The 72,089-nt window shown below is 37.0% G+C and overlaps 3 protein-coding genes and 1 pseudogene across 3 annotated transcripts; all 4 read left to right on the forward strand.

Annotated features, from left to right (window-relative positions):
• Nucleotides 1–13,180: 13,180 nt before the first annotated feature.
• On the forward strand, nt 13,181–18,504 carry LOC103454742 (probable copper-transporting ATPase HMA5). The gene is made up of 6 exons (XM_008394339.4): nt 13,181–13,573; nt 15,057–16,454; nt 16,561–16,815; nt 17,122–17,244; nt 17,343–17,822; nt 17,923–18,504. Exons 1-6 carry the CDS (start codon nt 13,283–13,285, stop codon nt 18,337–18,339), a joined length of 2,964 nt encoding a protein of 987 aa, XP_008392561.1. The 5' UTR covers nt 13,181–13,282; the 3' UTR covers nt 18,340–18,504.
• Nucleotides 18,505–22,276: 3,772 nt separating this feature from the next.
• On the forward strand, nt 22,277–41,819 carry LOC114819218 (multiple C2 domain and transmembrane region protein 7-like; annotated as a pseudogene).
• A 2,031-nt stretch (nt 41,820–43,850) lies between these two features.
• LOC103454743 (xyloglucan-specific galacturonosyltransferase 1) lies at nt 43,851–45,647 on the forward strand. Its single transcript, XM_008394341.4, has one exon. It carries the CDS (start codon nt 43,866–43,868, stop codon nt 45,603–45,605), a length of 1,740 nt encoding a protein of 579 aa, XP_008392563.4. The 5' UTR covers nt 43,851–43,865; the 3' UTR covers nt 45,606–45,647.
• A 7,720-nt stretch (nt 45,648–53,367) lies between these two features.
• Nucleotides 53,368–55,575, forward strand: LOC103454744 (probable phospholipid hydroperoxide glutathione peroxidase). The gene is made up of 6 exons (XM_008394342.4): nt 53,368–53,638; nt 54,419–54,495; nt 54,678–54,739; nt 54,870–54,988; nt 55,101–55,268; nt 55,363–55,575. Exons 1-6 carry the CDS (start codon nt 53,390–53,392, stop codon nt 55,393–55,395), a joined length of 708 nt encoding a protein of 235 aa, XP_008392564.3. The 5' UTR covers nt 53,368–53,389; the 3' UTR covers nt 55,396–55,575.
• The last annotated feature ends 16,514 nt before the right edge of the window (nt 55,576–72,089 follow it).

Below are 72,089 nucleotides of genomic sequence, written 5' to 3' on the forward strand. Positions count from 1 at the left end.
TGATGCACTTTTTTTGTTGGCGAGCAGATTCCGGCCTAGGGCAAGGAGCTGAAGGCCTATGTCAGGCACATGAGAGACCTTGTACGAACCAAACAGATGTTCGGCCTCCAAATCTCGCTACGAGTACTTGATCTTGCTACACCTTCGACCTTCGAGCCACTTCACCTAGAAGACTACTTGTAGTTTTTTATTTTTTGTTCGGACATCTTGTAGTTCCTCTTTACTTGTAGTTTTTTATATTTTGTTCGGACATCTTGTAGTTCCTCTTTACTTGTAGTTTTTTATTTTTTTGTTCGGACATCTTGTATGTATGTACATTTTCATATATTTTATAATTAAATACCTTTGTTTGGTTAATTAATTATTGTTTAGAATTTAATTACAATATTATTAAAAATTAAAAAAAAAATTGATCAAAGCCAAAAGGCGATCCAATCCATTTTGCCGTACTCTCCTTCATGCCACCAACCAGGTGATCAAAAGTACACCCAGTACTCCAAATTATACATGAGCATTACTCATGTCATTCATACATAAACATTCATGAGCATCACTCATGACAATCATACATAAACATTCATGACCATCATTCATGTCAACATTCATGAGCATCACTCATGTTAACATTCATGAGCATCACTCATGTTAACATTCATGAGCATCACTCATGTTAACATTCATGAGTATCACTCATGACAACATCCATGAGCATCACTCATGTCAATTAGCTTCAAAAGCTTCATTTACAAAAGCTCTAGCTTCCAAAAACTTCATTTACAAAAGCTCTAGCTTCAAAAGCTTCATTTACAGAGCTCCAGCTTCAAAAGCTTCATTTACAAAAGCTCTAGCTTCAAAAGCTTCATTTACAGAGGTCCAACTTCAAAGCTTCACTTGCAAAGCTTCACCCACAAAGCTTCAGTGCATGGTCTACAAAGACCGCCTCGGAACAACCGCCACTTCGGCCCATACATGGATTCAATTTGAAGTCTTCAGCCAACAGACTCTATTGACCGACGACTTAGGGGACTACATTATGTACCATATATTGGGCCTCAACTGGGCCTCATGAAAAATACTTGGGGGACTTAGCCCATTATTTATGTACTGAGGAGCGAGCCTTTATTCTATAAAAGGGACTCCCTCACCATCATTAGAAAGCATCAACTCTAGCCCATTATTCATGTAGTGAGGAACAAGCCCTTATTCTATAAAAGAGACTCCCTCACCATCATTAGAGAGCATCGCCGTCAATTGAGCAACCGCCTCGCCGCGAGCATCAACTCTTAGCCCATCACTTATGTATTGAGGAGCGAGCCCTTATTCTATAAAAGGGACTCCCTCTCCATCAACGCCATAAGCCGAGCCAACCAAGGCAACATAAGCCACTAGCCTCGCAGCCTCGCAGCATATGCTACTTCTAGTTGAGCATCATTTCAGATTGAGCACCGTCTCATATCGAGCATCAGTTCAAGACAACATCTAGTTACTTCGGCCAACACATGGACTGAATTTCAAGTCTCCAGCCAAAAGACTCTCTTGACTGAAGACTTGGGGGACTACTGTTTATACCATATTTAGGGTTTCCGTATTTAGATCTTGTACAAATACTCAGGGGACTTAAATGTAATTATATAATAAAGGAATGGGCAAATATGTAATAAGTGAATAGCCCTTATTCTATAAAAGAACTCCTCACCCTCACAATTGGGAGAGGCAAATTCTTAGGCCTTAAGCCCCTCCTATCTAGAGCAAAGCTCTCAAGCTCTCTCTCCCTCACAATCCTCTCAGAAATACAATATCAGTGTGGACTTAGCCCAAACCTTGGGGTGAATCACGATACATCTTGTGTTATTTACATTTCTTGCAAATTCACGGTCGGATTTACGTTGTTCCAAGACCTCCGGTTTTGTGCATCAATAGTGTTCTTCACTGGTCCCTCAGAGGAAACATATATATCAACAATATGAGGGACTATAAAATGCCTCTGTTTCAAAAAAAAAAAAAAAAAAAAGACTTTTTAGGCTTGATGGCAATATTGTAAATAATATAAAGTTGTGTTAACAGATTTTGGTTAATTTATGTTAGGGGCAAAGTTGGAAGAAGGATTTATGTTGCATGTTGGGCTTTGCTTTAGCCCGTGGGAATTTTTTTTTTTTGTTGGCCTTTTGAATGTTCCTTTTGTCCTTTTTATTAAATCTCAAACCCTTTTTATTAAATAAAAGTTGTGCATGGTTTTTGGTTAAGAAAAAGTTGGGCCAATCCCTTTTCATTAAAGCTCCTTATAAAATTTTATCTTTTTTGTCTAAGTTGTATTCTGAAGATTTAAAAGTCTATTAATTAGTATATGAATATTCACTGCAGCTTTTGCATCTGTCACTCCTTTTTGGAGTACGTTGGGCAGTTCTATATATAAATATATTGAGGAATAGAGAATACTTGATTGCTTTGTACACAATAGTTGAACATCACATTACATGACGAACAAACTGAATATAAAACTATAAAAAATACTAATTGAAACGAAAGAAAGTAGTATAAGTTTGTTGGGACGACTACATAATTCATAAGATTACATTGTGACTAACTTGTTTTTTCAAACTAAATTCCAAGCTTATAGCAACATAATTCTAAGAAACCCTATACATAATCAAATCAAATTTATATTAATTTTCTTAATAAACTAATAAATTCTGACAACAATTGCAAGCAGAGGTATGCTTATATGACCATGGGTTGTATTTATACCATACTTAGGGCCTCCGTATTTAGATCTCGTACAAATACTCGGGGGACTTAAATGTAATTATGTAATAAAGGAAGGGGAAAATATGTAATAAGTGAGGACCCTTATTCTATAAAAGGACTACTCACCCTCACAATAAGGGGAGGCCAATTCCTAGGCCATCAGAGGCCTCACTCTCTCCCTCAGAGGCTCTGAATCTCTTTCCCTCACTCCTCTCACTTCTCAGAGAAATACAATAATCAGTGTGGACGTAGCTCAAACCTTGGGATGAACCACGATTCATCTTATGTTATTTACTTTCTTGTAGATTCACGGTCGGATTTACGTTGTTCCAAGACCTCCGATTTTGTGCATCAACATTTGACACCGTTTGTGGGAATCGATACGAAAAGTTGTGTCGGTTCTCTTTCATTTTTTCATCTCTACCGTGAATCTGCAAAATCCCAAAACCCAAACTCAAAATATCTCTCTCTCTAATTCACAATTAATCACTCTGCAACTACTAGTTCCTAGATCTGAAAACTAGAGATAGGGAAAACAAACAGCCCTTGTCAAAGGTAACTTGTCAGAGAGGTTCTGAAAAGCTTCATTACAAAAGATTGAAAGAGAAAGAGCAAATGAAAAAAGAAAAGAAGGAAAAGAACAGAAGAAAGAGGAATCGATTAGGTGAATATGATGGTACTGATTGTGAGGGGAGCAAAACAAGGAGAAAAGAATCCCTATCCGAATCAGTAAATCCGCCACTAAATCTGCACCTCCGATTTCTCCACCAAACCATTGCTTAGCACTCTTCGCTGTCTCCATCTCTGTTGATTCAGAATTCGGGATGGAAGGCTTGCCGACGATGATGAAATCAGAGCAGCGATGGTGATCGAAGCCGCTTCAGACCTCCAAGCCCTCCATTCTTATGGCCTTCTTCTCTTACGTCGCTTGGCTCTACGTCGTCGACCAGTTTGAAGAACTACAGTGAGGTTGAAAGGAGGAGGAGAGGGAGAATCAATGCACATCTCTTCCACTGCAGTGAGGCTGAAATGAGGAGAGGTCGAACCCAATTCTTTCTATCACTGTCTGCGTTTCTTCGGTAACATTAGTGCCTATCTGCTCTGCCATCAACAGCCAGCAATGGCGGAATGAGCTACTTTCTCAGACGTAAAACCGACGTCGATTCTAAAAGACGAGCTTGACATCGTGATCCCGACGATTCGAAACCTGGACTTCTTGGAGATGTGGCGGCCGTACTTTGAGCCTTACCACCTGATTATTGTCTAGAACGGCGATCTGTCGCAGACCGTCAGGGTCCCGGACGGATTCGACTATGAGCTCTTAAATCGCAACGATATTAATCGAATTCTGGGTCCCAATGCCTCTTGCATTTCCTTCAAGGACTCTGCTTGTCGCTGGGTTATCCCACACATTTTGGTCAAATGGAGTGCGTGAAACTGATTGCGTCTGCTGGTTTTCCTAAGAAGAGAATAAGGTATCTTGGCCTCATGCTGCTTCTTGATGAAGGACAAGAAGTTCTGATGTTGGTCACAAACTCATTGAAACAAGATCTCAATCACACCAACCAATATATTATGGGACTTGCTCTTTGTGCTCTGGGAAAGATTTGTTTAGCTGAAATGGCTTGTGATCTTGCACCAGAAGTGGAAAGGTTACTGCAATTTCGAGATCCAAATATCCAAAAAAAGGACCCATTCGAAGCGGCATTCGATGAGCAAGAAGACGACACTGCCCGATTCTCCGGTCTTCGCTGAAGCCACGCGTGCCACCTTCAGTGCCCTAGAAGAGGATGACCCTCTCCTTGTTCTTGGCCCGTTAAGAGGTGCGAAGGAAAACAAAAAAGAGCAAAGCATGGCTGCCCATTAAGTGCAGCAGAGAAAAGGAAAAATGAGAGAGAATGGCTATTGCTGCTAGTGGCCCTAAAAACTGCTTTTTTTACTTTGCGTTTTCGCCGAGGTCTATGATGGGAAACCTTTACTTTTGCTTTTGTCAACCACCAAATGATACATGTTCCTATTTTTTGAAAGCCAGAGAAAAGCAAATGGGTGATGTTGGAAATGCTGTCCAAAGCAGCTGTCATTTTAGAGAAAAGCAGAAAGCAAAAGAAGATAAAAAAAGTCAGACATAATTGCGATGGTGATGGCATGCAGAAGAGGGAAATGTAGGCGTGACCGATTGAGTAGAGGGTCGGATTTATTTTTGAATGATGTAATTTATTTTTCTTATCTTTCGGAGACATCTGTATAACCCCATCAGAGGGTAATAAAAAAAATACGGCAAGCCCAAAATAATGGGCTGCAATGTTGTGTGGGGTCATTTTAGAGAAAAGCAGAAAGCAAAAGAAGATAAAAAAAGGCAGACATAATTGCGATGGTGATGGCATGCAGAAGAGGGAATTGTAGGCGTGACCCATTGAGTAGAGGGTCGGATTTATTTTTGAATGATGTAATTTATTTTTCTTATCTTTCGGAGACATCTGTATAACCCCATCAGAGGGTAATAAAAAAAAAAACGGCAAGCCCAAAATAATGGGCTGCAATGTTGTGTGGAGTGTGAATGCCCATATGCCCAAAAGAGCCCGGCCCTCTATTATCACCAACCAGGTGATCAAAAGAACGCTCAGTACTCCAAAATTATTCGGCAACCTGCCGCTATTACCACCAGGTGATTAAAAGTACGCCCAGTACTCCAAAATTATTCGGCAACACACATTTCAAGCAGAACTCAAAGCGATCATAACGCTGATCCCCTTACCCTTCCTCTTGATCTGAGGTGCGAAGAGAAGCATCTCTTTTTTATGACTCATTTTCTCTCGAAAACTACCTCCCCGACTCCTACTTCTTTGGATCTGCCACTATTACCACCAACCAGGTGATCAAAAGTATGCACAATACTTCAAATTATACATGAGCATTACTCATGTCAATCATCCATAAACATACATGAGCATTACTCATGTCAATCCTACATAAACATTCATGAGAATCACTCATATCAATCGTACATAAACATTCATGAGCATCACTCATGTCAACATCCATGAGCATCACTCATGTCAATCAAACATTCATGAGCATCACTCATGTCAATCAACTTCAAAAAGCTTTATTTACAGAGCTCTAGCTTCGAAAGCTTCATTTACAAAAGCTCTAGCTTCAAAAGCTTCATTTACAGAGCTTCAAAAGCTTCATTTACAGAGCTACAGCTTCAAAAGCTTCATTTACAAAAGCTCTAGCTTCGAAAGCTTCATTTACAGAACTCTAGCTTCAAAGCTTCACTTGCAAAGCTTCACCTACAAAGCTTCAGTGCAGGGTATACAAATACCACCTCCGAACAACCACTATTTTGGCCCATACATGGATTGAATTTCAAGTCTCAAGCCAATAGCCTCTATTGACCGAAGACTTGGGGGACTACACTATACACCATATATTGGGCCTCATGAAAAATACTTGGGGGACTTAGCCCATTATTTATGTATTGAGGAGTGAGCCCTTATTCTATAAAAGGGACTCCCTCACTTTCATTAGAGAGCACCCATTATTCATGTACTGAGGAGCGAGCCCTTATTTTATAAAAGGGACTCCCTCACTCTTCATTAGAGAGCATCAACTCTAGCCCATTATTCATGTATTGAGGAGCAAGCCCTTATTTTATAAAAGGGACTCCCTCACTCTTCATTAGAGAGCATCAACTCTAGCCCATTATTCATGTATTGAGGAGCGAGTCCTTATTCTATAAAAGGGACTCCCTCACCATCATTAGAGAGCATCGCCACCTACTGAGCAACCGCCTCGCCCGAGCATCAACTCTAGCCCACCATTTATGTATTGAAGAGCGAGCCCTTATTCTATAAAAGGGACTCCCTCACCTTCAACACCACAAGCCAAGCCAACCAAGGCAACATAATCCACGAGCCTCGCAGCCTCGCAGCATGTGCTACTTCTACTTGAGCATCATTTCAGATTGAGCACCGCCTCATATCGAGCATCAGTTCAAGACAACATCTAGTTACTACGGCCCACACATAGACTGAATTTCAAGTCTCCAGCCAAAAGACTCTCTTGACTGAAGACTTGGGGGACTACTGTTTATACCATACTTGGGGGACTACTGTTTATACCAGACTTAAATGTAATTATGTAATAAAAGGGGCAAATATGTAATAAGTGAGGAGCCCTTGTTCTATAAAAGGATTCATCACCCTCACAATTGGAGGAGGCCAATTCCTAGGCCCTCTCACCCTTAGAAGCCTCCTCACATCCCCTCTCATATTCAGAGGTTCTCTCCCTCACCTCTCAGATAAATACAATAATCAGTGTGGACGTAGCCCAAACATTGAGGTGAACCACGATACATCTTGTGTTATTTACATTTCTTGCAGATTTACGGTCGGATTTACGTTGTTCCAAGACCTCTGGTTTTGTGCATCAACATGTTGGATCTATAAACGGACTGGGGTGGGCCAGGGATCCTCAGAAGATCAAGAGAAACACTTATGAAGCACCTTGGAGGACCACCCTAAACCCTAAATGAAACTCTATGGAGGACTGGATGGGATTAGTTATTGTGAAAAACAATAATTAGTCGCCTAGTAAGTATAAGAGCCACCCTTGGCTAGATATTACAAGCTTCTATTTAATTTTTTTTTAACAAACAATATTATCTAAACTAAGGAGGAAGGTTGAGCTTAGCTTCACAATAGGCTAGCATCTCTTCACCTCATAATTATTAATATCTCATAAGAAAGAATACTTTTAAGTTACTCATATCTGAGGGGAAAAAAATAGACTTTTCAATATAATAGTTTTCAAGAGAAATTGACACTGAAGTGCTAGACAAAATTTATTAGTTCTAAGAAAAAAAAAAAACAAGGCCACCTATACGTACTCATAAAGTGCTTGACAAAACGTTTTATTTAAAAAACAGAATTTTTTTTTCCGTGTCATGCGTTATAACCTTCTACAAAATTCTTGAATCATATGTACTTAAGACCCCACAAAGTTGGAATCCTAAATAGCCACTGTCTGTGACCATACCTTTCAAGTAAAGGTTTTCTCTCGCTTTTAATTAGTTCTCTCTCCCCATCTCTCCCCTTCCTTCAGAATCTCAGATACTTCATGTACATGCAGTTCTAGGCTTTTACCGTCGACCTCTAATGCTTTTCTCATAATCTTAGATACATGATGCAGTTCTAGGCTTTCCTTTCCTCAGAATCTCAGATACTTTATGGATTTATTAATATATTTCTCCCCAAATCATCGATCCACTAGTAGAAAAAAGCTCATCTATCACGGTTGATGCCCGTGGTAGATTGCAATTCACCACGGACATTGTGCCCGTTAGTAATCTGAATGTGATAGAAAGTCACAGATTCTACCACGGGTTATGCCCGTTGTCAATTGTAATATAACCACAGATTGTGCCCGTTGTAGATTAAGATCTAAAACCACGTGCATTATAACCGTTGTGGATTACAAATTGGCCATGGCTAATGACCGTTATAAAAAAAATTCTAAAAACAAAAACAAATAATAAAATATTGTTTAATAAATGTATTATATAATATTTATAAACAAAATTATACATTTACTATAATATAACAATTAAATAAAAAATCATAGATTCAAACAGTACAGTTGTACACTAAACTAAAGCTAACAACAAAATGATGAGATATACAAAGAAATACCAAACTATCCAAAGACCTTCAACAAACAAGGACATTGTCACTTGAAGACTTCACATTTCTTTGAACACCTCCAAACAAAGGACCTTGAGAGTGAACTACTTCCCCTAATACTTGAGCCTCAACAATTGTTGCCTCTCTCTATTTGGATGGACATAAGCATACAAAAGAACATAAAAACACAAATTTCCATCAACATATTCCTGATTGAATCAATTTTTCGTAATGAGTGAGAAATAACGATACAAAATGGGCACAACCTAAGAGGACAACTGTATAAAGAGATTAAGAGCTGCACAGACAGAACTACCAACACAACTCTAATGCAAAACTTTCATACTCAATCATAAAAAAATAAGAGGAACCCATTACAACAATTCACAAACACAAGTCAAAATTCGACAAAAAAAAGAATCACATAGCGAGAAAGGATTTGCCTTTCAAGATCCATCTTCAGTGGAAACCCACTTTCGTAAGTGTACCACCCAGACTTATCGCACCAAGCTTAGAAATCAAAACTCATCACTCGAAGACATCATATACAAAAAACCAACCAAACTTATCACACTAAAATCTTCAGAATCTCGAATGTCCTGTAATTGATATAAGAACCGGTCCTTCTCTAACAAGGATGCACATGATGCAGATATTTCAACAAACATAATTATCAACCCAACCATATAAACCTTCAAACTTTACAAAGATATTCAAGCATTAGAGCTAGAGGTATCAATAATTCAATCCTTAGCAGAGCATCCACTAGATTTATGCATGCCTAATGCATTTTCTCTAAACAATAACAAAAAGTTGAGAACCCAAGCATGAAAAGCAGTTTCGTTTTCCTGAATATTTTCATGGTGAGTAATGGCAAGCTTTTCGAGCAGAAGTTCTTACAGTTTACGTGTGATCCTTACCTCAAAACAATCAGTACAACAATCAAACCATCTTACCTCAAAAGGCTTTTCAAGTCCTCAAAAAGCTTCAGGCCTTACATCTAAACCAAACATGGGACTATCTCAAACAAAATCAGAACGCAAAGTACAATCAAAATCCTTAAAATTAGTTTGCCCAACCCTAAATCTAATAATTTTAAGAAATACTATAGCACCAATTGAGAGAGGAATTGCGATAATACCTAAAGATCAGAGAGAGAGATGAAAGTAAGAGTGTTTCCTCTGTTGGTGGTTCCGAAAGAGAATTACAGGAAAAATTGATGGATATATGCATCAGAAACATGAATTAAAGATGACAATTAGAAGGGAACGAAAAAAAAACCTGAGGGCTTTCATCTTGACCAAGGTATAAAATATCGATGATATTGGAAATATCGGTAGTCCAAAAACACGGAAATTTCGATGGAAATATCGGGATATTATCGATATCAATAAAAATTGAATAAAAACCACGAAAATTGTAAGAAAAACTTGGAAATTTTTATTGAAACTTTGCAGGATGTTTATTTAGTCAATTATCTATTAGTTTATCGCAAAATATTGGAAGGAAATGCATTGCATGATAGATATAACTGATTTAAGTTGATTATATAACGAGCTGGCAAACATTGTGAGTGTAAAAAATATGTAGTAATTAATGAAAGAAGTTTAAACACACCATAATCATTTATATATAATGAATTAGTACAATATTTTACACCTTATACATTGCATGGTAAGATACATGAGTGACTTAGCAATGTCTAAAATATTGATAATATCGGAAATATCGGTAGTCTAAAAACACGGAAATTTCGATGGAAATATCAGGATATTATGGATATTTTAGACCATGATCTTGACAACGGTTTCGATTTTCATTAGAAGGTCTATCTATTTGCAGCGAGGGAGAGGGAGAGGAGTGGACGAAACCGCTTAATTTTAAATTTTTTACCAACTCCTCTCGTCTATTTTCTAGGAGTGTGAAATTTGAAAGATTTCAAATTTTGGGAAAATTTCGAAAAAATTTTAATCCCGCCTTCTGATTTTTTTTTAAATAGTGTGCATAATTGCATCACATTTAATGTCCGTGGTAGATAAACCAATGCGGTGTAATTACTAATAATATTGACCACGGTTAATATCTGTGGTGGTTTAATATTTTCATAACGTGCTAATTAAGACCGTGGTAGTAAATTATTTTATTATGACGGGCCATTACTTGCCTGTTGTAAAACACTATTATCTACAACATGCTGACTAAGTCCGTGGTAAATGGTCACTTTTTATAACGGGCACATAATGTCCGTGGTAAAATTAATGTGGTAAATGAGTTATTTTCTTGTAGTGATCATATATTCAAAAGCCAGCTTTTCTAATAATATTTTCTTTCAAGTATTTCAATTATTACTATTTTCCTGCATGTTCCATTTAATCGAATGGCTTATACTCTTGTTTTAGTTATGCAAGCAGTATGTTGCGAAAATTTGATAAACAAAATTAAACTCATTAAGTATAGAAAATTGTTGCGAAAATTAGATAACCAAAATTAAACTCATTAAGTCTTGAATTTTAGTGCTCGTAAGTATACAAATCGGATGATTGTATAGCATATAAGCATGGATATCGTCCCACAGAGATCAAATTGATTCTAAAAGTCTTACTAATTAAATTGAAACAAATTATAGTTGAGAAGCTTTAACAAAAAAAAAAGAAAGATATGATTTGATTAAACTGAAATGAAATACAACTTAAAAATAAAATGCGTAAAATAATAAGATTAAAATATAAGAAAAGAAAACTTAGGGCACCCGAATTCACCATAACCAATTCTACTCAATTCCTTTAATATGTTATGCTCAAGTAGTTCCTCAATATTGACAATCAATTTTCCCTAAATTATTCAACGGCCATCAAAAGTATCCTTACTTGTTAACCATCTATGGCATCTAGATGAATTTAAACAAGTAAGAACACATTAAGCTCTACATAAATCGTTGGAAAATCAAACAAACCCTAATTGTATGACATCTACAAATAGGTGTTTATGGTATCAGTTGCAAGAAGTTAAACCCAAGTTAAGTATGACATCTACTCTAACTTGCATGAAATCAACCTAATTTAAACCTAGATGGTGATCAAGCATCTAAAAAAAAATCAAGCGCATTACAATTAAAAAAGATACTCAATAAAGATGAAAAACTTGATAATAACAATGTCAGAAGACAATTAAGTATTCATGATCAGGCTACATCGTAGCCCTAGCAAAGAAAAACTCCAATGTACTTCCTCTTTTCCCTTCCTTGCAGCAGCCCCCTGTGTAGAATTGTGCTTTTTTTATATTTTATTTTATTTTTTCTCTCTAGTTGTTGGCTGACTCTCCACAAGGAGAATGGATTTGCTTAATATAAAACCCACGGTAAGAAGGTATTAAAGGCTACTTGAAATCGAATTAAAACCCCACCAAACTCCTAAACATAATGGACTTTAAAACTTTATTAAAAAAATGAAAAATAAACGGAAATAATAAAAACTAGAAATTAAGTTCTCTTCTAAAGTTCATTGAATAGCATTCCCATGTCTATTTGATTCCAAAACCGCTCGATTTCATCTTCTTGTTGTAATGCACATGTCTTTGCACATCTAGTTAGCCACTGAAATTACTGTAAACACTCGAAACTCCATTTTCCACTTCTTTTATCACTTAACTCCCATATTAAATGCTAAAAAATAAAGCAATATATAAATTAGTGCATTTAACCCATTCATTTATACAAAATCCAAAGGAAATATATGATAAAAATATATGAAAATATGCACCCATCACAGTATCTATTTGATTGCTAGATTTTCTTTTCATCGTCCTATATAACATGTGGATTTCTTAATCTCCTAACTAACGTGGAACTCTATTCATTTTCCTGCCCAGCATCATAGCATATGCTGTTCTATTCATTTTCATTTCTTTTTTTTGGTCTGATATTCATATTCGTTTCTAAGAAAACTGAAATTCACTTTCTGCTATAAATCAAGGAAGCTGAATTGTACGCATCATTTTTCACCTCATGCACATTCCCTGAGCCGCGGGTGCTTGTGGTGGGCGGTTCCGATTATTGGCCGACCAAGTAAATCAACTTCAATTTCCTGGTCATGCTAACAAAAAAGCGGATCTTGTACAAAAAAATAAAAATAAAAAAGAAAGGCAAATATCTCACCTCACTTATGAAGAATTAGTTGGAGCTGAGCTCTGAACTATGCTTTTTTTGAATGCTAAGTTGAACAAAACAAAAAAAAAATAATCAAAAACCGAAATTAAAATAGGTATACAAAAAGTAAAAATAAGTGTGCAGAAAATCACTCCCTACTCTAATTATCAAAAACCTTTACCAATATCTTTACCTTTATTCAAAAACAAAGGTTTAGCACTAAAGAGACGAGTGGTAGATTGCTCTATTTAATAAGACATTCTATTTGATCCACTATGTTCTAATTTAAAAAAAAAAAAAACATAATTTATCTTTTTTTTTTTTTTTTTTAAATAATCCTTTTCATCCGGCTCATCAATTTGGGGGCAGAAACCGACTTTTTTTTTTTTTTTTTTGGCAAACGCAGAAACCTACTTTGACTTTCTTCTTAATTATTTTTTTCAATTATAAAAAAAGAAGAAGAGATTTTTAGGGTTTTTCTGCATATACAATTGCCACTAACTTCATCACACCCAATAGCGTTGGACTTAGGTTATGACGGGACCCACCACCCTCCACCATCTATCCCCCCACCGTTAAATACTCATTGCATTCGAATCAAATTCTTACTTCGCCAACACATTACCCTCCAATTTTTAAACTTTATCATTTATGCTTGCAGAGACCAAAAAGAAGGCTCCGATCATAGCCACCAACCAACCTCACGTTCATGGCGACCAAGTTCTTGGCCCTATGCATACGCAACGAGAGCTGGGGTGACCTCTCACCCCGGCCCCACTACCCCTCCATGCCAAAGTACCCCAAAGGTGTGGCGGCTGAAGAGACCAGCCTGGCAGCCGGAGCTGAGGATAAGGCTTTGTTCTCTGTCACGGGCATGACGTGCTCCGCCTGCGCCGGGTCAGTCGAGAAGGCCGTCAAGAGGCTCCCGGGGATTCGCGAGGCTATTGTCGACGTCTTGAACAACCGGGCGCAAGTTATGTTCTTTCCCAATTACGTTAACGTAAGTCGCTTTACCTATCACGAGGATCTTTCATTTGTTTTTTCTTTTGATTACTGATGGTGTCACATTGAATGTAAAATTTTAATTTTGTTTTGTGTTGATTGTGGCCGGGATCTAAATAATTATCTTCATGTTTATATGTGATGTGTCTTGGAATTGCTTCTGCACTTTTGCACACCAAGAAATTGTCCTATTAATTTTACAAATAAGTTAATGAAAATTGGGATTTTCTAAGCTTCGATTCCAGACATAATCAATTCTATACCAAAAGAAAACTTAGTTGTGGCATTTGGATTGAGTTTGCACACTAAACTATTATTTTTAGCTTTTGAATTGAGTGAACCAAAGAAGAATTAAAAATAAAAAATGAACAATAAGTTGTTGAATGAAAAAACGAGTTTGTGGAAATCATTTCTCTAACAAAATTTTCTTTCCACGGAAAAAAGATGTACTTGGAGACCTAATCCAATGTCAACAAAAGAGATGTTATAAGTTCATATTCTGTTTATATATTTTTCTAGGTTGTAGGTATTGAGCTTAATATAAAGGATAATGATAGGGAGATCAAATTTTTTAAACCAAATTGCAAATCAAATTATGAGTCACCAATAAGAAACAATCACGTTAATCGACACTTAATTAATCATCCAAACATCTATAATCACATCATTTGATTTGTGAATTTGGTTTAAAAAAATTTGGTCTTCTTAGCATTACCTTAATATAAAGCCAGGTGCCTTGTAATTTGGTCATGAATCAAGTATCAAGACAATATATATATATATATATAAGTAGAGCATCTTATTTTGCTCATAAACCTCTTAAGTCACGGCCTTAATTAACTGACAAAGAGTCTTAATCATAGTTCTAATCTTCGACTTAGCTACATAGTTTGTAGAGATTCACAAACCTATTTTTCTTTAATAAGAAAAAAAAAAGACTTCTCTTCCGCACCAAGTACAACCCAAACTACTGTCTATTAAAATATAAGCAAGCTTTAGCCTCTAGAATATGTATGTAAAAACGAAACTAATACTATATGACGCCTAACACTTTCACCAACGAGCTCAACATTTGTTTGAGTAGACCACTAACTTTTGTCAATTGGTTTTTGTTTACTTTATTTAATCCAACGGCAAGAAAATAAAGATTGGTGTGTGAGGAGAGAAAATGAAAGTGTAAAAATTATTTTCCTAATTTAATCCTATATATAGCAGATTTGCACCTTAATTCAGAAACTGTTCTGGTATGTTAGCCTATGTATATGTCTTCTATTAACAACGAGAGTACCCAGTTGAAATAAACAAACGATGAACAGTTTGAGGAAGATGCCATGATTTGAAGAAAATGAATTTTTCTGAAGAAGCTCGCAGGGGGAGTTGGGAAGTTCGATTTTTGTCTTTTAATTTTTTGAAAAAAAATGAATTTTTCTGTATTGGCAGTTGGACTTTTTTTATAGCTGTTGTCTTATCTCTTATCATAGGCGGAGACTATTCGCGAGACGATTGAAGATGTTGGATTCCAAGCCACTTTGATTAATGATGAGGAGGGAAATGAGAAGTCCACATTGATATGCAGAATTCTGATAAAGGGAATGACTTGCACTTCTTGCTCGACCACTGTTGAATCAGCTTTACAGGCAGTTGATGGTGTACAAAAAGCCCAAGTTGCCTTAGCAACTGAAGAAGCAGATGTTCACTATGATCCAAAGATTGTGAGCTACAACCAGCTGTTGCAAACCATTGAAGACACTGGATTCGAAGGCAAACTCATTACTGCAGGGGAACACATGAGCCGGATAGAGCTTGAAGTTGATGGTGTAAGGACCGATCGTTCAATGAGGATACTTGAACAGTCTCTTCAAGCACTCCCTGGTGTGCAAGCTGTAGACTTCGATTCTGAAATCAAGAAAATCTCTCTTTATTACAAATCAGATATTACAGGGCCAAGAAGTTTCATTAATGTGATTGAAACAACCGGGTCCAGGCGTTTCAAGGCAAGGATTTTTCCAGGAGGTGAAGCAGGAAGAGATAGTCATAGAAAGGAGGAAATTAAGCAGTATTTTAGAGTCTTTCTGTGGAGTTTGGTTTTCACTATTCCGGTGTTTTTAACCTCCATGGTCTTCATGTATATTCCTGGAATTAAGCATGGCCTAGAAACTAAAATTGTGAATAATCTCATGATTGGGGAGCTCATGAGATGGATTCTGGCCACCCCGGTGCAATTCATTATAGGCCAGAGGTTCTATACTGGGGCATACAAATCACTGCGCCATGGTTCCGCCAATATGGATGTGCTAATCGCATTAGGAACAAATGCAGCCTATTTTTATTCGGTCTACTCGGTAGTGAGAGCTGCTACCTCTCCAGATTTTATGGGGACTGATTTCTTCGAGACTAGTGCCATGCTTATTTCATTCATTCTCCTTGGAAAGTACCTAGAGGTATTAACTAAGGGGAAGACATCTGATGCCATTGCCAAATTGATGGACTTGGCACCTGAAACAGCGGCATTGTTGGCACTAGATGAAGTAGGAAATGTGATAAATGAACAGGAAATTGATAGTAGGTTGATACAAAAGAATGACATACTTAAAATTATTCCAGGGGCGAAAGTAGCTTCAGATGGTTATGTTACATGGGGGCAAAGCCATGTTAATGAGAGTATGATAACAGGAGAAGCACGACCAGTCGCAAAAAGAAAGGGTGACTCGGTCATTGGAGGTACTTTGAATGAGAATGGTGTCCTACATATCAAGGCAACTAGAGTTGGTTCAGAAAGTTCCCTTTCCCAGATTGTACGGCTGGTTGAGTCAGCTCAGATGGCCAAAGCTCCTGTACAGAAGTTTGCTGACCGCATTTCCAAATACTTTGTGCCACTGGTTATAATTATAACATGATTAATCACTTAAGTTCTGTATGGATTTCTTTTGGTTTAATTGAAAGGATACCAGAGGCTTTTTCTTAAGACGTGGCTCTAATTTGCAGGTGATCCTACTTTCATTCTTGACCTGGCTTTCCTGGTTTTTGGCTGGAAAATACCACAGCTACCCTGAATCTTGGATACCATCTTCCATGGATAGCTTTGAGCTTTCTCTTCAGTTTGGAATTTCTGTCATGGTTATAGCATGCCCTTGTGCTTTAGGCCTAGCAACTCCCACAGCTGTCATGGTTGGAACTGGAGTAGGCGCATTTCAAGGTGTATTGATCAAAGGAGGCCAAGCATTAGAAAGTGCACATAAGGTTAGAAAGCAGCATCCTTCTTGTAGATTGATATGTTCTTATTTTTCTGCCTTGGGACAGTATAAAAACAATAAATTATGCAATTTCACCCGTTAAGCGAAGTCTACGAATAGTGTAGTTTCATTTTAAATTTTAAAAAATTTAGGTATGTTCTTATTTTGTTCACAAAGTTATGGACCAAAATATAATTTGATTTTCCTTTAGTCAGTTGATGTAGTCTAACTATATTCTTCCTTAGTCTTACCCTGAGGTGTCCATCAGAATTTTCATATTTTCTTCTTATATATCTGATTAATGATGTTTTAGGTGAACTGCATTGTGTTCGACAAGACGGGGACTCTAACAATTGGAAAGCCAGTGGTTGTCAACACGCGACTTTTGAAAAATATGGTGCTTCAAGAATTCTATGAACTTGTTGCTGCAGCTGAGGTAGGTTTAAAGATTTGAAACACATATCCTCAGTATTTTCATTATTAGCCCCATTGATTTAAAACATTATGATTATGTATATGATTTATACATATCAGGTGAATAGCGAACACCCGTTGGCTAAGGCCATTGTTGAGTATGCCAAAAAGTTCAGAGAAGACGAAGAGAATCCTGCTTGGCCAGAAGCAAAACACTTTGAATCCATTACTGGGCATGGGGTGAAGGCCATTGTTAGGAACAAGGAAATAATTGTTGGCAACAAGAGCTTGATAGTGGAGCACAGCATTGCGGTTCCAATTGATGCAGAAGAGATACTTGCAAAAGCGGAAGGACTCGCTCAAACTGTAATTTTAATAGCTATAGATGGAGAAGTGGCTGGAGTTCTGTCCATATCTGATCCACTGAAACCAAGTGCTCGAGAAGTAATTTCCATACTCAAGTCTATGAAAGTTACAAGTATAATGGTGACAGGTGACAACTGGGGAACTGCAAATTCTATCGCTAAGGAAGTTGGAATTGAGACCATTATAGCAGAAGCCAAACCCGATCAGAAAGCAGAGAAAGTGAAGGATTTGCAGGTACATATGATATAATTTCGTTAATATGTTACAAACTACAAGAGTAAGTTCTTCACTTCATGCGCACCGCATACACATTACTTAATTTCATTATTCACAGGCTTCAGGCTACACTGTGGCAATGGTGGGAGACGGAATCAATGACTCACCGGCACTTGTGGCAGCAGATGTAGGAATGGCAATTGGTGCAGGAACAGACATTGCCATTGAGGCAGCTGACATTGTTCTAGTGAAGAGCAACTTGGAAGATGTGATAACTGCGATTCACCTTTCTAGGAAAACCTTCACCCGTATCCGTTTGAACTACATCTGGGCTTTGGGATATAACGTTCTTGGCATTCCAATAGCTGCAGGAGCCCTATTCCCACCTACTGGATTTCGTTTACCACCATGGATTGCTGGAGCTGCAATGGCAGCTTCTTCTGTCAGTGTTGTTTGCTGCTCTCTGCTGTTGAAGAATTATAAGAAGCCAAAGGTTCTGGACAACTTGGAGGTACGCGGAATAAGTATTGAGTGATCAATAAGGAGCTTTTTAATTCTGTTGTGTGCGTGCGTGTAGGACTCGAGTTTTAGTAATTTGGGTAGTGGTTTGGCTGAAGAAGCAAATATGTATATATGCGTGTACAAATGCAATCTTCATTAGAACATCAGATATATATGAATTTGCAGTGTTGTTACCTTACGTAATTGATGGATACTTAACCATCATACATCTAACAAATTAAATCATCCATGAAAAAGGAAGATCACCCATTAATTCGATTGCCATCTGAAAGTGAATTACTGGTAGTCTTGGAAGCCCGAAGAGGCTCTACAACATTGAAAGCCCCTTCAACTTAACAAATAACTCAAAAACGCTTTACGTGAAAACCTTCACTCTATGTGAAACCCTTCTCACATCTCTGAGCAATACATTAACTATTACAACCCTCCTGTCAACATATCTTCGGCTTGGATAAGTAAGCAGCATTGTGTTGGCACCTGGCGACATCTTATAACTAAGAAGCACCAAAGTCGTAGAACCAGGTGAACCAATAACACCTTCAGTTTGGATAAGTAAACAACATTGTTTTTGCTCAGTTGGTTATTTATCCATGTCTCGACATGCAAAGAGTATCTAATTCTTTCGCCTATATAGGTCATCTCATTAGCTTCTCGACGAAGTGAGGTGGTCATCTCATTAGCCTTTCGACGAAGTGAGGTGTTACCAGGTTACCTCGTGTTCGGCACATTGAAAGTTGAACCAGTTATTCAACTTTGTAGTGATACAGTAACCTTATCTTTAGGTTTTAGAACCTAAGGCTGAGACTTGTTCCTTCCTCCGCCGTATTCACTCAACACCACCCCATCTATTCTACTCACTGACCGAGTTCAGTATCGAGTTAGCACGCTCATATTCACAAGAAGGACATAGTTAGCTCATAGTTGTTCAGTCTACGCATTAGGTAGGTATTGTAATTTTTAGGGTCAACAATAGTATAAACATTAGTTCTAGATCGACCATCTGTTTCGTCTGTAAGTCTTGCCTCTTTGAAAACTCTTCCTTCCACAGCCACCTTAATCATGGGATATGATGACCGTGGAATCAAATCACTTTGAAATGTTCATGCCTTTTCGGGTTGATTGACTTTAATTATTACCTATTTGAATCTCCCATGTGCCATTCTCCTTTGGCACCCATTTCATCGATTAGTTCTCTTATTTTGTCTACCAATATTCTCTCCTTACATGATTTTATCCTTATAATTTATTCATTACATCATTAATAATAACTTGAGTAAGATAAGTGGACACATGTGAAATGAAACTTGAAAAAGTAACCGTTTTGGCTACCTAGCTAGAAGCATTTCCTTGTAAGCCATCTCCAATAGAGAGGGCTAAAGGTCTAAAAGTGTCAAAAAAAAAAAGGCCTGATTTGCGTAAAAGTTCATCTCCAACCGATGGTTGGACTATAATTTTATGGAGCCCATTGGGGCTCAACTCCTCAGTTGCAATAATTAATTCAAATTCAACGGCTAGATTTGAAACATCTAACAGTAGTTTAATTAAATTAACCAATGAATTTAAAGTATAAACTTAAAACTAATAAATTATTGAGGAGATTAGATTAAGCCCGTTCAGCTGGAGATGTTAATGAGTATTATATGACACTGTCCCTGTAAATATAATTTTTGTATGACTATAATTTTAAACGAGAACTATATTTGACTCTTTCGATTGGAAATGACCTTAGAAACTAATGAGAAACACCAAACTGAGAAGACGAAGAAAGTAATACGGACAAAAGGAGTTGCGAACTGGAAGAGAAAGACAAGTACCAACACCCACATCTTTTTTCTCTCACTCACCACTCCTAGCTAAGCAAATCCCACGTTATTTTCATCTCTCTTTCTAAATCTCTCAAACCTTGCTGCATTGTCATCCTCTTCCTCTCTCAGAACTTTGGAAAGAAAATGGCCAAAATCTGAATGCAGCTGTATTTAGCTCCAAAGGAGGTACGTAATCAAGGTACAAACTCTGAAAGTTTCCACACTCTTTAATATTATATGTTGGTATTAAAAAGCTTCTAGCTTTGTTAAATTCTACTTTTGCTTCTCTGCTTGTATTTTTTCATGTATTTTTATTTTGGTTTGTCAAAGTGCGTGTGTGTTGAGAAATTAAGTCAGAAAGTTTTACCTGCATTTTCAGTTTTAGGCCCCTTAATTCTATATTTTACTGTTCTGCTTCGGTGTGTAAGAAAAATGAGGACTTTACAACTCTCTTGAGAAATATTATGGGTTTTCTCAGTGGATTCTGTTTGGTTCCTGAGAAAGGGAAGGAAAATAGTTGAACCATATACCTCACGTCTTGCAAATATTTAATTATCTGGACTTACATTATAATGTTACATTTCCTGCATTTTCTTGATAACTTTTGATATTTTCTTGACATTTTTTAAGGACATATCTGTCGATTTGTCTCCTGAACTTGTATAGAGCTGTCAATTTTCTTCCTGAACTTAATTTAATTTTAGCCTATTCTCCCTGTTTGGTTCCTGACACTTTTTAAGGGAATATTTATTGATTTGTTTAATTTTGGCTAATTATAAAAGTTCAAGGGAGAAATCAGCTAAAATTAAAATTTAAGAGGAAATTGACACCTATCTACGACTTCATAGACAAACCGACAAATACCTCTTTTTTAAGTGGTGGAGATTCAGCGAAAAGCGTGTGTGTATTAAGCGAGCTTTTTGGATCTCATTAGGGTTGCTTTATTTTTTGTTCTTAATTTGTTTATTTAATTTGGGTTTAAAATCCTACTCCTGCACATGGTGTTATAAAAAGTTGCCGACTTTGTTTGCTTTCCCAATCCAATCCATATGACTTGTTTAATTTAAGTCCCCCTTTTTGTATTTTGCAAGTTAGCAAATGTTTGATAGTTTTGGGATTTGATTAAATCGTTTTAGCTTAATCTTTCTGGCAGTAATTAAAAATTTTAGTCTAGTAAAATATGCAGAAGTTAAAACTGTAAAGATATAGACAAGGAAGATCAATCCAATGGCCAAGAAGATGCCATCTGTCAAGAGATTAAGTGATATGGTTGTTAGGTTGTTAAGGATTTGTTACTTGCTGTACAAGTAGTGAAAAGTGTATAAATAGGAACCTTTTGTATTCATTCTGTAAGGAAGTAAAAGCAATATAACAAACAGTGCAATTCTCTCTAATTCTCTTTGATCTCTCTCTTTCTACATTCTGTGTCTACAATCTTTCCCTCTCTAAACAACATTGATAACCTTTAAGCTCAAGATCGTCCTTTTCATAGGCACTGATACTATCACCACAGCTAGTGGCTCAGGTTTGGAAATATCTCATACTGGTTCTTCAACTTTAAGAGCTCCTAAATATGCTTTTTAGTTGAAAGAAATTTTACATGTTCCAAAACTGTCACAACATCTATTGTCCGTATATCAGCTCTGTAAAGTTAATCATTGCCGGTTTATATGTGTTGAGTTTTGTTTCTGGATACAGGACAAGATCACAGGGAGAATCCTTCTTCAAGGGCTGTGGAGAGCTAGATTGTACCCGATTCCTTTTCATATACCTCCATTCATACTCAAGCAAGCATAACAAGCATCTCACTTCCCTAAACAACAACACTGTCTCATTGGTCGTCAAGTCAACACATCTCTTTGGGATAACAGATTACGTCACCCTTCCAATCTTGTTGCTGCAAAAATGTTGGACCAATCTCAGGTTCCTTTTGCATTAGACCAATCTAGGCATGTGTGTATCTCTTGTTTAGAGGGCAAAATAACTAAATTGCCTTTCCCTTTTCCTGCAAATAAAACTGTACAACCTTTAGAAGTCATCCATAGTGATGTTTGGGGGCCATCTCCTACATTGTCAATAGAAGACTTCCGATTTTATGTTACTTTTGTTGATGAATGTACCAGGTATACCTGGATATTTCCATTAATGAATAAAAGTGAGGTGTTTCAAACGTTTGTGCAGTTTCATGCTTTTCTGTCTACTCAGTTTTCCAATGCACTCAAAATCTTTCAAAGTGATGGTGGTGGTGAATTTTCCAGTAACAAGTTTAAACAGTTTTTACTTGACAAAGGCATAATACATAAAAAATCCTGCCCATATACACCTGAACAAAATGGCCTTGCTGAGAGAAAGCATAGGCATATTGTTGAAACTGCCCTCACTCTTATGCATACCTCCAAATTACCTTCCCAGTTTTGGTTCCATGCCTGTGCTACTGTAGTTTATTTGGTAAACAGAATGTCATGTCATACTTTGTCTATGAAATCTCCCTATTTTTGTCTATTTGGTACTTCTCCAATCTTAACCCATTTGAAAAGTTTTGGATGTAATTGTTTTCCTTTACTACGACCTTATAAAATACTACTAAACTTCAACCCAAAACTGCCCAATGTGTGTTTCTGGGTTATGCAGGGCAATATAAGGGCTACATTTGTTTTCAACCAAGTACAGGAAAATTGTATGTGTCTAGGCATGTCCTGTTTGATGAATATACTTTTCCTTACACAACTTTGGCATCTAAAACTCATCCTTTGTAGTGTGTTTCAAACTGTACTTCTTCCTCACTTATTCCACTTCTCACAGAAAACAACACAGTGATTTCTAGTCCACCATAACTATCACACACCAGTCATTCATCATCATCACCTGCATCATCTACATCCTTACCACCTCGAGCTTCAGAGTCATTCATTGAACCATCTAGTGCTTCAGAGTCTTTGAATGTACCCTCTTCAGCTTCAGAGTTGTTCACTACTATACCTATACCCAATACCTTATCCCAAGCTTCCACCTTATTCTCTCCAGCCTCTATCACAGCTACACAATCCCTAACCCTAATGATCCTGATTTTCAATCTGAAAATCTTACTGTTGTGCTTCCAGTTCCTTCAGTCAATCTTCATCCCATGCAAACTCGGTCTAAAAGTGGGATTGTTAAAAGGAAAGCATACTCCGCAACTGTTCCTTCATCTGAGATTTCTATTGTTAAGCCTACCACTAATAAAGCTGCTACTAAAATCCCAGAATGGCAAGCAGCTATGCAAGATGAGATCACTACTTTACATTTGCAACAAACCTGGGATCTTGTTCCCTTTCCAAGTGGTAAAAATCTTGTTGGCTGCAAGTGGGTTTATCGCCTTAAAAAACATCTTGATGGGTCCATTTCCAGGTACAAGGCACGATTAGTTGCCAAGGGTTATAGTCAAGAAGAGGGGATTGACTATAGTGAGACATTCATTCCCGTGGTCAAACCAAGTACAGTCCAATTAATTCTGGCTCTTGCTGCTCAGTTTCATTGGGATTTGCGCCAATTAGATGTCAAAAATTCGTTTTTGCATGGTGACTTACATGAAGAGGTATATATGGCTCAACCTCCTGGGTTTTTTAGTACTGATCATCCATCTCACTATGTTTGCAAGCTCAAGAAATCACTATACGGCTTAAAACAGGCTCATCGCGCTTGGAATTAGAAGTTTACAAGCTTTCTTCCAGGTTTGGGTTTTCAACCTTCTCTTGCAGATCCTTCTCTCTTTGTGAAATGTACTGAGCTTGGCATTGTTGTGTTATTACTATATGTTGATAATATCATTATCACTGGTAGTAGTTCAAGTGATATTTCCACGGTGATCTTGGCTCTTACTCAACAATTTGATATGAAGGACTTGGGATAGCTTAGTTATTTTCTTGGCTTACAAATACAGTATCAGTCCGATGGTTTATTTGTCTCCCAATCTAAATATATCAAGGATCTGTTGCATAAGGTTGATATGCAAAATGCCAAAGCATGTGATACTCCCTGTCTTCCTTCTCACATGCTTCTCAAGGAAGAAGGGCAGCCTTATCATAATCCTGAACAGTATCGTAGTGTCGTTGGTGCATTGCAATATCTGACATTCACCAGGCCCGACATTGCATTTGCTATAAATCAATGTTGTCAGTTTATGCATCGTCCTATGGATTCTTATGTTGTTGCAGTCAAACGGATTCTTAGATATCTCAATAGTACAATGACCTATGGTATACATTTTAAACCTGGAACATTGTTCTTACAAGCATTTAGTGATGCTGATTGGGCTGGGGATCTAAATGACCGTCGTTCGACTTCTGGTTATATTGTTTACCTTGGTACAAGTTCGATTTCTTGGGCATCTAGGAAACAACACACTGTTTATCAGTCATCTACTGAGGCAGAATATCGAGCTTTAGCCATAACTGCTGCTGAAATGGCTTGGATCCGACAGCTTCTATGTGATTTATAGGTTCCTTTATATGCTCCTCTAATGTTGTATTGTGATAATATTTATGCAATAGCACTGTCTTCTAATTCAGTTTTTCACTCTCGGGTGAAACATATTGAGATTGATTATCATTTTGTTCGCGAAAGAGTAGTTCGAGGAGACTTGGTTGTTCATCATATGTCTTCGAAGGAACAATTTGCCGATATCCTTACCAAGGGTCTGTCTATATCTTTGTTTCGTCATCATTGTGCCAATCTCATGCTTGGTTCCTCCACCCATGTGATTGAGGGGGGATGTAAAGATATAGATAAGGAAGATCAATCCAATGGCCAAGAAGATGCCATCTGTCAAGAGATTAAGTGATATGGTCGTTAGGTTGTTAAGGATTTGTTACTTGTTGTACAAGTAGTGAAAAGTATATAAATAGGAACCTTTTGTATTCATTCTATAAGGAAGTAAAAGCAATATAACAAACAGTGCAATTCTCTCTAATTCTCTTTGATCTCTCTCTTTCTACATTCTGTGTCTACAATCTTTCCCTCTCTAAATAACATTGATAACCTTTAAGCTCAAGATAGTTAATTCAACAAAAACAAGTTGTTCTACACTCTATCAGATTGTATTTTTGCTTAATTTTTTGCCATTGATTCTACCTTTGTACAGGTTGAGCACTTTAGTTCCGAAAACTTGATTATTTACATCTCCGTTTCTTAAATTTATTCGTGCAGTGCTTGCAATTGCACACCTATATCAGTGTCTAAACTTATATTGTTCCGTTCTCTGTAGGTACCAGTAGTTATTTTCGATTTTGTTCTCTTACTGTGATGAACAATCTTAAGCTCGGGGTAGATACGGTTAGCGCACACAATCTTTTGCCTAAAGATGGGGATATGGTTCATCCAATGCCTTTGTCGAGCTTTACTTTGACGGTCAGATGTTCCGCACCACTATCAAAGAAAAGGATCTAAACCCCGTTTGGAATGAGAGCTTCTATTTCAACATTTATGATCCTTCAAACAAGCATTATCTTACACTGGAGGCCTACGTCAACAATAATGTCTAAGCTACCTACTCCAGGTCATTCCTTGGAAAGATTAGCCTCACCAGGAACTCATTTGTCCCCTATTCCGATGATGTTGTCTTGCATTACCCTTTGGAAAAGTGCGGCATCTTTTCCCGTGTAAGATGAGAGCTTGGCCTCAAGGTGTATGTTACTGATGATCCATCAATCAGGTATTCTAGTCCTGTCCCTAGTGCAGAATCCCTCATAAATTCAAATCTAAACACAGCTTATGGATATACCAAAGGAATTTCAAATCCTGTCATGAATGCTTTGCAAAATAAGAGACATGGAACAAGACACAGCTTTCATCATCTTCCTCATTCAAGTCATGACCAACAACAACAGGATTATGCTTCTTCTGCACCGAATGAGCATTATGTGCCCAAGTATGAAGCTGATCAAATGAAACAGGAACAACTACAGCCTGCAAAGCTGGTTCACATGCACTCTGCTGCATTATCACAACCGGTTGATTTTGCACTAAAAGAGACTAGCCCTTACCTTGGAGGTGGAAGAGTTGTTGGTGGCCACATTATTCATAGAAACAAGACTGCAAGCACCTATGACCTCGTGGAACGCATGTATTTTCTATATGTAAAGGTTGTCAAGGCTTGCGAGCTTCTTGCTATGGATGTCATAAGGAGTCTTGATCCGTTTGTTGAAGTCAGAATTGGAAACTACATAGGGATTACCAAGCACTTTGAGAAGTAACAAAATCTTGTATGGAATCAGGTTTTTGCTTTCTCAAAGGATCGAATGCAAGCATCTGTATTAGAATTTGTTATTAAGGATAATGATTTAATTAAAGATGATTTGGTGGGGCTTGTAAGATTCGACAATAATGAGGTGCCGATGAAAGTCCCACCAGATGGTCCTCTGGCTCCAGAATGGTACCTGCTAGAAAGGAAAAAAGATTAAAAGTGAGCTGATGCTCGCAGTCTGGATTGGAACGCAAGCAGATGAGGCTTTTTCTGATGCATGGCATTTCTGATGCAGCTACTCATGTTGATAGCACACTAGCTGCCTCCACATCAGTACGTTCAAAGGTCTATCATGCACTTAGGTTGTGGTATGTGCTTGTCAATTTTATCGAGGCACAAAGACACTTCAGGTTTTGAAAACAAAGACACTTCAGGCTCGAAATCTAAATACCCATTGAAATGAAGATATTTTGTTTGTCGCTTCTGAACCTTTGAAGATCATTTTATCATTTCTGTTGAGGATTGTGTGGACCCTGGGAGAGATGAAATTATTCGGAGAGTCATATTACCACTAAACATTGTAGATAGGCATGCTGATGATCGTATGATCCATTCCTGATGGTTTAATCTAGAAAAGCCAATTGCTGTCGATATATATCAGTTGAAAATGGACAAGTTCTCAAGTCACCTTCATCTTCGAGTTTGTCTTGATGGAGGTTATCATGTTCTTGATGAGGCAACTCATTACAGCAGTGATTCAAGCCCTACGACAAAGCAACTTTAGGGGCCATCAGTTGGCTCGGAATCTTGAATGCATCAAGGTTTCACCCAATGAAAATGCGCAATGAAAAGGGCACATCAGACACATATTGTGTGGCAAAGTATGGTCATAAATGGGTCCGGACAAGAATCTTCGGTAACCACCTGAGTCCAAAATTCAATAAGCAGTACACTAGGGAAGTATTTGATCCTGCTACAATTCTTATTGTAGGTGTATTTGACAACATTCAGCTCGGGGATAAGGATTCCAATGGTCATAAGAACCTGAAGATTGGGAAGGTTCATGTTTGTATCCCAACACTTGAAGCAAGACATATATACACGCACTCTTATCCCCTGCTGGTTCTTCACCCAACTAGTGTTAAGAAGATGCGGGAGCTGCCTTGGCAATTCGGTTTTCATGTACATCCTTTGTAAATATGATGTACATATACTCAAAACTGATGTTGCCAAAGATGCATTATGCAAGGCCCTTCAATGTTATGCAGTTTGACATGTTACGTCACCAGGCTGTCAACATAGTTATAGCTGTTAACTACATTGCAAAAGATGAAATTGGTACAAAGGAAGAGAAAGAATTGGTAGAGAGAAAACAAGAAAGATTGTATTGATTGATTAGAGAAAATGTATACAACTGAACTTAAGGAAATGATAACTATACAATCCCTTATATAGCCATATAACCCAATTACAATAATACCCCTCTAACTATACTAACAAACTCCACTACTAAAATAGTTTCATGGGGCATTTCTGTTATTACTAAAGATTTCTATTATTACTCCCCCCTCAAACTAAACTTGGTGTAGCCAATTGAAGTTTGAACTAGCTAGAGCTCTGAAACTGATCTGGAACTGCATGACATTTTGAATGCATGACAAAGGTTGTGGTGAAGCCTGGGATTTGGTAAGATGACCATGTGACTGAGAGATCCAAGTTTTCCAATAGGGACATGCTTAATGGTACATAAGTTGGAGAAAGATTTGATGAAGTCAGAGTTTAGAGAAGCCAATGAGTGAATGATCCAATTCTAAGCCAACAAAAGCCCTGAAATCACTTTTCAGAGATGAGAGATCATATTCTCCAACCGTGGGCTTTGGTAGATGTTGTAAGAAGCGAGGAAACCACTTCTTGAAAGCCATACATGCATGATTTTATCCTTAAGAGCTCAATTGATCAACCCATGAGGCTCGCTGAAATGTATGTTGCTGCTGAAAAATGCTCTGCACAATACAGTTTCTAATCCTAATATGTTGAAGTCTTTGTCATCTACAGAGGAGTTTGAGCAAAAAAATATTTTGAACTAACTAAAATTTACAGAAACTAGCACCAAATCAACTAAGAAGACTGACACTCCAAGAAACCAAATCAACAAAAGAGAATGACACTCCAAGAAACCAAATCAACCAAGGAGATTGACACTCCTGATAGCTTACTAAATCTTCCCAGATACTAACACCAAAATTAACCAAGGAGAATGACACTCCAAGATACACGCAGAAAGAATGACATTTCCTGCCTTTGCATTTACAAATCGTAATCTTTAACTAAGAAACTCAAATCCTAGAGAATGACACTCCAAGATATAGACAGAAAGAATGACGCTTTTTGATATCTACACATCAAAATTCTCAACCAAAACTCCCAAACACTACAGAATCATTAGCAGAGACGAATTCACCTGATTTTCAGCGTGAACTTCCCAAAATCTTCAAACTGCGTGATTTCAGACAAACAACCCACTTTTCAGACCTTTGAACTTCCAACTCGAGCACCAAACAAGTCAACGGAAAGCATCTTCAGGATTGGAAATGGCGACGAACCAATTGACAATTCTCTAAAAAAGAAACTTCATAAATTTCTTCAACTACCAACATTTCTTGCAATCAGCCTTAATCATATACTCAAAACCCCGAAACATATCATATAGAATTCACACCAACACTGCATAAAATTTCATTGACCCAAAAACACAAACACCTTATGTGCAGAATTGAAGAACCAAAGAAATGTAATGATATGATTCCAACAGTGCCACCAGAAAAGATTACAGCAAGAGCACCAATCCAAGAACAATAACTAGACTTCAAGAACTTCAAGAACCATACCCAAATCCAGTGCAAATTCAGTGAAATATTATGAAAGGAAGAAATAGAGAATCATACCAAAATATGCAAATCCTGATTTTGCCAATGAAAGTGGCCATCATCATGCAATTGCATATGTGATTGGAATTGGTGAAGCCGCCCTCTCAGTCTCACTCTTCGGACAACGACTCCATCATTTCATACAGTCTCTCTGGCTTTTTCGTGTGATAATGATTGAACAAATTCGAACCTCCTTTTTTATTTTTCTTTCCCTTTCAATTCTTCGGTCAATTAATTTCCCAAGCCAAGCAAAAAGTCATAATCTTTTTCACGATGCGGCAGTCGCAGAGAAGGAAAAGGAATAAGAAGAAAACCCATGTTCCTGCTGCTATTTTTTTTCCTGAAATTTTCTCCAACTTTCGATCTGGAACGGGGAAACTCATGAATTTGATCGAAAAGATATCACCCTAGAAACAAATCAACCTAAAGAACGATCGCGGAAGCACCCAGAAACTTATCCTAACATCTAATGAAAATTTGGAAAGAAACTAAGCTTGAAACAAATGAAAAATAATAAGAAATGGAACCACCATAATCCATAGCGTGAGCCCGGTGGCTCTGATACCATGTTAACTACATTGCAAAAGATGAAATTGGTACAGAGGAAGAGAAAGAATTGGTAGAGAGAAAACAAGAAAGATTGTATTGATTGATTAGAGAAAATGTATACAACTGAACTTAAGGAAATGATAACTACACAATCCCTTATATAGCCATATAACCCAATTACAATAATACCCCTCTAACTATACTAACAAACTCCACTACTGAAATAGTGCCATGTGGCATTTTTGTTATTACTAAACATTTCTATTATTAGTAGCAAGGCTAGGCCGAACGAAGCCACCACTTAGGAAGGAAATGGTGGAATACATGTCTGACGTGGACTCGTATCCTTGGAGTATGGGATAGAGCAAAGTGAATTTCTTCAAGCTAATGACGGTTTTCTCAGGAGTATTTGCTGTAGGCAAATGGTTTACTGATATATGCATGTGGAAGAATCCCATCACAACAGTGCTTGTTCATGTTTTCTTCCTTATGCTTGTTTGCTTCCCGGAACTAATTCTGCCACAGGTTTTCTGTACATGTTTCTTATAGGGATATGGAACTTCTGTTATAGGTCTAGATATCTTCCCCACATGAACACAAAGATCTCACAAGCTGAGTTAGTGCACCCTGATGAGCTAGATGAGGAGTTCGACACATTCCCAACAAGTAGGAACTCAAAGCTGGCGAGTATAAGGTTGTTGACTTTTGTATTTTAGGTAAGATCCCTAATTGATATGTAATCCCGTGTATTCTCATGTAATCACTTGTAATTAGTTCTCTTTCCATTTATGTTAGGCTTGTACACCTTTAAATACCTCTTATTGAGAAGAATATATCACAATTCAAAGCATTCTCTTCTTGGCACCAAAGCCAGGTTGGTAAAAAAAACAAAAAAACCTTAGCTAGACAACACTGTCGCGGCTCAGCCATGTTCGGTTCGCCTTCCTTGATTAGCGAGCGATTATCGTCGTTGCTATCCCTTGATCAGTGAGCGATTATTGTCGTTGCTACCCTCTCTAAATTCGAAATAAACAGTGAGTGACGACGTCATTGCTAACTCGAATCTACTTAATCGATTCACTATGTAGTGTGACGAACCAGACTTGCTACCTCGTATCACTGCAGCCCGACCCAATATCGCATCAGACCACAACCCTACTGCAATTGTTGTCCCATCATGCCTATAATCCCCAAACTCAGTACGAATTTGTCGTTCCTACACTGATATGAAATAATCCAACACTCAAATTAAAACCCTATGATTGTAGTATATGTAAGTAGGGATTGTTCTAGGCCAGGGATTAGAAGAGATGCTAATCTACTCAATTTAAACTTTAAAACACTTAACTAGACTAAAAAACAGCAACTTAGACTCTTATGACTCAAAACTGACCAAATTGACTCAAAACAGCAAAACTAAGTTAAAAAGACTCAAAACAGACTCTAGGGAGTGATTTGGACGAATTTAAGACTCTGAAGACTCAAAACTCTAAATTAGACAGATTTGAACTCAATTAACTAAACTAAGACACCAAAGAGGAACTATGGGGGTTTTTGGACGAATTTGATAAAACTAAATAAATTGCAGCAAACAAAGTAAGTTAAAACGAAATTAAGGTGAATTCAAGGGTGAAAAGCTAGTTAGAGGGTCCTTCTCCACACATGAACATATGCAACATAATTCGATTTTCAGTATTGTTTTTTTAAACCATGAATGACAATACCCCAAATTAATCGTGAATGCACTAATTAACTCTCAGATTTCCCTAAATTCATTGAATTGAATGGACAACGCATCGCAATCAAATTATTCTTCTCAATTTCCCTATATGAATAGCATAATAGAGATACATTCAAAGATCATTAAGTTCTATGGAAATCATAAGCATTGACAAGGCTATCGTAACTATGAACTGCATGATACTCCAACCAAGAATCTACTTAACACGATTGTGACTAGCAATCTCCACTACTTTTAATTATAAGTTCCTAACGATTAGGTGAAATTCCCTTATAATTTAGCATCAGATTCATGTATGCAAACTAAGTATGCATCCTTAATCAACACACAAGAATAAGTTATCAATCAAATAGATAAGTAAATCACATTCATGTTTTACGAAACAATAACTGAAAGGAATCAATCAGTGGCGGAGCCACATGGAGACTAGGGTAGTCCATGGCTCATCCTGGAAATAAATTTATATCGACTATGTAGTAATTTTTGCAATAATGTCCATGTGGTGTGTTGGTATGTCAGGTATTAAAGTTTTCATTAGGTCCTGGGGTCGACGCCTGTTAACGGAAAGCTACTTTTTGGTATTTTTTTACCAATTACCATATATAACTACCCTTCTGCTAACATTCTGATTTCTTTTAAACCAATTATTTTTTTGTTAGTTCATATAAAACAAGGTATATATATTCGGGAGGAAGATTGAATGATATTAAAAAAAAGTATCGTAATAATAGCTTATTTTTTTGTTAGTTCATATAAAACAAGGTATATATATTCGGGAGGAAGATTGAATGATATTAAAAAAAAGTATCGTAATAATAGCTTATTTTTTTGTTAGTTCATATAAAACAAGGTATATATATTCGAGAGGAAGATTCAATAATATTAAAAGAAAAATATCGTAGTAATAGTTTGAGCTAGTCATAACGTTATTATCAATGTTGCGTTAGATGTCAACACAGGTTCTATTTACTATGACATCTCTCAATGCTATTTTTTTCATAAATATTTTAAAGCTCCATCACTCTTGTTTGATTCAAATTTTCCATGATATTACTAATTTTTTTTCTAATTTCTTTCATTAGTTTAAAGGCCCCTCCTGGCATTAATTTCTGGCTCCGCCAATGGAATCAATTCATATTAAGCATATGTCTATGGCTTTGAACTCACCTTTAACTAAGAGAACTTAGTTACACATGTTCATAGCAATTGTAAAACAAACTGAAATAAACATTGAAACTAAAATGGGGGAAGAAAGAACTCTTAGAACTTCAATGGTTGCAGGTGGCTTGTGCACAAGGACCTCCTTCATCAATGGAAGGCACGGCAAGACTATCTTCCTCTCCAATGGTGTAGCAAATGATGTAGAATGGTGTATGTGTTGTGGCAGGATGTGTTTCTGAATGGTAGGGGGATGGTGGTTTGAATTGTGGCAGAAAATATGTATTTATAGGGAGAAAAGGCACAACAAAAAGGGTTGAATTAGGACTCCAAATCAGCAAAGAACAAGGACAATTCTCATCAGATTCCAAGGATGAAAATGAGTAGGAAATTCGTCAGATTTCTAGGGGGAAGAAGGATCAAGTTATTTGCATTATTTTAGGGCTTCTAGAATCAGATAATAGGCATTCTAATGTGATAAGGAGTCCCCCTTGCAGCTGGATTTAAGGCATGATAAGATTGGGATAGGATAAGATAAGATAATGTTAGTTTAGATAAGATAAGGTTGGATAAGGTTTTGGATAATGTTCCTTCTTTTGAGCTGATTCCTTATCTTCTTTGTCTTGAATTTAATATCTTCATCTCCTTATCAGATTCCTAGCCTTTTGAACTCCAAAAATGTCCATCCACCTTGGCCCATACATGTGCTATCCATTTAGTGCCCAAAACTGCTTTGAAATGTTTCAAAATGCACTTTCTTGCCAGCTTTGTCATTTCGACCTACAAACACACAAAAATAGCTTAAATCACTATAATAAACACAAACTAACTATGAAAATGCAAGAAAACAAGCTAACTAAGTCGCATAAATATGCTCCTATCATACACCAGATTTGACTTACTCGAATGCAACCTCAAGATTTGATTCGTACCCGTTTCAAATCATATTCTTTGACTGACTTCTGTCAGCTACGAAGAACCTACCAATATCGTTGCTACAACTCGCTTTGAACATTGTTGCTATTGTCATTGATGTCTTCTCTGTGTGAAGGCTTGAATCCCCCACACCACTACTGCTGTTTGAAGAAAAGAAAAAGATAAAAAGAGGAAAAAAAAGAAAAGTAAAAAAAAGGAAAAGAAAGGGAATCAAAAGTCCATGGGAGAGAAAAGAATTGGTTAATCATTAGGCTTTTTTTTTTCCTTCTTCGGCCATCCAGATTGCAGGCGAGCTTAGGCATGGTTTATTTGGGCTTGGGCTTTATTAATCAGTTACTCACGTTGCACCCATAGTAATGGTGGGCCGAACTTATGGGACCAATCGTGACCGGTTCAAGTCGCGTGCATTGGTTGCCGAAGTTAAGGTAGATTCTGACCATGCAGGTAATGATGGTAAGGCTTTAAAAGTTTCTGCATCTGTTATGAATAGTACATGGATAATTGATTCTGGTGCTACTAAATATACGACTTGTGATTCTAGACAGGTACAAACTTTAAAACCATCCACCAATACTATAGTTAGTGTTGCCAATGGTAATGTTGTCCCCATTATTAGGGAAGGCGATATCTCATTCTCTGATACCCTGAATCTTGACTTCATACTTGTTATTCCTTCCATTGACTATAATTTATTATTTGTTGCTCAAATAACTATTGCCCTACATTGCCTTGTTATTTTTTTGCCTTCATTTTGTGTTTTTAAGGACATTTGGACTAGCAAGACGATTAGTTATGGTATTAGGAGGGGAAAACTCTACTACTTAGAGTTGACATCGAACAGTTCTCAAAATTTGACTCAAGCTCTTGCCATGGAAGGATCACATGAGGAAAGGGATAAGGTTTCAAAGGTTTGGTTGTGGCATCGTCGACTTAGACATGCTTCTTTCGACTATTTATGAAGGTTATTGCCTAGCCTATTTTTTAAGCACAACGTTTCTAGCTTTAAATGTGGTGTTTGTGAAATGGCTAAAAGTCATTGTGCTTTATTTCCGTCCAGTATGAATAAAAGTTTAGTTCCATTTATGATAATTCATTCTGATGTTTGGGGGCCATCTAAAACTGCTATGTTTGGTGGTGCTCATTGGTTCGTTACTTTTATTGATGATTGCACACGTATGACTTGGGTCTGTTTGATGAAGTCCAAAAGTGGGTCTATTTGATGAAGTCCAAAACTGAAGTTCCTTCTGATATACCCTACCCTCAGTTATATGTACAATTTCATAATTTCCCTAAAGCTTAATGGAATTATCAATCTAGTCCATTATCTTTATTAAATTTGGACCCTTGATCTTGATTTCCAAACTCCTTCAAACTGCCATGTGGCAGCACCCCAACACTCCTCACGTTTCTCTCTCTCTCCCCCACCCCATAACTCATTTTCCTCTTTCTTTCAGCTCTTTTTCTCTGCTCTCTCCCTCTTTCAAAACCCTATCATCTCTCTTCCTCTCTTGTACCGTGACCACACACACAAAACTACACCACCTGCTCGAGTAGGACAGCACCACCATCCTCATCCCTCCTTCATCAATCTTTTCTCTCTCCCGTCACAGCGAGGATGATGAAACCCTGAAAACTCTCCAGCAGTTTTAGTTGTTTTTTCGGTTAGGTAAGTTCGAATTTTCCTCTCTTTTCATTCTAGTGTGAAGCTTGGAAGAGATTTATTGAGTTTTATGTCATTTTTATCAAGGTTTTAGAACAAGATCAGGTCGGGGGAAAACTCACCCATCTTCAGCAAGCTTGTGGTTGTTGAGGAATTTTTCGAACATCACCGGCCGTTTCATGGCAAACCAAAGGTATAAACTTACTCCTTTCACCTTGTGCTTCCTTTTGGTACTTAGATCGGAGCTTAGGGTTCATGTTTGCAATCAGCCGGAGCTAGGGAAGTTCATGTGTTCATCTCTGTTCAGTCAAGTCCTTTCCGGCCGTTTCAAAGACCCTCAGGCCTTAAGCCCGTTATGAGCCAGCCCAAAACCCTAACCTATTCCCTTTTTAATTTTATTTAAATTCCTAAAACCCAAAAGGCCTTAGGGCCGTGACACCTAAGCCCAAAACCCTTGGCTTTTAAGCCTTAGGGCCAGGAGGAACTCAGGCATCAAGCCCGTTAAGCCCATTTTCCTTTTTTTATTAAGTTAATTGTTTTTAAAAATCAAAAGGGCCCTTGGGCCGTTTCTATTGGGGGCTTTAAGCCCAAACCCTAAAGTCCTAAACCTAGTCCAACCCTAAGCCCAGACCTGTTTGACTCGGTCTGGCCGTTGACTTTGACTTTCAGGTTGACTTTTCCAGTTTTCGTCTGAGACCTCTCCTTGGCTAATTTCGACATCTTGGACCTATTTTTTAAGTCCATCTTCCCAAATTCCATCATTTGAGTAGAGTTTGACTAAATGTACCCCTTTATGTGAATAGGTGCAATTATTAGCGGCGATTCCGTTATTCCTTTTTTATACAGCTTTGCACCATCGGTGTATGGTGAGTGGACCCCTTCAAAAAATGCATGTTTTAATAGTAGAAATGCATACATGAAAAGCATGATTTGATGATTACGTTTTATGAAATGTTTTGTGAGAGATCATGCTTACTGAGGCTAGATTGAATTACTACTATTTTTCCTATAACCCGTGTTCTTATAGAATATATGATGGATGACGATATGATATTTAGACATGTTTAGAACACCTCTTTTATAGTATAGATGATAGATGACTTTATACTATGAACTTGCTTTTCAATATATGTATGTTCAATGGTTTTTGTACTTACCTAGTAGTCCTTATTCCGCTACTAGACGTAGGGATAGATTCTGGTCTGTCCCGGGCGAAGGTTTGGTGTTGGCATAGGGCCTAGAGTGTGTTTCCTCTGGCTATTTAGCATAAGGACGGGGAGCCGGGGAGCCGGCATGGGGCCTAGAGTGTATTTTCCTTTGACTGTCTGCTCAGAGACAGGGAGCCGGCATGAGGCATGGGGGTTATCGGACATTCACTAGTGATTATATATATATATATATATATATATATAAGTTATGATTTCAGACATTACACGACATGCTAGGTTTCGGAAAACCTATGTTTATCATTATATATGTGTTTTCATAAAACCTGGGGGTTAGTACATTGACAACTGTTTTACTATGTATATATATATCAACTTGGTCCACCCATGTTTGTTTTACACCCCCTTCAGGACCTTATAACAAGGAATACGATCTGAGCTACGAGGAATTTCTCTACCAGTGATTCAGTGCTATATCTTCTCTGCTTCGGCACCTATTGTAATAACATTTCTCTATCTTAAATTTTCGCTTATATTCTGTATTAGATGTATGCTCTGAACATGTTATGCGTTATCCTAATTTTAATAGTTAGCAGTTGAACTTTAATATTGTGTTATTAGTTCTTATTGCATGTTTTAGCATATTTCTCAGCATTTGCTTAAATTAAATGGCTTTTGTCACCCTTCGAGTGTCGGCCAACACGTGACCATTCCGATGTCCCAAGGACATCGGGATCGGGGCGTGTCACCTTCTTTGTTTCAGTAGTTTTATAAAATGGCACAAGTACAATATAAGTCACACATACAAGTTCTCAAAAGTGATAATGACAATAATATGTTAACTCTGACCTTCTTGCCTTTCTTGATCATCATGGCATTGTTCATCAAACCATATACTATACTCCACAACAAAATGGGGTTGCAGAATGCAAGAACCGTTAACTTTTAGAGGTTGTTTGTGCTTCTTTGCTCGAGGCTCGTCTCTCGTTATCCTATTGGGGAGAATCCTTCCCCTCAGCTGCGTATCTCATTAATCTTGTTCCATCCCGATCCGTTGATTTTCAAACACCATTTTAGGCTCTCTCTTCACACTTTAATGCTCATGTGGTCCCTAATCTTCCACCTTATGTGTTTGGTTGTGTGGCCTTTGTTCATCTCCATAAACAGTAGAGGAGTAAGCTTGAACCTCAGGCCTTACGGTGTGTGTATGCAGGGTATGCCTCAAATAAAAAAGGATATCGTTGTTATCACCCTCTGACCAAAAAGTTGTTTGTCATTATGGATGTTTCCATTCATAAGAATAATATGTACTTTGCCAATCTCGAGTCTTCACTTCAGGGGGAGAGTCAAACAAAAGTTCAAACTCTTGATTATACTATTTCAAAGACAGATAATGTGAATGTTTTGGATTTAAGTGGTGATGTCTTGGAGTAAGTGGTGATCATTCACAAGAAAATAATAATGTGAATGAATTAGAAGTAAGTGGTAATGTCTTGGAGACAAGTGGTGATCATTCACATGGAAACAATGTTGAAAACTTTGAAAGTAATGAGTTGACTGCACCAGGTAACTCACACCCTTCCTCTACACTTGACAGCTCACTGCCAGTTTTCTCACCAGCAGACAACCTTGTGTCACCAACTACATCACAATCGATGTCACCGCCCATAAGCCTCAATAACCATAATCAATCGCCTTCGATCCCAGATGCACCACCGTCACATCACCTCCCTGACCGTGTAAACCGATGTATTCCTAAACCTACTTATGAAGCTGACCCTAAATGCAAAACTAGGTATCCAATGAATAAGCCCAATCCTGAATCCAATGTGTTATACCCATTAACTAATTATGTGTCTACCAGTCACCTGTCAGAATCAAATAAGTCATATGTGTTTCAATTATCTACTGTATCTATTCCTAACAGTGTGCAAGAGGCTTTAGCTGATCCACGTTGGTAAGCAGCAATGAATGAAGAGTTGAAGTCTTTGACGAAAAATGCTACATGGGAGATTACAGACTTGCCATCAGATAAGAAACCTATGGGATGTAAATGGGTTTATACTGTGAAGTATAAAGCTAAGGGGACGGTGGATCGCTTCAAGGCAAGACTGGTAGCAAAATGATACACTCAAAAATATGGAATTGACTATACAAATACATTTGCTCATATGGCCAAGATCAACACAGTTCGTGTTTTGTTGTCCTTGGCTATAAATCTTGATTGGCCTTTACAACAGTTCGATGTGAAGAATGCCTTCTTACATGGAGATTTGACAGAAGAGATTTATATGGACCTTCCACCTGGATGTAATGCTCCAAATAAATACAAAAAAAAAAAAGTGTGCAAGTTTAAGAAATCCTTATATAGCTTGAAGCAGTCTGCTTGAGCATAGTTTGGAGGATTCACAAAATCTATGAAAGCATTTGGTTACAGACAAAGTAACTCTGATCATGCTTTTTTCCTGAAAAGACAGAATGGGAAGCTTACTGCACTTATTGTGTATGTAGATGATATGGTGGTAACAAGTCATGATCCAGAAGAACATGTGGCCTTGCAAAGATACATGTCTACAGAATTTGAAGTGAATGACCATGGATCCCTGAAATATTTTTTAGGGATTGAGGTATCGAGAAGCAGTTCTGGAATTTTCTTATCTCAGATAAAGTATATTATTGATTTGTTGTACGAAATTGGCATGTTAACTTGTCATCCAGTAGCTACACCATTAGAAGAAAGATTGATGCTTAGTGTTGATCCTAATCAAGTACCAGTTGACAAAGGAAGATACCAAAGGTTAGTAGGTCGTTTGATGTATTTGGCACACACAAGACCAGACCTTGCGAATGCCTTGAGTGTAGTGAGTCAATACATGCATGATCCTAGAGAACAACACATGAATGCCGTGATGAGAATATTGCAATATTGAATGGAAGTCCAGGCAAAGGAATTTTGTTTAAAAGGAATTACCTTAGTGTTGAAGGTTATACTGATGCAAACTAGGCAGGTTCGATTGACGATAGGCTCTCAACATCAGGTTACTTTACATTTGTTGGGGAAAACATGGTTACATGGAGAAGTAAGAAACAAAATGTGGTTGCCCGTTCCAGTGCAGAAGCTAAATACAGATGTATGGCTTTGGGGATTTGTGAAATTTTGTGGCTTAAGCTTCTGCCAAGCTGTGATGACCTGTATTTTCAAAACCTTTGCCTATTTTTTTTTAATGTATTATTTATATTTACTTACAGTTTTATTATTTGAGCAAGTAATATCTATAGTTATTTATTTATTTGAACCTACAACATTTTCTCACCTATCTTCACTGCCTGTATCGTATCTCATTTTTCCATCTCATAGCTTACACTTGTCAAGTTATTGCTTCTAACGTGGCATGACCATGTTCATAGTAATCTATAGTAATTTTAGAATTTCATTTTGAGGTGCTTGTAAGCATGCTTATTTACACCTCCTCCTTTGTTTCGATAACCAAGATAAGAGCCATCCTCTATGTCTATCTATAAATATGTATTCTATTAATATAGTTTACTTCTTGGTTAAGTTTTCTTGACCACTACGTTTGGGTAGCCGCCTCATACTCCTATAAATAGGAGCAAAGGCTCCATTCTTTTGAAACCACAGAAGCATGCAATGCATGCATTACGTAGGGGTGATGTACATATAGTATATATCTATGTATACATATATATGTACGTGTGTGTGTGTGTATATATTATATATGTATAGAGAGAGATAGCGAGCTAGGGTTAGAGAGTTTGAGGTGTGTGGAAATGTTAGTTGGGTTGTCTTGCCAAAGCTTGGATTATCAAGGTGAGTGGTTTATGTAATGTGTTTCAAAGTATTCTTATTTTCTAATAAATGAAAACCACGAACTATTGTGGGTTTTATCTATTTATAAATCTCTATCTATTTTAAGTCAAGCATGTTGGATTTGTTGAAATGATTTTGGAATTATTAATATGGTGATATGTGGATTAATTGGATATGTTCATGGAGCATGAGAACTTTAGTGTTGCATTAATCCGAGGGATAAATGTAAACTGCACATGGGGACTTTAGGGCAAAATGGCCAGTAAGGGTCACGTGGTGTGTTACAATTTTTGAAGGATGTAATGAACACATAAAGGGATGATGTGTTATGGAATGATGTGGCTAAAGCTTTGATATTATTATTCTATTTTATAGTGTGATTAAAATGGCAAGCTTGACTGGCATATTATATATTCTACTCACTGAGCGACGGTGGTTGTTGCTCACCCCTCACCTATTATTTTACAGTTGGGTTATTTGGCAAGACAGGTGTTGGAAGAGCTGAGGTTGTGATTGAGGAGAAGTTTAAGGATTTTTATTTATTATTTTTGTACACCCTGTAAGGATTTTGAAGTTATATTTAATAAGAGGAGTTTATATTTTCCAACCCGTGTCAATTTCTTTTTATTTATTTTTACTTTACTCGCGTTTCGGGCGCGGGGTCTTATTTTTCCCCTGACCCTGGGTCCAGGGCATGACACAAGCGATTTGGGTATACAACATGATAAGCCCATGAAATTATTTTGTGATAATAAAGCTGCTCGTGATATTGCACAGAATCCAGTACAACATAATAGAACAAAGCATGTTGAAGTTGACCGGTTCTTCATCAAAGAAAAATTGGAAGGAAAAATAATTGAATTACTGGCAATAAGAACAAAAGATCAGTTGGCATATCCTCACAAAAGCTGTTTCAAGTCACAAGTTTTCAAGTTTCTTGAACAAGTTGGGCATGAGCGACATATATGCACCAACTTGAGGGAGAGTGTTGACTTTTGTATTTTAGGTAGGATCCCTAATTGATATGTAATCGTGTGTATTCTCATGTAATCACTTGTAATTAATTCTCTTTCCATTTTGTTAGGGATGTACACCTTTAAATACCTCTTATTGAGAAGAATATATCACAATTCAAAGCATTCTCTTATGAGGTATGATCGCCTAAGGAGTGTAGCTGGTAGAATTCAGACTGTTGTTGGTGATATAGCTACCCAAGGGGAACGGTTTCAGGCATTGTCAAGCTGACGCGATCCACGCGCTTCAGCACTTTTTGTCACATTCTGCCTCATGCCGCCTTGGTGATGTACGTTACACCGTCCCAGGTAGTGGCAGCATTGGCCGGGTTCTTTATGATGAAGCATCCGAGGTTTCGCCATAGGCTACCATCCGCACCCATCAACTTCTTCCGCAGGCTGCCTTCAAGGACCGACAGTATGTTGTAAACTAAAGCTCAAATGTTTCTTGCTGCTGGGATCATTTTACTGACTTAATATTTGTTGACATTGTTGTTCTTCTTCCTGTTTCTTGCTTCCTTTGGGCCGCTAGTGGGATGATATAGGAACATGAATAAGTAAAATAATTTTTTCAAGAAAATTCTTGATTTCTCTATTATTTGTATGCTAAAAACTCACGATAATATAATTTTTCGATCACATTGTAAATCACATCTTTGAAAGAACTGAATTCACCATGATCGTTAGTTCTGCCTTTATAAAGGTTGTGTTCAATAAGTACAGTACATCTTCTTTATACCACATGCTAATATTATTTTTTATTACATTGTAAATCATATCTCTGAATGAGTTGAGTACACCGTCGTTGTTAGTTTATTATGAAATTAGCAACTTAAATTTTAAGCTACTAATTACACGTTTTAAATTCGCAAGTGCACAATACTAGACACATAGTATAGAAAGCAAGTAAGAGATCATTCCCACGAGGATTGCACTAATATGTATCTAGATTATGATTCCTAAAACAATTTAAATTAATTCTTTTACAAAAGTATAAAAACACAATATAAATAAAAGTAATTGGCAATAAGGGTTTTGAAAGATGTTTGAACGGCTAGGAAGCTTTTTTGCCTAAGTAATCGATACACAAGTTAGATGCTTAACGTTTGCCAACCTAAAGGCATGGTATCTACTTTTTAAGTTGTTGATTTCCCAAAAACAAATTAGGTATGGGTGTCTATTCTTAACTCTTTTTGTTCTCGAAGTATTTAGCATGGTATCTATTAAGTTACACTCTGAGAAAGCATAATACAATGGAAATCGACAAACACGTGAATCTGTCTATTCCGGTTATTCATGGTAGTTAATTCCAAGAACAGTAACTAGTTCTCTTGTTACTTAGCATAGGTACAAGACTTGTTCATCCAAATTTACCTATAGAACGAACTCAATTATAAAGTTATTCTATAGTGATCAAGCATAAAAATAACTCGATAAGATTGGAATTAAAATAGAAATTAACCATTAAAGTATCAACAAATTGTCTTGTCACAAAATTGTATCAAAAATAAAAAGGAAAATAAGAAACTCTTTGATAACGAATTGCAGAATGGTGCTCTGGTCCTTCCTCTTCCTCCCTTGTGCCGTGGGTTGTACCTTCTCTGTTTTGGTGACTGCTGCTACCTTCCTTTATTTTTTTTCTTTCTAAATCTGTTTTTGCACGCTGCCTTGCTGCTGCGCTGATCAGGGATAAAGCCTACCTTTTCATTTGTCACAGCCCAAGGCTTGAATAGCCTATTTTAACCTTCTTTAATCTACCCCGTTGACACACATTTGTACAAAACTTTGTATTCGGGCATAGCCCAACCTTCATGTACTAAAACTGCCATAACTGCCTCTAGAAAAATAATATTCACGAACCGTGAAATTCTACGAAAAATAGACATCCATAGATTTCCAAGAATATGTGGCACATCTCTTTGTTCTTCTCGAGTCAATACAGTTTAATCCACGAACTTGACTGATCTGCAGAGGCTGTGCTGACGACATGGAATTGCAAACCCTTTTTAGTCTCAATACTTTCTTTTTAGCTCTTTTTCCACTCTTTACTTGTTACAACCTACAAAACATAAATAGAATGTAAAAACCTATATAAAAGAGTAAAATAAAAATGTAAACAAGAATAATTAATATGTATATAATAGCAAATTTACGAGCATAAAGTAGTCCCGCCCTTATGAAGGTTGTCTTCGATAAGTACGGTACATCTTTATACGTTGACATCACAGTTTGTTTCCCTATGCATGCAAGTAGATCTGTCGTTAGGTCATCTCCTAAACTTTTCTTGCAATATAATCATTGAGATTTATAGTCAAATGCAAACCTTAATATTTTATTTAATTAGGAAAAACAATGACAGATACAAAGAATTAAGTATTAGAAAACGAATCATTGCATTCCAACGTGCAATCAAATCAGAAGCTACTTCTCAAACGTGCTTCCATGATCAAAATTATTGAAAGAGCACAACCCAACCTTTCCCTTGCAAGAACTTAAAACCAGAGGCAGGGCAATGTGCACACAAGCTTTCTCAAAATGGTCGGTGCTTCCATGGCGAAAAGAAAACCCAAAGTCCCCAAGCAACCACCCCCGAAAGAATCCTGTAGCTGTTTCATTTTTCTGCTCAAATTCATCTATCGAGCCCCGGCTGCAGTTTTCTTTCTCTTTCTTATCTACCTCTGGTCTTCCTCCACCACCATTATCTCCGGCAACGTTGTCCACGTTTGTGTTTCCTCCCGGAAGCTCAATGACCATTACTGCCTTTCTGCTGGTAAAACCCAACCCAAGTTTGAAATCCCAATTCCTGTCATCAATCATAGTTCCATTTACCTCCACACTCTTGATAAGAGTTCAAACATCCCTCTTCCCTTATCGCTTCCTTTGTACCACGGCAATGGTTCCACTAGTCCTTCTCAACCGACTGTCAACGGCGAGAAGGTGAGAGAGACCGCTGAAGTTATCCGAGCTGAGTCTGATCCGATAATTATGAGGAATGGTGAGAACAAAGACCGAGAGGAGGAAGTTGTGAACGCAAAGAAGGAAGTTGAAGAACAGATGCAACTGCACAGATCATGGATTTCGGATAAGAAGCAAGCCGGGTGCGAAGGGAGGGGAGTTTATGTGTATAACTTACCATCCAAGTTTAATTTTGACTTGATTGGTCAGTGCAGAGACATGATTACATGGTTGGACTTCTGCAAGTACTTAAAAAATGAAGCCATGGGAGAACCGATTCCAAAATTTGGAAATGGTTGGTACCAAACACATCAGCACTCATTGGAGCCAATTTTTCATCAGAGGGTTATGAAGCATCCTTGCAGGGTTTACAATGAGGATGAAGCCAAGCTTTTCTACATTCCATTTTACGGCGGTTTGGATATTCTAAGATGGCATTTCAAGAACGTCTCCAGCGACGTGAAAGACACGTTGAGTTTGGAGCTCATTACATGGCTTCGGAAGCAAAGGTCATGGACTAAAAATTCTGGCAAGGATCATGTCATTGTGTTGGGAAAAATTTCATGGGATTTTCGGAGAAAGGACCGCTCTTGGGGAACTAGATTCTTGGAGATTGATCAAATGAAAAACCCTGTCAAGCTTTTGATTGAGAGGCAGCCATGGCAGCCAAATGACATAGGAATTCCACACCCAACATACTTCCATCCAAGCTCAGATGAGGACATCATGGCATGGCAATGGAAGATCATAAGCTCACACCGAAAACAGTTAGTGAGCTTTGCTGGTGCAGCAAGGCCTGGTCAAGCTAAGAGCATAAGGTCTATATTAATTAAACAGTGCAGTTCTTCTTCCGAATATGGAAACCAATGCCGGTTTGTTGACTGTAGTTTGGGCGGATGTGATCAGCCAGAGCCAGTCATTGAGCTCTTCATGGAGTCTGAGTTCTGCCTGCAGCCTCCAGGGGACAGCCCTACTAGAAAATCCTTATTTGACTCATTGATTTCGGGCTGCATTCCAGTGCTTTTCGATCCCTTTACCGCTTATTACCAGTATTCATGGCATTTGCCGGAGGATCACGGAAAGTATTCTGTATTTGTGGACCAAGAGGAAGTGAGGGGGATGAAGGTGAATGTGTTTGATACGCTGAAGAAGATTTCAAAGGAGAAGAGAGATGATATGAGGAGGTTTATAGTGTATGAGTTGTTGCCGGGTTTGGTGTATGGGGATTCAAATGCAAAATTTGAAATCTTTGAGGATGCATTTTCCATCACAATGACTAATCTCATGGAGAGGGTGACCAAATTGAAATCAAATGTGTAGTTTGAGGATACATATTTTATTTAATTTTTTGTCTGTTCTTTCTTTCTTCCTTTTTTTTTTCTATTTGGTCTCACCTTTGAATTTGTAAACAATGCATTGTGGGGAGGGAAATGAAAATTTGAGGAGCACAAAAACAGTTCATATTGTTTTATTTAACTTTGTAATTATTGGCACATACATTTTTTTTTTAATGAAAACGCATTTCATTAGAAGTAATTACAATAGGGTTTACTTTTAATAATTAATACTTACTTAGTTACTTGTATATTGACACAACACTTTTTAAACATTTCAATGAGAGACAAAAGTTAATACATGTGAAAGATGACAACATTGACTTTTTTTTCCTCTGAAGTGTAAGTTACAAAATTACCCTTTCTAGTGGAAAAGTCATTTTCACACTTCTATCTCTTCATATGTTGCTCCCTTCTCTCTCCTTCTCTCTTCAATAAATATTGGTTTCATTTAATTATTCCAATGAATGAATGAAGTTGTGGATCTACGACCTCTACCCAACTTACCATCCCATTCTCAAGTCATAAACGGCAAGTGTTGCGGTTTTGATGTTTGTTTGTAGTAGAGATAAAGTTCCACTCTGGCCTGTAATTTTAATTGCCACAATTTTAGTCTGGAAGTTTACTACATGTTGAAATTTAAGTAAAAGGGGCTTGGATTCATCAAAGATTTTTCTTTTGAGGACATAAGTGGAAGATGGAGTTTGTGGAATTGTACAACATCTCCCACATTGCATTCACGGTACTATTTTAATTGGGCAAAAAATTCAAGGAAACAAGCCATTGTTCTTGAATTGCAATAGCTAATAGTCTACAAAGTTAAATTACGACAATTGAAAGTATACCACCTAAAGTCAAATTTTACCAAACTACAGGGACTAAAACTATAATTTGGCCCTTTTCTTTTTCTCGTGACATATTAAGATTATGGTTCATATTAAAGAAAATGACTTACATGGGATAGTTACTGTCATTGTAGGGTCTCGGGCCAAAATATCATGTCATATATAAGTTTTTCTCCATATGACATGAAATTATTAAACCGAAACGCTACATCGCGGTAAGCTTGGTCCGTAGAAATTGTTCTCCATGTATCTTATGTTTGATAGAATCATAACGGGAAGAAATGAACCCTTTCCCTAACATTGTTCCCTCTCCAAAATCATGTCGATATTATGTTGTTATAAACTAATTCTACTAAAAATATACAAACTGGTAGTACTAAAAAAAGTATACAAAACTGATTCTGGATGTATTCGAAACTAATTATGAAAAAATGCTCGAAAACGGGTTGAATTGATTCTGAAAAATGGTCGAAGACTGATTGAACTGATTGTAGAAAAATGGTCGATGACAAGTTGAATTGATTCTAGTAATAAATGATACAAACTAATTCTACTTATAGTTTCAAAACTGATTCTACAGAAATAGTCGAGGATGGGTTGAGCTTATGGCACATATTAATTTTGTTTAAATTGTGAGGGTTGTGTTCTATTGAGGGCTTTAAAGCCTTAGGGGTATAGTTGGTATTTTAAAAAATTGTTTCTATGTTTTTTGACTGAGCTTTAGTTGTTTTTATGTTTTTGTCTCTCCTTAACAGTACCTTGATATATAATGAAAGTTTTTATCTCTATATATAAAGCTCATTTTCATTTAACAACTTAAAAGGGCCCAAATACAAATAAGAAAAAGAAAGATATACCAATTCAAAACCAAGTTTGAAGTCCAAAATACATGAAGCTCTAACATCAAACCCTACACCGACACAAATGTCGTCGTTGCCACTATTGCTGTAAAAAAAAACAACGCCGTCATCGTTGAAACAAGTCAGAAGAAACAGAAAAAGTGATTATATAAAAATGGGGACATAGTCACGCATATAATCAGTCGACAAGTGGATACAATACTATTTAGGATCCCAAATCCGTCAAGCAATGAATTTGCAGCACACCAAGAAATGTCTAAGATAGCTATAAGGAAGAGAGGGCGCGAGGTGGAAAGATCTGTAGCAAAAGGAAGTTTTGACATACAAGAGAGTGATTGAGCATGAGATTTGGGGCAAGACAGGAGTGCAAAATTAGATATGATAGCAGGATGGTGAGTATGGGTGAGCGCAAGCCAGAGCTAGTTGGGGATGGAGGGTTCGTCCGAGTCTGTGACATCTTGTGCTGCCAAAGTGAAGAGATTGTCCGAGTCTGTAACATCTTGTGCAGCCAAAGTGAACTCGACTTCCTCTAGTGCTTGTGCTTTGATAGAAGTCTTGAGGCAGTAAATGGTTTCATGTTGTCCTAACTCAATGGTCCACTTGGTAACTCTGGATGATGCATCACGGTTGTGCAAGATGGATTGAAGTAGGTACTCCGTCATGTAGATTTCTCTGAACGATTGGAAGTATGGTCGAAGCTTTATGGCCAGAGTCACTAGTGCAAGGATGAATTTTTCCATTTTCTTGGTATCTTGTCTCTGGTTCGAGAAGAGCTTTTAACATGTAGTACACAGGTTTCTGCTCCCTAGAGTCTTCTCGAATAAGAGTCGCGCTCACTGCGCAGTCTAATACTGCCAGGTATAGGTACAAATCTTCTCCACAGGGTTTGGATAGGTACTTGTTTAGCTTTGTAAAGGCATCTTCACACTCATTTGTCCAAAGAGGCCTTTACTCTTTTCTATCGCGGTGAAGAATGGTTTGCACTTATCGATGGATCTTGAGAAGAACCTGATGTGGGTCGTGTTTTTCGACAAAGGTGTCTCGACTGTGGATCGAGTTTCAAAGTTCGAATCCTTAGCAAGATTCGTCTGGAATCTTATCTTTCCATGATGAAAACGTTTCCTCGAAGATGAAAGATGACTTGTAGGTCGTCAGAGGAAGTTGATGAGTCATCAGGGAGCTCGGTGGCGCAGCTCCAGTGTGAGCTGCATGCTCAAGCGCTGGATCTTAAATCAAGACATAGCCTACAATTTTCATGTTGCAAGGCCCATCACAACTCCCCTTTTTTCTATGTTTTTTCTTTCCTTTTTTGTCTGTTTATTCACACATATTCAATTTACACAATTTACATAGTATACAACCACTTAGTTCCACCACCTAGTGATATTTCTCTTCACTTGTAAGTAAGAGGTCTTAGGTCTGATTCTCGTCAAAGTTGAATTAGAACCACATTATTGCTAGTCTATTATGAAGTTTAACCTACTCCCCCACTCCTTATTGTAGATAATATTAGTTGTTAAAAAAACAAATTACATAATATACAATTTATGCTATGATTAAAAGAAAACACAACTTTAGCATAATTAGAAATAATGATTCAACTAAACAAAACAAGTAAATGAGAAAATTCAAGATAAAATAAATGATTGAAGAAAAATAAAGGGGTTTCTCCATTTTAATCCTTGATAAAGATTGAAATTCAATTAAAACCTTATGTTAGATTATATATTCATTATAGTCCTTTGACTAAATTTCCATGTTAGCATAAATATTAAAATTTATATTTTCTTGTTTTTAAATATTTAATGCGTTTTTTTGGTTCCTATAATGCCCCTATTAAATATTTGATTTTAATTTGCTCCATATTTTTTGGCATTGATTATTGTCTGACTTTCTAAAATGATAAACATAATTCAAAAAAATATTAGTGATACGTTACAAGAATTAACAAATACCTAATTCAAATTATTCATTATCACCATTCAAAGCATAGAGGAAATATAAATAGCCAAATCATATATTTTACATAATCGAATGCACTTAAACCATGTCCTAATGTGCTTAAATCATATAACCTAGTCGAATACACATAAATCATAGTACCAAGTCAAATGCACCTAAACCATGGTACTTATATGAATGTACCTAAACCATGGTACCTATATGAATGCACCTAAATCATGGTACCTATATGAATGCACCTAAATCATAGTACCTATATGAATGCACCTTAATCATTTAGGTACTATCAATTAGGTCTTATCCATTCGGTATGGTCGGTTAGGTACTATATAGTGTATGTCCGATTAATTTGGTACGGTCAATTAAGTTGTGATTTCACATTCTATTTTCTCAATTTGTATTTTTTTTTCATTTATCTCTAGATTCACCGTCAATTTGGCATCTAAAAGCCCATTTTTTCTTCTTTCTTCCGAATACAACGAGATTTTTGGTTTGTAAGTTTTATGGCTTTTTTTGTTTGATCATGGTTTCTGAGTTTTCTGGGTTCTTTGATTGGAATAACACATGGAGATTTATATTATAACAAACATGTTAATTATTGATCTAGTTAATTAAGCATTCTTGAAAATTAATTATATATTTGTTTCTCTAATTGGTTTTAAGAGAGTAATAAGGGTAAATAGGAAAACTAAAAATGCAATAAATTTATTAAAAAATGATTAAATGTGACATGGAATACTATAATCTGACATGGAGGACTATTTTTAGTTTTTAATCTTACATACGGTATTATTGAAAAAGCAATCTTATTTAGGGATTAAAATGAAGTTTTCTAAAAAATTAAATTGACAATATGCTAGAGTTTGACCTTTACCAACAACACTCCTACGTAACTCTTCCAACTGCTTAAGTAATCGAAAACACATATACTTTGAAGGTTGGATTTTCCTTTTGTATGTTTTACTTGTGACATTCAAGCTAAAACGCATACCACTACATGCAACTTATCCATGACATTTAGATTAAATATAAACATGAGTGATTCATTAATCTTGGTGAACATCCTTTTGTCAAACCATGTAATCCCTAAGAGCATGATATTTACCTTAGGAGAGTACAATCCTCCATCACAAGAAGCCCAACCAATTTTAACGTGACATTCGTTCAAAATTGCATCCGATAACTTTTCTAAGCATCCTAATGGTACATAGATAGTTTAATTCAGTAATTGAAAATATCAAAGCAAGCATATAACAACACTTAAGCAATTGAAAGATAAATCTACGTATTTATGTTGCGGCTCATGGCCTCACTCTAGCAAAAGGAAATTAGTTACACATAATTATTTGAATACATAAGAAATTATCCATGAATAATCAAAGAAAGAGACAACCCTTTTTTTACAAAGAAGCTATCTGCCCTTCTCCTCCTTCCATGTGGAGCTGCGACATCCCTTCTGCTTTCTGCTATGTTGCTCGCTGCCACCTCTCCAACGCTGCAACCTTCTCCTCTATTTTTCTGCCGTGCTCCTCTCTATTTCTTTTCTTTCTCCGTGTCTTTCTCACTCTGCCTTTGTTTCTGGCCTGTTTTTTTCCCTTTTCTTTTCTGCCGTGCTCCCCCCTGTCTTCCCTCCTGTTTTTCGTTATGTTATTGCCTTTAACCAAAGGCAATAATTGCCAAAACCAACTAAAACTACAAGTGGAAGACCAACCAAACTCCACTTCATAGTGGGTACCCCATGTTCACCTATTTTCTACCATCTTTTCATTCCCACTTCCGTGTGTTCCCTCCTCCCTTCTTTCCCACTTCTCTCTTCTTTTGTTTGTTTTTATAATTTCCTTTTCTCCTTTTGTGCTTGAAATTGATCCTAAAGCAAATTTAACTGCACACTAACACAAGGTAGGGTAAAATGCAACCATTTTAACACAAAAACATCACCAAGACTTTAGAAATTGATGGTATAAATGCATGAAATATATTAGTGATCAATAATTTACATAGTATACAATCACTTAGTTCCACGACCTAGTGATATTTCTCTTCACTTGTAAGTAAGAGGTCTTAGGTCTGATTCTCGTCAAAGTTGAATTTGAACCACATTATTGCTAGTCTATTATGAGGTTCAGCCTACTCCCCCACTCCTTATTGTAGATAATATTAGTTGTTAAAAAAACAAATTACATAATATACAATTTATGCTATGAATAAAAGAAAACACAACTTTAGCATAATCTATAATTCGTAACGTGAAAAATTGGGTTCATGCATTATGTAATGGTTTTTGCAATCAGGCTAAAAAAATATCAACAATCAAGACTCGTGTTTTAGAAGAACCTAGCTTGAGATGATAAATTGTGAAGGGATTTGTAGAAGTTCTTCCTTCAATTTTGGATTTCCATTTTCAGAGTGTTATATCCTGCTCAACACACACATACACAAAAAAAAAAAAAAAATAAATCAATTGAAGCATATGAATTCAATAAAATAAAAAAGTTTAATCGTAATAATAATGATTGAAACAGAATATCCCCTGATTAAAGATGAACAACTTCTCTTTAGTACAGTGTCAAAAGCGTGATGATAACGTTTTGTGACCTATTTTAAGAATTTATGTGTGTTATTCTTCAAACCTTGTGCCTTTATTGTAATAACTAATAAGATGGAGATAAAACCTACTTTTCAAGTAATTCAAAGTGTAATAAGAAAGATCTTCTAGAACACAATTACACTATGTTAAATATAATTACGTTCACACTATTCACACCCCTTTTTTATAAAAACAAAAAATTCGTGTTCGCATTATTCACACCTTCCACCACACATCTCGTTTGGCTTAAGGAAACTTTATTTTAACTTATAACTTCTTTTTACACCCAACTTACTCTCTACACCCATATTAGTTCTATTAAAGAAAAAATCTCTCTTTAAACCCAAATTTACTACCTAAACAACCCCATCAAACCCAATTCAATATGTAAATTCATTCTTAAAGAATCAATCTCTCTTTAAGCCTATTGTTTTATTTGTCATGGCAACCAATTGTTATAGATGGATTGATCAGTAGTTTCAATTTGTTTTACAACTTTTTCAACGTTGTCGGTTTATAGTGCAAGGCTGCTAGGAAATGATCTTTGCCAAGCTCTTAATAGAGTAGTCCAGGTAGCTAATCTGAATGTGATTCGTGAAACTGAGTGATGCATTTCTAATTCAAGATTAAACAGTTTAGTAGCAGCTAGGCAAGCAGTTGAACTGGTGCTTTTGGAATTTGAATCATGTAAAATTATGTGGACACCTTAGTGAAAGTAAATTTCAGTAGAATTTCTCATCACATTTTCTTGAAGGATCATGGCAGTAATTTTATTGGAGTGATATGTGTTGCTTTTATAGGCATACCTAGTTGAATTGGAATCAAAACTTAACCACTTACGAGATGAGTTCCTTAAGCAAGCGCTGGTAATGACATGAAACACATTTCGATGTGCTGAAAGCTTTCTACTCTTTTTGTTTCTTGTGGTGATATGGCTTGTAATTATTGTTCTTGTTGATCGAGTTAACATGAAACTAGAGAGGAAACAAAAGCAATCGAGTTTGATTATTGGGTGATGGTAGGGTTTTATGATTGCTTTTAGAATTTAAGTCAGAATGAACGTAAGATAAAAATTGTGTGATGGTAGAGTTTGATTATTGAATGAATTTTAAATTTATTGTTAATTTCATTTTGTATTTTATGGTAATTATGTAATATGGTAAAATAGACAATTCAAATATAAAATTTAATTTTGGGTATAGAAAAAGATTAGAAATGATCAAACAAAATTTGTCCAACCATCAACCCGTCCATTTTCCCCACTTCCAAGACAAGACAGAGAGTTTGTCATTACACTTCCACGTGTGGGATTACGAAAGCACCTACGTGTCAACCTAGTATCCCTCCACGTGTGGGCCCGTAAACCATCACATTCCACTCCTTTAGATAATAAGGAACTTTAACAAAAAACACTAGGTACTGTTCACTTTAACGAAAAACTACATTTTTATACTAAAAGGTCAATCTTGGTACTATTCGCTTTACCCTTTATTTTGTTCTTATCATTAAAACTCAAATGCTCTGTGCTACTACTCGCTTTCTCTTCCGACGAAATCTCACCGTCATCACTTCATCTGCTTCTCAGCTTCTGCAAAAGCACTTCTCGGCCGATTCCCGGCAGATCCTTTTGTGGTCGTCGCAGATTTCGCTGCTTTCGCCGTCGATCAAGATAGAGTTTTCGAGCCCGGTTTCGTCAACGTTCGGATTGAATCGTACAATGGCTAGCCAGTCCGAGAGTAAATCCCTCCACGACTTCACCGTCAAGGTTGGCTTTTCACGAATTTTGATTATTTTCATTTTTCAATTGGGATTGGGGATTTTTGTTTGGTTAGAAGCTGGGTTTTTGCGTATAGTTCTCCATTAAATGTTGAAAATGAAAATGCTAGGACATCAAATTTATAAATTAAATTTTGTAAAATAAATAACATAAATGTTGATGATTAGATTATTACGTAAGTGTTTATTAACGTTGTTATATCCTCTGGGTGGTGACACGCATTATTTAGTTTGTAAATTTGGATGTGGATTATAACAAGGATTGATTAACGTACTTGTATTAGTGACATACCATTTGATTTGCAAATTTGATTTAAAATTTTAGTTTTCCGGCATTACCGTTTCGAAAATAGTGTTGTTAAAAAGAAAAACTGATGTCAGGAGTGCTTAGGTTTTCCCCAGTTTGTTAGAATTTGGGTAGTTTATGATAATAGCCCTTGTCGGCCTTCCTCTTCAATCAACTGCGTCCCATGATCAAACCATCCCCACCCTCTCTTAGTGTAGTTTATTGTAGAATACGCTTTTAATAATAAAACCAAACAGAAAAGAATTTGAGCTCTAATTATCTTCCTTATAATTGAAATTTTAGTAGTTTTGGATTGACCCTTTGGAGCCAACCACTGTAGCTTATTTCAGTTTTGATCCCAAAAAATTGGTGGGTTTAATTTGCAAGGTGATGTGGTATAGGGGCAGCAGGTTAGCAAATCTAAACCAAACTTCATCCCGAATCCAATAAGTGCATGCATATAATGTGTCAGTTTACTCACAGGATGCCAAGGGTAACGATGTTGATCTTAGCACCTACAAAGGGAAGGTCCTGATGATCGTCAACGTCGCATCGCAGTGGTACACAATGTCTTCTATTTTCTTTCGAGTTTTTACGTGCATTCCATACAAAAATACCAAAAGAAAGAAAATCTGATAAAGATGGTTATATTCTCATAAAATGGGATGCATTATCAGCCGACGTTGTTTGTCTTTGTCTGAAGTGTGAGCTTATTATAGTTTGCTATTTAATTTTGATGCAGTGGCTTGACTAATTCAAACTACACAGAGCTAGCTCAGTTGTATGAAAAATACAAAACTCAAGGTCTGCTTTTGTGAATCTTTTATTACGTATGCATGTTTATACTTCACCCCATGGCTGTTTTCGTAGAAACTCCCTATCGTTCGGTTGCCTTGTAGGCTTGTAGCTCACACTTGCTTCTGTTGCCTTGCAGGATTGGAAATCTTGGCATTCGCGTGCAATCAGTTTGGAGCTCAGGAGCCGGGGACAAATGATGAGATTGTAGAGTTTGCTTGCACTCGCTTTAAGGCCGAGTATCCCATCTTTGATAAGGTAAGAGTTTCTTAGGATGTCATTTCCAATATGAACAAACAGCGAAAGCGTCTTCTTTTCATAGAGTTGTATTATTTTCTAGAGCTGGAGATTTACATACTACCAATTTTAGGTGGATGTGAATGGTGAGAAAGCTGCTCTGATTTACAAGTACTTGAAGTCGAGCAAGGGTGAACTCTTTGGCCACAACATCAAGTGGAACTTCTCCAAGTTCCTGGTTGACAAAGAAGGGAAAGTCGTTGACCGTTATGCTCCTACAACTTCTCCTCTTAGCATTGACGTAAGAAATCATACATTCATGACAGTTGCATTCAACTGAAAAAGTGAATTAGGATAACGAAATTGCGGTTTGTTGTCTCCCTTTTGTTTTGCAGAAGGATGTAAAGAAACTGTTGGGGGTCGCATGAACAGGCAGCTCTCTATGAAGAAATGAGAGGGAGTAAATTAGTTGAGGAATAAAAGGCACTTGCTGTAATAAGAATGCATCTCTTTGTATTGTTCGATATTTTGTAAGGGTTGCACTCTGTTGATGTTTTGAGGAAGTGTTACTTTCAAAAAACGGTCGGAATTCAGACCGGTTGAGGGTCTGTCTTTTCAAGATTTGAGGTTAGGCTAGTCAAATCAAGCACTATATATATTAGAAATCTTTGACAGTACAAGGGTAATTTTATTGATATAAAAAACCAAGTTACTCATAATACAAGAAAAAATGATAAAAAAAAAAAAGGAGTTTTAACGAAAAGTTTGCGGTATTGTTCATTTTAACGAAAAATCATATTTTTACACTAAAAAGTCAATTCTGGTACTATTCACTTTACCTTTTATTTTGTCATTCTCGTTAAAACTCAGAGTTTTTAAATCTTTTTCATTAGTTTTCCTTAAAAAAAAAATGAAAAAGAAGAGACATAAATCTTACATTTCTAGAAACGAAAACAATAAGATACAAGAAATGAAGGGGGACATGAAATCTAACCCCTCTAATGGCAAACATAAAAGTCTAAACTTACAAAACAACACTAGTAGAAAAAACAGCTTGTGCGAGGAACAATATTTTGTCGCATAAGACGTACTTGAGCGACGAAAATAGAAACGATAAGAGAAAAAAAAATTCGCGACGAAGAGTTTCGTCACGCAAGAACACTTTAGCACGACGAATAATTGTTGGCATCGCATAAAGTCAACAAGAAAACGTGGGGTAATTTTGTTTGGCGCGAAAAACTTGCGTGACAAAAAGGGCGTTTGCACAACCAATAATTCGTCGCTCAAGTTCTTGTCAATTTTGACCATTTACTGCAGGTGAATCCAAGGAATTAATATCGCATTTAATACAGGTGTTTGCACGACAAAGGCTTCGTAGTGCAAAGGTCCTAACCTACCTATAAATATGCGTTTCTGCTATCCTGACTCTTCACAATTCTATTATCCTTATTCTTCAAAATTTTGTTCGTGCTAGGATGGCAGCTAAGAACAAGGATGAGAGTGTGCGCGATGCCAACCCGCATGATTTAAGGGATAATTTTGAGTTTGCGCATGCGATCGCTGTAGCAATGGGGAATAATCGTTCCACTGCTGAGTGGTATTATTGGGAAGATGTGCCCAGGAATGTGATGGATGAAATATTAGTAAGTATATTATTGTTGATGGATTAATAATTAAGTTTGTGAAATATTTAGTTATATGTTGGAATTAATTATTTGCATATATATGTAACAGTGTAAGTATACTCTTCATGATGATATGAACGAACAATTGATGAATTTGATGGATAATGCGTTGGAGGGAGGTTACAATGGATGACGTTATGAAGTCTTGCGGAATGGACCAGGATCATCCAAATAGTAGTTTTAAATTTATGTTTTGTATGACAATATTTAAATTTAAGGTGTTTTTTTATAAGTTATGTATTCAGACTTAATTACAATTCAATTATGTATTTGGACTTAATTAGGTTTCAATTCCTGTTGGGTTTTTTTATTGAAACCTAATGTAAGCACCCTATCCTCAGTTTATGTGTTTAAAATCTTCAATGAATATCGTACTTATGCTTAAAATAATTGTATGGATTAAGTCCTTAATTATATATAGAATAAATATTTAAGGCATTAATTATTTATAGAATAATATTTCAGGTATTAATTATTTATAGAATAAATAATTAATATTTTATTCGTTGCGCAATATATTGAGTGACACTAACTTCGTCGTGCGAGACATCTTTGTGCAACAAGTCTATGTGCTTGTGGCGCAAAGCACGGTCAGTCTATGTTCAAACCTTCCAATTAATTGCACATTGATGATGCATTTTGTGCGACGAATATGTTCATCGCGCAAAGGTGTCCTAGTGCTATATAAACACAGTTTCAGAGCCCTAGTTTAAAAAAAAAAAAAAATTGTTTAAAAAAGAATGGCTGATTTTGGAGAAGATTCTAGCAAAAAAAAAACACTTGTAGTGTGATTAGAAATGTATTGACAAAAGCAAGTGCCGTACTTTGAAGACAAAAATTTGGTTGAGGCATACGCCGAATTTAAGTATGACATTGGGAATTTGGTGCGGAGAGATTGTTCTACAAAGCTTGAGTCTTGGAAAAATGTCCCTGGGGAGTTGAAAAAATCCATGCTGGGAGAGTTATTGATAAGTTTGTGGTAAATAATGAACAATTATTTTTGTTAAAACGTAATTTTTTTAAATTACTAATTTATTGTTACTGACATTAATGTAGGTTCATTGGGATGTTGATAAAACCGAAGAGAAGCAATGAATTTATGTGGATGGGCTTTTCAAGCAAAGTTTTCGGATGTGTTGCGGGCGAAGGATTGAAGTTGATGAGGGTTGTTTTTTTTTTTTTTAATAAGATTTTGTGGACTTTATATTTAATTTAATGAATAAATATGTGTTATGTGGATGAGTATTAATATTTGCATTAATTATAATTTCTATTTGGGATGGTAAATTAGTTTTGTTAATTAATTTAATGTTTAACTAGATTTGAGTTTTTGATTTATAATAAAATAAAAATTTACAATACATACAAATAAAAAACAAAAATAGAAATAAAATAAAATAAATATGCATTGCGCTATGATACATTCCTTCATCACACAATGTGTTGAAAATAATAAATTGTAAAGTAAAGGACATAAAATAAAAAAATGGTAAACTTGTGCAACGAATGCTTATTTTTTCGTCACGCAAAATCGTTCGTCCAAAAGTGAACTTTTTAATCTGGATTCAACCATGTGCAGAGGCAAACTGCAAAAAAAATTGCAGATTATGCCTCTGCACTCATCCCTTAGATTTTGCTTAATACGGCATCTGTCATTTCCATTTTCTCTCAATTTCATAATCTAATACTCCCTCCATCTTCTTCTCTAGGTTGATCGAGCTATCTCGGTGCGTTTGGTAAGCGTTTTTTATCGTTAGGGTAAAAGTATTAATGTAAATTTATACTAACGCCATTAATTTCGTTATCTATATGGATATTGTGTGTGATTAGCGATTGGTAGAGAACAATTGAGAATGACTTTTCTTCCTTTTATTTTTTTAAACATATAAAATTAATTAAATTATGTTGAACTTAATTTGTTATGTTTATATTGTGTTGTGAAATTATATTTATATTATGTTGTTAAATTTGTAATGACGTAAAAATATGTGTTGTAATGTACGGAGTTAATTGAAATTAACTTCGTACTTGGTTTTTATTTTTAGTAAAACTTAGTTTCCCGTTCGAGGATTAGTTGGATTTCGCGCATGGATGCGAAAGCATGACTGCGGTCCAATTAATTCTTGAATTATCCCATTATTTGGACAATTTGGGAATGCACAATTATGACGCGTAGTTTATGGTTGAAGGATTAGGTTTCGGTACGTTATTCAGGTCATACACCTGAAGAACTGTATCGAGATGCTGTCAAAATTCATCCACGTCGAAATCTAATCTAATGTAGTCGTAAATTACATGATATGACTACGCATTCCCAAATGGGATAGGGCCCTTACCGGAGGCATAAGGTGACATTATCATTTTGTATGAAGTTGTTGTGATTGTTGTACTGTTACTGTGGTGTTCCAGGAATTATGGACAGGACGTGGATACATAACCCGAATAGATGCGCGGACAAATATTTGGATGGAATCGAGGATTTTATTGACTTTGCACATACACACAACCCGGGTGCAACTAGAATCCAGTGTCCTTGTAGGAGGTGTAACAACATGTTAAGGGAGACAATTGAAAATGTTCAATTTCATTTAGTAAGGAATGGAATGATTGAGACATATAATACTTGGAACCATCATGGGGAACAATTAGACAATACTTTGTCTTCAAGTGCCACAAGAGTGGACAATGTTAAATCTCTTGTGGATCCTAATGAACAAGTCATGGATATTATAAATGATGTTTTTCCATTTGCATCAACAAACACCAATCAAGAAGGGGAAGATGACGTGCCTACACCAATGGACAGTGTAGAGTGTAGAGTTTGAACAATATGAAAAACTATTAAAAAATGCCAACCAAAAGTTATACCCGGGGTGCGAGAGCTTTTCCGTTCTCACGGCCATTATGGAATTAATGCACGGAAAAATAAAGTATTGTATGTCGAACCAGTGTTTCGATTACTTTTTGAGGGTTTTCAACAGAATGCTTCTAAATGACAATTGTTTGTTGAAAGACCATAGACATGCGCAAAAGGTATTGAATGGTCTTGGATTGGATTATGAAAAAAAATTCATGCTTGCAAAAATAATTGTATTTTATTCTACAAAGAGAATAAAGCATTGGATATTTTGTATGCAATGAGTCGAGGTTCAAAATGACATCTCATAATAGAATGACTAAGATCCCACAAAAAGTCATGCGTTACCTGTAACGACCAGAAATTTCTAATTCGGAAGCTAATTACTAAGATAGTCCCCAAATTCATTTTCTTAGCAAATATAACTAAAAGATTAATCTCAGGTATTTTATTATGGCTGCATCTAACCTTCTCGTTAGACTACCTACGTACCTTACTAAGGGATCAAGCCATTCATAGTTCACATTACGCTTCTAGAACAACATGCTAAAATTTCATTTTGATCCAACGGTCGAATCTGTCGACGTTTTAATTTACTAACTTGCAAATCCAATTCAGGAATATTTGTACATGTGACTCCCGATCCGTAAGTTCCTAAGGTCCTCAAATATTATGTATTACAATGTCTCAAAGTTTGGTGACAATCCAACGGTTGAATGGTTGTCAATTATGAAAAATCATTCGGCGGTACAATTATCCGAAAAATTTAAATATTCGAATCATCGCATCAAATTTCAACGAACGGACTTTGGATATGGGCTTAAGATATCAAGGATGTCCTGCTGTCCAAAATCCATGTAAACAGATTCTCCCCCACACGCCACCACGTGTGGTGATTTCCGGCGACCAAAAACCTACTTTTTCGTCTAACTCCAAATTCTACCAAAATTTACAGGAAGATATAGCTCAACAAGAGGAACAAGTTTTATACCTGCCAAGAAGTCCAAAAGTGGACGGAAGAGGGTCAATTCCGCTGATAAAACTGGCAGGTGCCTAAAGCTTCCCAGTGTCGATTCATCGCCCACGGTGGTCCAACGGGATCAAAGCTGGGGGTTTTTCTAGGTTATTTAGGCCTCATCACCAGGCTTCCCGAAGTGGAAACTTTCTAATTTCAGGCTGACTAATTATAGACTCCCTACTAATAGTAAGTCCACATGTTTAAAAAGTATCACTACTTCCAAGGCTCATAACTTCTTCGTTCTAACTCAGAATTAGGATCCGTTTGCATCGACACACTCGTATGGTCGTCCTCTATTCAAATATATTTAGAAATATGATAAAGTATATGAGGATAAAATACATCCTCATCAAAATTACATTTAGTCAATGAGAAACATTTTCATCTTTTCACTTTCCGATAAAAAAATTCCATATAATCATATATTTAAAAATTTTCAGGATATTACATTCGACCCCTATTAAAATAAATCTCGTCCCCAAGATTTCTACCCTCAAATAACTAAAAAGGAATTAGAGCTAATTCCACCATTCCATTTATAGTGAATAAAATCATAATCTCAGTCTACGATTTTATTCAAGCCCTAGAAATAAATACTTTCACGAAGTAATCATTTATACTCAGGTTTCCTACCACTCTCATTGGTAGAATAAATATCGGAAATTCTATCCATACACATTGACAAAATAAATATCACATCAAGCCATAATTCACATTGGCAAAATAAATATCACAATCATTGGTAAACTACTTACCATCATTAGCTATATGCAGCCGTTACCATGATTCTTCCTTGAAATTTCTAGCCACAATCACTGGCGATATCAACAACAGAAAATTTTTCCATTTTCATTCTTGACAAACAAATATCATAAATTCAAACCATAGCCCTCATCGGCCAAATAATTATCACAATACCAAGCCATAATCATCAGTAACTAAATGCATATCCCAATTTCAAACCAAACCACTCAAATTGGCAAATCAAATATAAGAAATTCCCACCAAATCATTGGAATTTCAAATCACAATCACTGGTAAAATCACTTACCATTATTGGCTATACACAGCCATCACCACGATTCACATTCAGAATTTGTGTGCCAACATAATCCAACCTGATGACCGGTCCCGCGGGTGATTACCTTCACTTCAATCTGACCACAACAGCACGAAGTAGGGTAACGCGAGTGTCCATTTAATCATATACCTTATAACCAAGTACCCTCCCCACAGGATATGGTACAAGTCTGACCGTGTAGGCCTCTAGAGGTTTAGGGGATCGAAACCCAAGGTAGCATACGGTGCCCCTCACTCCTAGTAACTCTCAATCTAGGAGTGTTCATTTCCAACGGCCATACCACAGACTATCCCGCAAGAGCAGCCCGTATAACACCCTCTAAAGGTTTAGGGGATCGAAACCCAGGGGAACCTCACAGTCCCTTTCACTCTTAAGTCATCAAAATCATCCTGGGAACCTACATTTACAATCCACAGGAACCTATGCTTGCAACAACACACGTGAGTAATCCATAATACATATTTGTAACTCACATATTCATAGAAATTATGAAATATGCAACCACAATGCAATCATAATTTCCACCAACTGAACTCCATAATTACAATGGAGTCACACCATATATATATATATGCCAACTCATTCACCAAAATTGTGAAATAATGCATTCACCATGCATATCACATGAAAGCCACTTCATACACAAATTTTTTGAAATAATGTGTTTGTACCATACTTGACCAATCCTGAAACTACTGAGCATCGGTCAACGTTATACTGTCAATGACCCAGAAGAGTTTCCCTCCAACCAGAAGGCCAATCATTGCGCAACACGTGTCAACATCAGAAGTCAATCACAGCACGACACGTGTCAATGTCAAAATGAAAAACTAGAAACTCTCTTCTATAAATAGAGATCATTCTCTCACAATATTTCTGAATGTCATTTGTACTAAATCATTCACTAGTACTCACTAAAGGAGAGCTTGAACCTATATACTTGTGTAAACCCTTCACAATTAATGAGAACTCCTCTACTCCGTTGACGTAGCCAATTTGGGTAAACCACGTACATCTTGTGTTTGCTTCCCTGTCCTTATCCATTTACATACTTATCCACACTACTGACCGGAGCAATCTAGCGAAGGTCACAAACTTGACACTTTCTGTTGTACCAAAGTCCTCACTGATTTTGTGCATCAACATTTGGCGCCGTCTATGGGAATGACACTTATTCCCACTCTCTTCAGCTTTGTTGAGCTGGTTTCCACCATTCGTACACTCTCTTTTGACCAGGCGTCCATTTCCAACATGAGGAACGAAGGAAGCCACAACACACAAAATGACACCCCTCTTGCACCTGGTGTGAAGCAACGAAAGAAGGAACAAAAGAAGTTTGCTCTTCAGGCTAAAGTCGATGAGCTGGAGGCTCAGAACAATAAGATAGCGATGAAGAATGAGATCCTCCAAGAGCAGTATGAGAAGGTTTTTGAGATGCTCCACGAGGCTAGATATATTAAAACACACGAGCTCATCATCCCTGTGGAAGTCAACCATCAACTGGGTGCCCCCCAACACGGAGGGTCATTTGCCCTCGACAAAGGTATTCCCATTGAGGAGCGAGCTACTCATCGAAATGGCGACCAATACGAGACTTCTCTTAACCCAGCTGCTTCGACCCGAAACAGGAAGAGTGAAGGAAGGCACCTCCTTACAGAATGAGTGGAAGGATCGAAAGCTGTCTTTCACGACTGTCAAGACTTCCTAAAGCAACTTTGAGACAATCTCATCCAGGTAAGCTCAAAGATCAATGACCCAAGGGCCTCTAAAAGACTCAGTCCCCTCCCATGTCCTAGGCCGACTACTAATTTGGGGAAAGGGCAATAAGTCCTAGAGAAACACGAAGGTATAGGGGACTCAGAGATGTTCCGACAGACATACCTTGGAAGTCAGTACGGCGAGTCCAGGGAAAAATCACATGCTCTTGATCAAACCTTCCTACTTCCAAGAGGATATGGAGATTTACGAAAGAAAGCTCCAGTGGTACATGACTCCACTCAAGACCCTCTTATCCTACAACTCCTTAAGGAAGTAAATAAGTTGAAGGCCGAACGACAAGCTGCGATACCTGATTTGAACCAACCTAGGCCTAGCCCTCTTACAAGGAGGATCCTTGACACCCTTCTCCAAGCAAAGACAAAGCAGAAGCTTAGCTTACAACTCTATACTGGAAAAGAGGACCTGATTGAACACCTTAACCTCTTTGAGTCCACCATGGCATACCCGATGCACACTGACAAAGAGCGATGTCTTTTCTTCCCCTCCACCCTCTCTGGCGGAGCTCTAAACTGGTATTGTCGTCTTCTACCTGACACGGTAGACTCATTTGAGGAATTAAGGAAACTGTTTATTTCTCAACACATTTTCCAAACCAATCGCTTGCACTCTACGGATGACTTGTACACTATTCATCAGAAGCCAGACGAGTCATTACGTATGTATGCTGGCCGCTTCAGCCATGAGTATTCCCGTTGTACCGAGGCAGACATTAAGACTACCCTCAAAGCCTTCACGGCAGGACTACGTGACTGTTTCTTTAAGTACATGATCAATGTCAACACTTGGAAGACTTACTCTGAGATGATGGCACAAGCTTACAACCACGCCTCTGCCAAGGCAAGGACATATCAAGGGAAACCCCCTACGGCCACCCCTTATCAGCAAGTAGGGAGTGGAAGCTAGATCCAACCAAATCAGAAGACCTCGACCTTCCAAACAGCAGCGGTGCCTCCCCTTGCCTTACTTAATACTTCGCCAAGTCAACAAACATATCAACATCAGGGCAAAAGGAAAGATTTCCATCCTCACCAGTCTCATTTTAGTAAACTTTCGTGATAACCAAGGGTATCGCCATGATAATGCCCGCCCCCAGGCAGTCAACACAATGGGCCAAGCACGTGTCAGGACAGGCCATATTCTGAGGTATGAGACATACACACTTTTGAACACCACATGCATGGCCATTTACCCTAGCATAGCACACCTAATACGAAAGCCAATGCCGAGGCAGTCGGGTTACAAGCGCACGAAGAACACGAGCACGTTGTGCTACTACCACGAACATAACGACCATGACGGCAAGAAGTGTATCACCCTTCGTGATCATATTGAAGCTTTGGCGCGTGAAGGAAAAATTGATCAATTCCTCCTTCATCCTTTAAGGGATAACCATATCCAACGCCAAGTGAATGTGATTTATTCCATAAGCGATGGCACACCCATATCTGAATCTTCCAACAGAGCCATGAAAAACAGCGAACGAGCTTTAAGGCCTGGTCACCAAGTGTTTCACGTGGAAGACATCAGGGGAGGCAAGTATCAAAAACCTAATTGGGATCCAATATGTTTCTACCCTGAGGAAGAAAGAGGTATCATTTACCCTCACAATGACCCACTGATCGTGGAAGCTCACATAGCCAACTTTGAAGTACGACGAATCTTGGTAGACACGGGGGCTTCGGTCATATCATGTTTGCTGAAGCTTTCAAGGCACTTAATGTAGCTGAACACTTGCTCGATCGCTCGATTTCTCCTCTGATAAGCTTCTTCGGTGATATCATGCAACTTTTAGGAGCATACATTTACCTTTCACCATTGGTACAAGCCCTTACACAGCTACCATTACCACTAACTTCTTGGTGGTTGATTGCCCAACGGCATACAATGTCATCTTTGGACGCACATGTTGGAAATGTGCACTAAAACCAATCATATGATGATACTTTATGGACATTTCACATGTTAAACTAATCTAGTTTAATATCAAGGGCAAAGATTATTGTTTGAGCCGTCTCATATAAATGTTATACGCTTAAACGATAAGTCCAAGGAATATGTGATTGGGAGAATGCGATCTAAAGAAGTTAGATTCATGAGACCATTCTTTCGTAGACACATCCTAAACATTCCTGATCATAGGATTGCCAATTGGGCATTGACAGTCCGTTAAGATCAATACATGCTATGTCTTCTCTTAGTGAGAGTGACTAGTCTCGAGTCATTGGTGTGTTACATCAAGACAAGCATGTAGGTGCTCAATAATGAATGAATCCACTGAACACGATCAACGAGGAGTTCTCATACTCATGTCACATGAGAACTCATGGTTGGGATAATGCAAAGTAGTCATTTGACCTGAGGCATCATAGTTGTCTTGTGGTTAAGTCCTTGATCTTTGATTATGTCAAAGTCACTCCATCAGAAGGGTGTCCACGGCATCGTCGGGGTTAAGCCACTTAGCCATGGAGGCAAGTGAATGCGCAACAAGGGTGAAGGATTTATTTTGAAAAACTTGTTCATTTGAGCAACATCATATAGCATGCAATTAACAATTAAAGGCGGAATCATGCTTGTATGCACTCAAAAACAAAACATTACCATGAAATTCAAAGCCTAGTAGATTGGTGAACCAATAATCAACTCAAAACAAAGTGAGTTGAAATTAATACCTTTGTAGATTCCTCTTTGCATAAGCAAAGGCTAATCACCCAAAGAGATAGGGCCTTCATTCCTTGCTTCTTAGATCCATGGATTTGGATGGAAGAATAGGTTCTCCAAGTTCCCAAAATTGAGAACCTCTAAGTCTCTTCACCAAGGTTAGATTGTAGAAGAAATGAGTGACCTTGGAGTAGTAGGATTGCTAGATGTACCCTCCAAGGTGTTGGCCTCTTTAGAGAGAAAATGGAGAGACAATTCTCACCAATTTTCCCCCAAAATAAACCCTTAATCACATTAATGAATATTTGGCTATAAAGTCATTTATATAGTCACTTCTTTAAGTGACCTAAACAACCAAAAAACCCTAATTCATCTTCATGGCCGGCCATATAGAGAGATTTGGGCTTTTGGGCCTTAATGAATCTTTATTCATTAATTGTCATACAACTTAAGTTAATGGGCTTGACGTTCGAAGCCCATTGGGCCTTAAGGTCCAAAACTATCCCGAAGTCTTTAACGAACTTATTCGTTTGATTAATTAACATATTAATTAATCCTTGCCATAAATAAATGATTAAACCATTTAATCATTCTTACTCATTTCCGTTTAATCTCCAATCTCTACCTTTTATGGTGTGCGATCCATTAGGTTCCTTTTAGCGAGGCAGTGGGCGATTAAAACCATTTTACATCGATTGTGAATTGAAACAATTTTCAATTCTCCCTTTAGTGGTTATACACGTATAGGGCTTCCACAAACCATGGTTGACGCCTAGCAGCATGTCATGGTTACCCAAGCTAATCAGAAGAGGATAGAGAACCTATTCAGTTCGGGATTACAAATGCAATACGGTCTTTCTCTAATCTAATACTCTTGACCACATTGTTTGGTATGATAGTTTATTTGTTCATGTCTACTATCCAATGTGAATCGTTTGCTTATATGATTTCCTTGAATGTGATTTGGAACACATTCCACAATCTCATTCATACTCTGGCCAGAGATTCCAAATCATATCATAGAGTATTCTCCCTCAACTGTTTGAAGGTTAGAGATCCCTTGTTGCGCATTCACTTGTCTCCATGACTAAGTGGCTTAACCCCAACGATGCCGTGACACCCCGAGGGGGTGAATTAGACATAATCAAAGATTAAGGACTTAACCACAAGACAACTGTGATGCCTCAGGTCAAAGGACTACTTTGCATTATCCCAACCATGAGTTCTCATGTGACATGGAATATAAGAACTCTTCGTTGATCACGTTCAGTGAACTCATTCGCTATTGAGCACCTACGTACTTGTCTTGATGTCACACACACCAATGACTCGAGACTAGTCACTCTCCCTGAGAGAAGACACAGTACGTACTGATCTTAACGGACTGTCAATGCCCAATTGGCAATCCTATGATCAGGAACATTTAGGATGTGTCTACGAAAGAATGGTCTCATTAATCTAACTTCATTAGATTGCATTCTCCCAATCACATATTCCTTGGACTTTATCGTTTAAGCATATAACATTTATATGAGACGGCTCAAACAATAATCTTTGCCCTTTATATGTAAACTAGATTAGTTTAACATGTGAAATGTCCGTAAAGTATCATCATATGATTGGCTTTAGAGCACATTTCCAACAAAGGGATCTCTAACCTTGAAACCGTTTGGGGGAGAATACTCTATGATATGATTAAGAATCTTTGGCCAAAGTATGAATGAGATTTAGGAAGTCGTTCCAAATCACATTCAAGGTAATCATATAAGCACACGAATCACATTGGATAGTATACATGAATAAACTATCAAACCAAACAATGTGCTCAAGAGTATTGTATTAGAGAAAAACCGTATTGCATTTGTAATCCTAAACTGAATAGGTTCTCCACCTCTTCTGATTAGCTTGGGTAACCATGATATGCTGCTAGGTGTCACTTATGGTTTGTGGAAGCCCTAAACGTGTATAATCACTAAAGGGAGAATTGAAAGTAAGCTTCAATTCACAATCGATTTGAAATGGTTTTAATCGCCCACTGCCTCGCTAAAAGGAACCTAATGGATTGTACACCGTGTAAGGTGGAGATTGAAGAAACAATGGAGATGAGTAAGAATAATTAAATGGTTTAATTATTTATGGCAAGGATTAATTAATATGTTAATTAATAAAATGAATAAGTTCGTTGAAGACCTCGGGATAGTTTTGGACCTTAAGGCCCAATGGGCTTCGAACGTCAAGCCCATTGACTTAAGTTGTATGACAACTTAATGACAAATAATTCACAAAGGCCTTAAAAGCCCAATGAAACCCTATGGCCGGCCATTTTGTTAAAGGAGTGGGTTTTGGACTTAATTACAAGTTTACCACTCCAATGAATAAAGGTATAAATATGACTTTATAGCCAAAATTCATTTAGGGTTTCTTTTAGAGAATTGGAGAGAACATATCTCTCTCTTTTCTCTCTAAGAGGCCGGCCCCCTTGGAGGGATTAGCTAGTAATCTTTCTCCTCCAAGGTCACTCATCTCTTCTTCACATCTTACCTTGGTGTGGAGACTTAGAGGTTCTCTATTTTGAGAACTTGGAGAAACATATTCTTCCATCCAAATCCATGGATCTAAGAAGTAAGGAATGAAGGCCCTCTCCTTGGGTGATTAGCCTTTGCTTATGCAAAGAGGAATCTACAAAGGTATAAATTTCTCAACTCACTTTGATTTGAGTTGAGTCTTGGTTCACCCAACTACTAGGCTTTGAATTTCATGGTTAATGTTTTGTTTTTAAGTGCATACAAGCATGATTCCGCCTTTAACTTGTTAATTGCATGCTATAGATGTTGCTTAAATGAACATGTTTTTCACAAAATTTCCTTCAAGTGGTATCAGAGCCTAGGTCTAGTAGTTGGTGAATCCTTTTGGGTTTTGTAGTTCATAGTCTTTGATTTAAATGTTGTAATTGTTACAAACTTTATTCTTGCTTCTTTGAATGTAAATTTTGTTAGAAAATTTGCCATCTCAAATGTTGTAGATGTAGTTCATATGAGCATGAATATTGGAGCTAAAATTTGGTGTCATGTTTTTGGGAAAATTCGGCCAAATCCAAAGGGTTGATTTTTGGGTTCATGTTTGACTTGTTAAAAGTGTTTTCAAGTAACTTTTGGAACCCCTATGTACCCTAGTTTGGTTATATGTTATTTCCCTTAAGTTTGAATGGTTTTGGGATGTTTTTGGGTGCAAAATGTTCATGAAATGTTTTTGAGTTTTTCATGAGTGTTCTTCATTGTTCTTGACATTTTTGCCAAGAACAAAAAGTTTGGTGTTTTGATTCAAAGTTTTGATTTATTTCATAAATTTTATGTTTTATATTTTTCAAATGTTTAAATGTGTTAGATATTTATTTAGAAAGGTGTAAGAAATATTGGTGGGTGTGTAAGGATTAATTCCCTTTCACACACACCACTTGCATGCTTTATGTCTAAAACTACAAATCAACACACACATCACTCCCTTCTCTCTAAAACCGGCCACCCTATTAAAATAGGGTACTTTTGGGGCTTTTATGCAATTACATAAAGTTTTGATACTTTTGTGTATTTGCACTTTGGCCCAAAAGTTTACGTTTTTACATTTAGGTCCAAAAACGCTAAAGGACAAATTGTTTTGCTCCTTTAATGAAGTTTTTGCATTTGTTGAAATTTTTGGGTTCTAGTTGTAATTACATGAAGTAGTGGACTTTTGTGTTTTTACAAAGTGACCCCAAAAGTTTATGTTTTTGCAATATAGCCCAAAAGTTGAGGTTATTGCATTTTGGCCCAAATTAAGTTGAGAACAAAATTGTTTTGTCTCTTTAAATGAGAATTGGATTTTCATTTCATTTAGCTCCATTTAAATCAATTCTATGGATACAAAAACCAAATGAAAATGTTGCATTCTATTTAATTAGTTAAAGTGTTAATTAATTAAAGGGTGATTATGAACCTAAGCCTACGATAATTGAGCTATGTGAAATGCCGTTTCAAATTTGTTTGAACCATGGGAATGTGTAGATTAGATTTTGGTTGTAATTTGATTTGATCAAATGTTGTAAAAGAGCGTAAGCTCTTCTTTACTTTAAAGTAATTTGTTTTATTCAAATGTTGTAAAGAGCATAAGCTCATCTTTACTTTGAAGTACTCCTTTCTTGTATTATTTGATATGCATGAAAATGGAGTAGAGGGTCCAACGCCCATAAGACAACACGCCTTAATGTGATTAAACGCGTAACTAAAATCAATCACCATCCCTAGACCGAGATTCAACACTAGGCTCGTGTTGAATCTAAACAAAGGTTCATAGTCATCCTAAGGCCCTAAGGCAACTATATAGTCCATCAAATGAATGGAAAGTTTATGTTAGTAGTATCATATACTCTTACTTTAAAAACCGTTTTATAAGCATAGTGGGAGTATTATATACAACTAAATTCAATCAAATGGACCAATAGTTGTAATAGGACCAAAATTGTTTTAATAAAGATTAAAATGAATATTTATATGTGATGAGACCTAAAACCCTCAACCAAACCATTATTAAGTTGATATGCGAGAGATGCTTTGAACATCTCTTCGTAGGCCTTCCACCATGGTGGGCTTCAATCGTTTGTGACTCATACACCGTATTCGTCCAGTTCTGGGGTATGCAAAGTATGTGCTTACATTCAGGAGAAGCCTATAAACATATGATGAAGTGAAGGTAGGCAACGAGTATGGTCAATATGATATTCTTCTGAGGCCATTCTTGAACCCCTACTTGAACTAGCATGGTGGGAATGACTTAACTAAGTGCAATGGTGCCAATATGATATTCTTCTGAGGCATCATTTTCTAGAGGCCAAATAAGATGGGTAATTACAAAAGTTGTAAATGGCTAAAGCGTTATCCTCTCATCATTATTGTTGCTAGCCAATATGATATTCTTCTGAGGTGGGCTTGGTAATGGTGAGTCTCCCATACCCTACTAAGAGTTTCATCCAAAACTCTCGAATTCCAATGAGGGATATGGAATTTGCCAAAAATAGTGGGTGGTGCTATTTGATTTAAAGACCCGAATCAAATGGCTTAAAATCAATCAATTTATATTCGTTATGTATTTGTTTGCCTATATATTTGCAAACGCTATCCAAAACTTGACAAAGAAAAGCCGAATGCTTTAGTTTCCGGACTTGGTACAACAATCCCAAAGATTGTCTTAAATGGATTGTATATGTACCTAAGTAGTCTCATCCTTACAATCTTTCTATTGATAATGTATCATTGGAAGAACGTGTTAGATAAGTCTATCATGAAGAGGACAACACAAACAACCAATGCTTATTCCTTCGTTATATGAACAAAGGAACTTACGAAGATTAGCATAAAGACAAGGACACTTTTAGTGTTGTTAGTTCTTCACTTACAAATCGTTATATGAAGAAATAAGAGTTGCTTTGAACAACCTTAGTTAATGCAAACACTAGTGCTTGTTTCTTTGTTAAATGAACAAATAACTTGAGAAGAAAGCACAAGGGCATGGACACTTTATGTGCCATGATTCTTTACTTACAAATTGTTGTATGAAGAAATGAGAGTTGCCTTGTACAACTCTTGAAAGATTGTAATTATGTTTAGAACATAATGATTGGTTGACAAAAATAGTCCATCAACATGGACTTATGATGATTTTGAATCATTGAGTGTTGAAGTGTTAAACCACTTCTAGAAACGGAAACTAGGCAAGGACTTCACTTTTGTGTCCCTATCCAAATGGTTCACTAAGTTTATTGTAAACTATATAGTGAACAATAACCACACACTCTCCAAATCGTTTGATGTGTATAACACAATTGAAATAATTTTCAAGAGAGACAGTGGGAGTTTAGAGACCATGACTATTGTAGACAAAGGAGAAGTCAAATGAAGAAAGCGAAATAACTCCAAGAGAACAAACTTTCTTTATGAAAGGATAGACATTGGAAGGGGTATTTGCAAGAAATGTCTTGCAAGTGTCAAGAACACATCTTTCGAAGGTGTTGT

Source organism: Malus domestica, chromosome 14, assembly GCF_042453785.1.
Source record: "Malus domestica chromosome 14, GDT2T_hap1".
NCBI classification, from domain to species: domain Eukaryota; kingdom Viridiplantae; phylum Streptophyta; class Magnoliopsida; order Rosales; family Rosaceae; genus Malus; species Malus domestica.

Excerpts from the sequence above, each read along its gene's own strand:
- LOC103454742 (XM_008394339.4), top strand. The coding sequence starts at position 13,283 with ATGGCGACCAAGTTCTTGGCCCTATGCATACGCAACGAGAGCTGGGGT. Across the intron at positions 17,245-17,342 it reads AACTTGTTGCTGCAGCTGAG|GTGAATAGCGAACACCCGTT; the intron begins GTAGGTTTAAAG and ends TATACATATCAG. Across the intron at positions 17,823-17,922 it reads AGAAAGTGAAGGATTTGCAG|GCTTCAGGCTACACTGTGGC; the intron begins GTACATATGATA and ends CATTATTCACAG.
- LOC103454743 (XM_008394341.4), top strand. The coding sequence starts at position 43,866 with ATGGTCGGTGCTTCCATGGCGAAAAGAAAACCCAAAGTCCCCAAGCAA.
- LOC103454744 (XM_008394342.4), top strand. The coding sequence starts at position 53,390 with ATGCTCTGTGCTACTACTCGCTTTCTCTTCCGACGAAATCTCACCGTC. Across the intron at positions 54,496-54,677 it reads GTCAACGTCGCATCGCAGTG|TGGCTTGACTAATTCAAACT; the intron begins GTACACAATGTC and ends ATTTTGATGCAG. Across the intron at positions 54,989-55,100 it reads AGTATCCCATCTTTGATAAG|GTGGATGTGAATGGTGAGAA; the intron begins GTAAGAGTTTCT and ends TACCAATTTTAG.